This window comes from Solanum lycopersicum, chromosome 12, assembly GCF_036512215.1.
Source record: "Solanum lycopersicum chromosome 12, SLM_r2.1".
NCBI classification, from domain to species: Eukaryota; Viridiplantae; Streptophyta; class Magnoliopsida; order Solanales; family Solanaceae; genus Solanum; species Solanum lycopersicum.
This window is the reverse complement of record NC_090811.1, coordinates 40022216-40094304: the sequence shown is the minus strand read 5'-3', so window position 1 is coordinate 40094304 and position 72089 is coordinate 40022216.

Genomic DNA, 72089 nt, shown 5'->3' with positions numbered 1-72089 from the left:
ATTGTTTAGAATCATGACCTTGTCAAATGTCCTTTTTAGAAGGACCTTTCGATTATTTGCAATTTGATCATTATAGAACTATCCATGAACAAAGTTTCATCGAGTCCAATAAACACAATATAATTCAAATGCTTCTTTTACAAAACATCCCAAATGATTATTCACCAATATTCATGTTTATACAAACAATTTTCTTTAATATACATATCTTTTAATGAAAAATCACAACATTTTAACTGAAACTTTTTCAGTTAAAAACCACAATCATTTTGAACAAGTATGCATGTAATTTGATAGTTTAATACTAGTCATGGCATATACTAGTAAATGAAAAACTCAATGACCACAATATAAAAAGTACTTTAAGAGTTTTGTGGGTCAAACTTAATACAAAAGTATCATCGAATTTCATATCTTGTGCCTCAAAATCAAATTTGACACGTAGTCTAATTTTATCTTTGTCATAAGCAAAGAACCCCCACATTTTAAATATCATCTCAAAAGTATTTTAAAGTATTTCAGAATACTTTTTGCACATTTATTTTCTTCAAATATCAAAATGTCATTTACAACATGAAACTTATTTTAGATATATTATTCTATGAAAGAATTATACCGTTTCAATTCTCATTGTCAATCTTTTTATATGACAAAATTCATTCCTAGAATCTCCTATTCTAAGCAAAAAATCCCACACATTTAAGCAATTGGTATTTTTTTCCTTTCACATTGAGACATACCACTTAGTATTTAGAATACTAACAATAAAGACAAAATAATTTGTATAATTTGTTTCTATTTAACAACGAAGTTTGTAGAAAACCAAAAGTAAAACACTAATTTATTAGGTGAAGTTTTTATATACTTCAAATCAATTGAATAGTCCAATTTATTCAAATTAAAAAAATTACAAATGTTTTTAGTCAACAACAATCAGCCACAATCAAATTCATAAGGAGTACAAAACTACAAATGTTTTTTCTCCAAACAGAATAAAATATATTCTTAGATCATCACATACAAATGGTTTTTTTCTTTTTAAATAGTCTTCCAACTATAACATTTTTACATACTATTTTATCAAACAAAATATGCATATCTCATTTAGCAAACTAGCCAATTTTAAAAGCAACACTATTTTATAAGAAAAATTCATTAAAAAACATACAATTTGCAGAACTTTTTTCAAAGACACATGATAAATAGCAAAATTATTAATCTTTAGAAACTTTTTTCCTCCTTATATAAATAATAAGAAGGTTACCTGATGTTGTCTTTAACCGGAATACCATCAATTCTTTCATTCTAACTTCAACTTTGCTAAACAAAGCACAAAATTCTGGAGAAATAGTGCATTAATCTTTACTTTCATGATCTGTTTCCCTCAATCAATAAAATACAAGAAATTCCAGTTGTGTAATAATTTTCTTAATATTGTTGTTCATCTTGTATTCCTAAAATACTTAGAACAAAACTTTTAAGAACTTGGTAAGAAATAACAAAGTTTAAAGAGCATTTTAAAAATAAATTCGCGACGGAATTTCTGTCACTTATCCGTCCCAAAATTTTTTCTATTTGAGCCAGCATATTTTTCACTAAAATGTGTCGTTGCTATTCCGTAGCCAATATTTTTTATAGCAATGACCAAATCGTCACTAAATTTTTTGCTAAATTTTTTCTTGAAAAATAATTTCATTTATGTATTTTAAATGTACATTGCTGAAATAAATTAAATAACAATTGCTAAATACCTCTAAAATAACAAACATTCATATGAAATAATATTTAGAGAGTTCAAAATCTGTAAATAGCAAAATCCTAATCACATACTTTTTGTGAAACATCAAAAGCAATTTGTCAAATATTCTTAAGAGAACCTACATTCATCAACTATTGTTATCGCACAATTTGTACTTTTAAAAAAGACAGACATTTCCAAAAAATAAAAGCTACAGAAGACTAATTAAGGAAAACCCTCATCACTTGAGACTAAGGGGTCAACCTCATCCTCATTAGTACTAGCAAGAGGAGGCACCATGGGTGTCACAAGTGATGAATTGTCAACGGAGTAACCACTTAATGTACCTACTCCATAATAACCGAAAGAAAATGATTAGTAACGGCAGGAATCATTTCCTTCACAAACACGTCCATATTTCTTAATGTTGTTGGAGATACTGAAGGTGCTACAGATGATGAGGCACAAAGATTCTTCCCGTAGTATGTTTTTGCTTCACATACAAGACCATAAATTCTTTTCTTCTTTTCTCTCACGCAGCTTGGTAGTATGCTACACATTAATCAATATCAGATTGAGAGACTGTTTTCTCCATAATATATTTTCATATATTTGCTGTAATAAATTGAGATAAAGAGAAAAACGTTAAAGGTTAGGAATAAAATTATAATAGAAGGAAAATACAGAAATGTTGTATGTATAAATATGCTCCTCAGAATGAAAGAATGACTGATTAATACATTTGGCTTGAAATGCCTGCATTTAGACCAGCAGTGCATACATATTGTACCAACATCCAGCCGTGTATACATTAGGCCAGCAGTGTATACATATTGAAATGTTGAGCCTGCATTTAATTGTCATCCAGAATTCTAACACTGTGTCTCTTCTCTCGTCATTTCTCAGCTAACAGTAAATGCAAATGAACAAGTGTGTAGCCTACCACTATAGCTTAACATGCTGAAATCCAGAATTCTCAAAATATTAAGCATCAAGAGCTATGACATCATATGCATTTCTTATCTAGTAATAAAATAATCATGCATCAATACACCACAAGAAATAATATATTTATCAAACTCAATTATAGGAGAGTTACAAATAAAAATATTAAATAATCATCTCTTATCTAGTTAGAAGCTGAAAATTATTTCTTCTAACATAAGGTACATGTACAATGCATTCTTTGAATTAATATATTATCTTTACCAATAGAAAATCTTAAGTAGTACTAAAGTGGGTGCATAAAGTCTTTTGAGAATATGAGACACAATACTTTAAATAGATCATAATATTTTGGATAATCTCAAGTAACAAAATTTAGTGGTCATTTAAACATATATATTCCTGCAGCTCGAATAGTCAATCATTGGAATTGGAGAACTACTCATGCAATACACATGTAAAATGACCGGTTATTCACTCCATAAACTTATACAGACCTGATTCAGTTGGAGAGTCTATTGTTAGTTTAAGTCAAGGAAAATTCTCTTGCTATATTGATCCAATCTTATATTACTCAGTTTAGAAGAATATAGATTATCAAACCTAGACGATTAAATAAATAGTGACTTGCATCAATTTCATACATGGGAAGGACGGTCTAAGACAATACATAAAACTAATACTACACTACTATTTAATCAAATATGACCAAAAATTCATATAACGATCCATTTTTTTACTATGTCGTTCTTATGAATCTACAAAATTTCAGATCAATCAGAGTTTACTTTTTTTTGAATTCCAAAACTATGATCAATTTTTTTGAAAACATTGTGTAGTTAAAATAGAATTCAAGATTTTCCCACTCAGTAATTCTTATCATATATCATCATTTTTTTAAATAGATACTCGAATAAAGAATAAGGAACGATATTCTAAAATTCCAAGAGAAAAACATCTTTATGTATACATTAAATATTGAAATTTAAAACACACCTCATAGATATCCATGCATCTTAAACAATAAATGTTGATGAAAAAATGACTACTCATTCAACATACATATGTGGTGTCAGATATTCACTTCAATAGATTTAAAACAAAATCTAACTCAGATGGAGATTATATGTTAATTTAAGTCAAGTTAATATCATTATCCCTAGATCCATTGATCAAACAAATATTACTCAGTTTGGGAGAAATAATAAAAATAATCAAAACTAAATATTAAATTTTGATGACTTGTATTAATTTCATCCAATAGGGAGTAAGGTCTAAGCCAACACATGAACTTAATACTTCACTAAAATTTAGTCATGAATACCGTAGAGAATAATCTCAATCACCACTATATCTTAGTCGGATAATTTGATTATTTCTGATGAAACTATCGAATTTCTGATCAATCTGAGTTCAAAATTAATACTTATCTCCAAAATTATTATCAAAATTAGATTCAAACGATTTGAAGAAAAATGAACAGATCTACATCCTTATCGTATATCAATTTATGTTATTTCATCTAATGTAATCATGTACCACATATAACATAAATAAAACCAATATAAAGGATGTCATTCATACAAAATCACATTTTAATTTAAAAGAACAACTTTAAAATCATTAAACGACATGAAAGAATCATAACTACATCTTACTAGGCAGTTATCAATGAACTCACCATATTTAAAATCAATTGGAGTCTATAAAAATTACTTTTCAAAGTCATGACCAAATTCAAATTTAAAAGCATCTTTCACTACACCATTTTCGGTCTACGGCAACACTAAATCTGGACAACGCTTATAAAGTGTTGCCTAAAATACTTTTGGGACCACTTTTCAAGTATAGCCAATGATTTTTACTTTTAGCTACATTAATTTTAGCGACACTTCTAAAGTGTACTCTTTAATGGGATAACCTACACTTTATAAGTGTTGTTATAGTTGGCAACAACTATTTACATGAATGACCACACTTTTAAAGTGTGTTATTTTTATAATTGTAAATACAACACATTAAAAATGTGGCCTTAGTGTTTTCATCAAAATTTTATATTCCCTCCAACATTTTAACATTAAAATTTTATCTCCCTCCCATTTTTATTTAGCCAAAAAAATAAAACATTAAAGAATAATTAAAAAGAATAAAACATTAAAGAAATAAAAAAAGGGAACATTTCCTAAAACTTCAGCTGAAACTTCCATTTTCAGCTGAAGAACACCATTTGCATGAACTGAAGAAGGATCGAAGAACGGAAGAAATCAGTTTGTACTATGATTTTGGTCACATTTCTGTTAAACTTCAACTGAAGTACACCATTTTCATCTGAAAAATCGAAGGCACTGCGATTTCTCTGAACATGAACTGAAGAAGACAATTTTCCTCTCAGCTTCATTGTTCAAGATTTGAGAGCTGAAGAAGACGATTTTCTTCAAAGATTTCTGGGTAAACTGTTGTTCCATCAGATTTCCTTTTGAAAATTGAAAGAAATGCTTCACAAATCAACTTGCCTCATGTCTTAAAGCTTTAGGTTGTTGAAATAGAGTTTATCAAGTAATAGATTTTACCTTCAAAAGTCTAAATTATAGCTTTAAGATTTTGATATTCTTGTGTGTTAGTCAAAAATTTATGTTAGGGTTTTTATGTTCTTGTGTTGTTGATACGAATTTTGTTGATTTAGGGAGTTTAGTTTATAGTTGTATTACATATAAATGACAGATTATCTTTAACTCACTAGTTTTTGCTCTTGAATGTTGAATGTAGAAGTTGAAGCTAAGTCACCTTTATATGAAGAACTGAGTTGTAGCTAAGTCGTCTTTCTTCGAAGAACTAAATTTTTGAAGCTGGCGATACCTACTATATTTAGTCCCTAATATATATTTCGTCAAGTGTAAGTAGCTACTATACATGAATTTTAAAAGTTTTTAATGTCTGTTTTAATGTCACTGTTTTTTTAGTCCTCCTGAGTTCATAGTTGTGCTCACCTTAAGCTTGGTTTGTTCCTTTGTTAACCACATTGATAATGTCTTGTAGCTATTTGCTTGTAAAATTTTTCTTTTTTTAACTACATGCCTTGAAGTGTCTAGAAGTCATTTTGTTGTTTCTCTAGTGCATTTTCAAGTGTACATCAGAACTTTAGTTGAATATATCTTAGTTGTTTTGGGATCACCTCGTAGTATGAATTTGCTAAACTTGATTTGTATTTTGAATTGCACTATATAGAAAACAAATCATATGCCTTAGAGATAGACGATATAGGATATATTTTTCAAGTCTAGAAGGGGTAGAGAGGGAGCAGTAACTTGTGAGAGTGTTTTGCAAGAGCTGGACATTACAGTTATGACAAATAGGAAATTTCATCCTATAAAGGGATCTATCATAAAAAAAATAGTAATAGACTTTAACTTTTGTGGCAGGACAGTACATCAATTCTTATTTTCTACAATAACAAGTAACTGTTGATAAGTTTGATTGGTGTACATTTTATTACCTTCTATAACTGGTAAAACTACAGTGATAGCGTAACATGTTTTAATTGTTAATGTATATAACTTAAATCCTTAGTAAAGCAATTGTTTCTATGTCTTTAATTGTTTTTGTTCTTTTTCGACTTTCTACTTGAGGATTATGCTTTCTTAATTGTTTTTGTTCTTTTTCTACTTTCAACTTGAGGATTATGCTTTCTTTCTTTTCTGCTAATTGTTACTAGCAATAATAGAATAGAAGTAGAAGATTTGTTTTTGTAGTATGGACAACCTGTTGAGTTTTTGATATTGTTGAAAATGAGGCTTGCTTCATCTAAGTTTTTGAAAAATTAGGAGAAGTCAGTGCAAATAAAATGAAGAGAAATTTTTGTATGATGCTAAAGTCTGTCCTATTTGATAAGCTAGTCTTGCATATAGAATAGATGTAAATAGAACTGTAAAGATAGTCTATGGTCAAGTGCTATAAGACTGTCTATGGATGATGCTAATGTCTGTTTCTACGTCTGTCCTCTTGATGAAGTTAACAACTTCATTATCAACCTTTTCCTCACTGACTTTATGTTTATCCTTCCTATTGACTTCAGTGGTTCTGTCATGCTCCACAAAGTGGGCTATTTTTTGAGCTTCAGGGGGGGGGGGAGATCTATGGTGGTATCCACCAACACTTTTTCTCTGTGACTTCAGTTGATCGGATGCCTTTCCCTTTAGTTTATGTCAAACTGTAGATATTCTAGTTAGTAATGAACACGAATAAGCCTACTGAAGAGCTTAAAATATATTTATTCTTTTGTAATTTTTGAAGAAAAAACATGTTGTAATTTGTATGCTTCCATGTTTGAAACTTGTGACTATATCTTTTACACTAGAGTCTATTCATCTTAGTGATAAAACTAAATAAAAAAGCAGTTTTAACATATAAGATTCAACATTAGGAAACAATGTTAATCTCTTCTTTACATTCCTAATCATAGAGAACCTGCTCACTTTTTTACAATGTATTGTTTATTTTTTTACATTGACTAAAAAAATAACTCATATAAAATGACACAGGAGAAATAATCAATTTTGTTGTAAACTTGAAAAATGACAAATATATTAAAAGAGAGAAAAAATGATATAATTCCAGTATGATTGGGGTGGAAGGGAGAGTGCAGACGAAAGGTGGGGGTGGTGAGAGCAAGGGGTTAGTAGTATGATTCGAGTTAGGTTCTATGGTAGGTCATTGACAACAAGTTCTCTGAAGAAAGATGAGGAAATTAACAATCTAAAACAAAAGCATGCCAATGAAATCACTTCTCTAAAGGAAGAATTGAGAGAAGAAATGCGACATTTATTTATTCAATTGCGGAAAAAACAACCCTGGATTGAATTTTCAAGATATACAAGGGTGTGTTGGATCTAACCTTGCTTCACCTATTGATGCAAGCAGCGCACAAGCTGTAAGAGGCACAAATCTTCCATACTCTTCAGGGTCAGCTGAAGATTCGGTTTTTAAAAGGTATTTTGTATTTCAAATTCTCTGTTAATAGTGTCAATATTGTTTTTCTTCTAGTTTAGTTGGTGTTCTTGGTAATGAAATTCAAAACTTATTTTTACTTGTCTAAGTTCAGTCCACCAATTTGACATCCCTAATTTCTTGTGTACCATATCCTTCATGTTCTCCATTTTGGAAATGTATATACTATTTAACATTCAAATGGAGAGATTCAACCTTATGATTGAAAATATCAATGAATGAAGGCATCCTTGATGTTAAAACATGAATAGAAGGCAACTAATTTATAAAGAGATAATTAAGATGTGTTCTCAAGATAATTAAGGGAAGATTATAGTAATGAAATAAACATATGTTGTGTGGATGTTTGAATAGATGCAATTACCATTTGAATAAATTCCACTCCTTTACTGCCTTGTTATCTTGTTATGGTGGATGTTTGATTCTCTTAACTCTCCTTCTTCTGAAATTTTGCATTCCCATCTTTTCCAATATGTAATTTCCTCTAATTGACCCAACTAGTTGTTGAGTAGTATAAAGTTTTGTATAATATTCAATTTGTGACTCCATTTTGCTAACAAAACAGTACCATTTGCTTCTCTATAAACATGTTTGCATTGAAAATATTCCATTTTTTTGCTTAGTTCTTGAATTTGTTGGACTGTTTGTTGACATCTCCATGGTATACCTATTGTATTGTTTATCCATTTGCTTAACAGATTGAATCTACTTCCAACATAATACGCTTGTATCCATGTTGTTCACACCAATCAAGTCCATACAATGCTTCCTTTATCTCTGCAATATTGTTAGTCCCAAAACCAAGAGAAATAGAAAAAGCATATATGAATATACCTTGATGATCACGTAATATTCCTCCTCCCCCTACCTTACCAGAATTTTGTAATGCACTTCCATCAGTGTTTAGTTTAAATATGCCCTCTTCTTGTTTTTTCCAGCGTACAATGGTTACCTTAAACTGTTGTTGACAGTGATCAACCAAGTTGATCAAACTATCCCAGTTAGGTTGCCATGGTATGTTAGGAAAAACTAGTACTTTAACCTGCATGATGTCTTTAAAAATACCAATCCATCCCTATTGATTGTTGAAATTTGAGAAGAGTATTGTGTTTTAAGCCTGAAAACAAGAATATTGCAGGGGTATTTTCGCGATACAAAATCATAAAGAAAGTTGATTTCTTTCTCCGCGAGGAGGTTGTGGCTATGATAAACTACGGACAAGGCAGAGAAAGTTGGAGAGGAAAATTGGCAAGGGATTTTCTTGCAGCCTTGTCCTCTATTTTTTTCCACTGTCTGTTAAATCTTTACCTTGTTCAAGATTTTGTTTGTGTCATTTTATAGCATTACTTCTCTTCTTACTAAACATTTCTCCTGATTTATTATTGAACCGAGCTTTCTGTTGACCTGCATCAAAGACCTCTTGTTGCCCTGTATTTTTTGAACATGAAATAACAGTAACCTAGGCTTCATTATAGTGAAAAAGGATATCAATTACCTCCTCCAAAACAAGAGTCATTTCATCCCTCTCTGTAGATTTTTTTTCCTGCAAATTAGTAGTGTCCTGCACTTTCCAGCCATATCAGCAACTTCCTAAACCACAATATTATCTAGGCGCTTAGGGAATGGAGTACCTGCATTTACTAAACCTTTAGAATATTTTGGCTCTTCCATGTATGCAATGGAGATGCAGTCTGATGATGAACCTTGCCCTATGCTGCATGTCTCTGAAAAATCATGTTCATGTTGTTATGTATTGATTTTTGTGGGCGTTCTAAAATATGTTATGAACCTTGTTTCCAGTGTTTATCTCTAGTTTGTTTGAACTACTTGTGTGTTCCTGTGAGTGTTCTCAGGCCCAATATGTTGTTAGTGCTGGACTTATTATTAATTTGTGTCTCCGTTATATCCTTATTATTGATTGTTTTGTTCATCCTGCATAGAAAGATTAATTAAATTATTAGAAGTATCAACTGCAGAATTAGTAGTGGAACAGTGTGATGAGTCTGTCTTATTTGGTGATCAAGGCAAGTACAGAGAATTATCCTACAACATTCAAGACTTGTTAGTGAAGAATTATTAGAATTAAGACATGTACCATTCAAGACTTGTTAGTGCAAAATTATTTGAAGTAGCAAGTGCGTAATTACTAAGTAGTTCTGTTACTTCTTAAGTTACTACAATCCATTCAGGAGTTACTATCTATGAAGTCTGAAAGAGTAAGTAGAGAATTAGAAAAAATCATTCTTCATATTATATACTTCTTTATATATGCAATTAAAGAATTCATATCTCAACTTTTGAAAAATCATTAATCTCTGTTTAAACTTTAGAAGTATTATTTTTGAGAGCCAACAACAGAAGACTACACATATGTTGTAGTCCTTATAATGTGTAATTTTAACAATGAAATTGTATTTAGATTTGGATTGGTTCTCTTATAGTGAATTCTCTCTGATTATGCACTTCCACAATTAATTCACAAACTTATAATTTTATTTTGAATATGCAGGAAAATGCAAGTAATGAATTTGAATTTGGCCAGAAGTAAACTCGATCTATTGTGGCAAAAGATGAAGAAATTTTTGTACTGTTGTCATATACATTTGAATGACACTTTTGGTTTTTTGGAACTTGTTAATATTAGAGATCTTTAAGCAATCACTTTCTAAGTTTTGGTTGTACATGATTTATTTCTCGAAGTTTATTTGAAATATATAGCTTCGATTTAATGATTAGTTAATTTTGTGTTTTAGCTCACCTGTATGTATGTAAATATATATGTATTTGTGCTACATGTAGGCTTATAAATGTTAAAGATACACTTTGTAAGTGTTGCTCTAGGTAGATATAAAGTTACACTTTATAAATGTTGTTCTAGGTAGATATAAAGTTACACTTTGCAAGTGTTGCTCTAGGTAGATATAAAGTTACATTTTGTAATTGTTGCTCTAGATAAGATATAAAATCAACACTTTATAAGTGTTGCTATAGATGAGATATAAAGTAACACTTTATAAGTGTTGCTATAGATGAGATATAAAGTAACACCTTATAAGTTTTTGCAATAGATGAGATATAAAGTTACACTTTATAAGTGTTGCAATAGATGACCAATAAAAGGCAACACTTTTCAAGTGTGACCAATAAATATGAAAAGGCAACGCTTTTAAGTGTAGTCTAACAAAAAGTAGGTGTTGCTAATGCACGTCTTCAAAACGTGCCTTTATACCTATTTTGCTACGCTTTGTAAGTGTAGCCAAAGATGGCAACATTTAAAAAGTGTTGCCTAATGTCAAAGGTTACAGTTCTTTTGGGCAGCCCCCTAAAAAGTGTTGCATAAACTCCAAAAGTGTAGCCTTTTATGAAAGGCCACACTATTTGCTAGTTTAGGCTACACTTACGTGGTGTTGCTGTAGGCCGAAAATGGTGTAGTGATCTATGAACTCATTCATAACAGGCACTGAGTCTATGGAAGGAATATCATGATCTAAATCATTAACACTCACAAGATGACATAGTAACCCCTTGGCAATCATTTTATTGGCCATAAGCTTTGAAATAAAGGGATAACGATGACTTGAATTGTACCCCTCCCAGACTAACTCTTCATCATTAGGAAAGCAAAATCTCACCACTCTAATACGAGAGTCTAAGCAAGCATAACAATTGTGAAGTCACTCCATGCAAAGAATAACATCAAAATCATGCTTGGGTAACTCAACCAAGTTTTCACACATAGTCTTCCCACTTAGAACTATTGGGCAGTCCTTGTATACTATATTAGTTCTTACATTTTCTCCTAAAGGTGTACTATCCACTATAGGATCATTCAGAACTTCAGGCAATATCCCAAAAGTAAGACCAAGCAGAGGAGTTACAAAGGAAATAGTAGACCCTTCTCCTAAAGGTGTACTATCCCCTATAGGATCATGTAGAACTTCAGGCGATATCCCAAAAGTAAGAGCAAGCAGAGAAGTTACAAAAGAAAACGTAGACCCTGGATCAAGTAAAGCATAAACAGAAGTTGAGAATACTTGTAGCATACCTGTGACCACATCAGCGGACTTCTCCTGCTCCTCCCTTCCCTTCAGGGCATAGAACCTGTTCCTCATAGGAGGTTCGGCTGCTGCTGCACCCTGTGAATTTGGCCTAGACTGAACATTACATCCAGCATGACCTCTATTTTGTGGAAAGTCTCTAAACACGTGCCCACTCTTAACACAACCGAAGCAGTTAGTGCCCTGTCTTCACTCTCCAATGTGAGCTCAACAACACTTAGCAAAACTCTTCTTCAGGACGCTTCATTTCACATCCATTGCCCCTATATGGATCAGGTCTACTTTCTCTCGGTGCTTTACCCTTCTGAGAGTTATAGTTCCTAGAATTCTGTTGCCCATTCTTAAACCTTGTCTGCTCACGCACGCCAAAATTGTTTCTTTGTCTCCATGGTTGGGACCTTCCTGATCTTGAGGCCTAGGATTCCTAACATCACGAACACCTCATTTCTTGTGGCTGTCCTCTACCTGTTTGACATACACCATCAACCAGGAAAGGTCCATATTATCATGGAGCCTCGCAGACCGACACTCCTTCTTCAGGTCTCTATTGATTCCTGTGAGGAACCTACTCATATCATTCCTGATGTTCGAAAATGGGGATGTAGCATACCTGGATAATTTAAACAAAGCTCAGTACTCTCCTCATTCTTACTATTAAATACTAAGGAAAGTAACATATACCTTGATAGCTTAAAAAACTTCAAGGAATACTCCCTGACCCTCATAGAGCCTTTTTAAGGTTGATGAACTCCTCAACCTTGGATTCCCTCATCTCTCTGGGGAAGAACCTCTCCAAAAATGTTGACTTGAAAAGCTCCCAAGTTATTGTCACTCCACCCAAAACATGACTATCTTGCAACATCTTGCACCAAGTTTGTGCAACATCCTTGAGCTGATAGGAAGCCAGCTCAGCCTTCTCAGTATTTGTGGCCCCCATATCAAACATAATCTTATCTTCTTCATCAACAAATTACTGAGGATCCTATGATGTCTTAGACTCTGTGAAAATAGGAGGGTTCATCCTCGTGAAGTCTCGCAGCCTGTCATCCATGCTGCGAACCGGTGGGTTCTCTCTGTGAACATCCTATCGGTTGACTTGGGCAGTCATAGCATGAGCCTGCATTGTAATGGCCTGTGCCATCTAATCCATAGATGCCCTCACCTCAGCATCATCCAACCCAGCTGGGTTAACTGGCATGGACACTCCTTCAGCTGTACACTGGGGTGGATCCTGATTACCCCCAGCAGTTGCTCCTCCTTTTCTCTAACCATTAGCTCTCCTAGTGTTCATTCTCTAAAAAACAACAAGGATTGATGTTAGAAACACTCATAATACCAAGGACTCAGAAATTAGGAAAAACACGATAATATCAGAAGAAGGCAAATTTTCCTACGGATCAAGCAGTCTCTAATCAAGGATAGTGGTACACTTCACTACCATGACTTATAAACTACTCAATGTGGTTGATGTGAACTTATTATTCTCAGAATTTAACCTAGCGCTCTGATACAAACTTTTTCAAGATCAAAGTGTATACCCCAGACGAGATCGGCGTCGTTGACCTCTCAGAGGTCGCAAAGAAGCCTACTTACGTCATTTTTACTTCGTCTAGGTTAAATTTCGCGGAAAATTTGAAATTTTTTGTTTATGAACATACTTATAAAAAGATTCTCATTAATATGTAATTGTTCACCATCAAGCATCTTACATTAAGAGATAAGCAACTGAAAGAAATAGTTCAAATCTTCTTAAGTGTATAATTGCCAAAATGGCACCAATACATAGTCTGAACAAAAACAGGAATGTAAAGCTAGTTGAACATGCTCCACTAGATCAACTCTAAAACTAAGATAGAATATAAAACAGTACTATCCTCAAAAGCATGAGGACCTAGCAACTCCAGACGAATGTTAGACATCTGAATAACAGCAACGATGATCCTATAGCTCTATCGTCAACCTGTGCCTGCACCTAAAAATAGTAGAGTTGGTATGGGGTTAGTACACACTTGTACTAAGTATGGGTATATGCAAGCACACACCACGGACATGCATGAGAAAGAATGGTTTTTCCTAACAACATTTTTTTGGAAGTCAAGTCAGTGGACTTGCCAAATTGAGATTAGGAATGTTTCCAAATTTGAATTAGGAAAGTCGATGAGCTTTCCATGTTTTGATTAGGAAAGTAAGTGAGCTTTCAAGATTTGTAATGGGAAAGTTATGCCATGAGAATAACATACATCCTCATACTTTTCACATTTTCACAAAGAACATAACGTTTATACATAGCACACATCATATAACATACATCACATTTTGCATGTAGTACCTAACTTCTTTAATATCCTTTATTTATATGCCATGAGACTTTGTAATCACTGAATTAACATCAAGACATCCCAGAAATGAGGGATCAATAGATGGGGCCTCAATTAGGGGGTCTTCATTAGAAAAAATAGAGTCTTCTCCATTCATTTATACGCACTCCATTTCATTTCATTCATAGGCCAGTGTAAACACCAGCTATACCTAGGATGTAGTTTTAGACTTTATTAGGTTCATTGTGCAATTACCAAGAATGACCTAATGTCGTTACTTGAATCTACTTGAATCTAACTCATCTTCTGATTATCCTATCCTAACACCTTTGGCATCATTCATTTCATTATGTGCATCATTTAAGGCTGACCTCATTCTTTCATTGGGAACATTAACTTTAACCGACATAGATCATGTGAGCATCATGAAATCCAGTGTCTCCCTACAACGAATGGAGGTTGAATCACCAGCCAAAGTTACCCAAAATATGCTGGCATACATGGGAATTTAACCCCGCCAAATTGCTATATTGGCTGTATAGGTTCGAAGACTAGGAGATATAACGAGACCAATACACGGCAAGATGAAAAGTCTCATCTCATCAGAGTTACGTGAACCTCCGTTCTTCTTGAAAGAAGGCATCACCGCTCATAGCTAGCATATCGGGGCTCAATATAAAGTTCAATTTCATTCAACTCACACATCATGGAGCTGGATTCTAGTTTGAGGACATTATAGCTCATTAGACGATTTCTCATATCATCATTAGTATTAAGTGCAATAAGCTCAAAACTTTCATTAGAGTGTTCATAGAGACCCGTCTCTTTATTATCTTACACTCTCATAGGTGAGTACATTTTGGTAACATTTACTTAAGCTTATTAAAGATTTCTCTCATAATTTACATTAGCCTCATATCATGTTATCACCACATCCCTTATCATTAACACCTTTTCATTTCATCGTTACTCACCTTTTATTACGTTAATGTTCATTTCATAATATGCCAATGCATTTGGCCATTAAGTGTGTTTCACACCCTTACTTAACCCTTCTAAGGTTTCATCATTTCATTGTTCATTTCATCATTTCATTGTTCATTTCATCATTTCATTGTTCATCTCATCTTATGCCAATGTAGTTGGAAATTTAGTGTACCTTACACTCATACTTAACCCTTCTAGGGTTCATTTTTTTCATTACATACATCTTAGGTTCACTTACTTTTGAACGTATGCTAGACTTATGATTCTATACACACAAGCCATAGGGCTTCATTCATAGTTCGTTAAATGATTTATACATTCCTAAGATTATGTAGTATAAGACTTATGTATGGTTTATATATGCCAGATCTTGATTTCGATCTAAGTAGATGACATTATTCTTGGATATTTTTTTAACGTTTGACTGATGTATCAATACAAAAGTTTAGGCAAGGAAACCCAAATTTGAATCACATGGATAACATTTACATTTTTCATTAGTTTTATTTTAATTTCCATAACATTGAAACTCTAGATTAAACGCCAACATTAACATTGTACCTTAAATTTTCTACTTGATTTTTTCTTAAATTGACCAAAGGGTTGTGGGTTTGAAACCCCCACAACCTCCTTCATTTTATTCATTAATTTTTTTCGCCAAGGCATTGGGAGGTTGTGGGTTCGAACCCCCACAACCTCCTTATTTAATTTTTTTTCAAAAATCACTAGGCCAGGTGTTTGGAAGTGAGGTTGTGGGGTCGAGCCCCCATAACCTCACTTTGTTTTTTCATTTAATTTTTTCATTCTCCTTTCGAACCTTGAGGTCGTGGTTTCAATTCCCACGCTTCACATTTCCATTTCTTCATTTTCTCTTCCTTCACTCTGTACGTGGAGGTTGTGGGTTCGATTCCCACGCCTCCATTTTATTTATTTTAATTCTTATTCTCTCCTTACTAACCCAGCAGACCCAATTTCGATTTCCCCCAGCCCCTTTTTCCTTTCCTTTGTGCTAAAATTCCAGTAGCTAAAGGGTGAGGTCACAGGTTTGAATCCTGGTGGCCTCACCTTTTTTTAAATGTATGAAATTTCCAGATTTCAACTCCTTTTTTGAATGAAATTTAAAGCACTCTAAGCTGGAAATTTATTCAAAATTTTAGCTTTCTTTCATCAACCTTTTCATATTAGTTTCTTAGGGAATTTCACCAAGCATTTAGTGCAATGTTAGGTGTAGTTTAGTAGTTACATTAGTCAAGCATTTTCACTCAAAACTTGTAACTTCACACACCATATGAACATCACATTGCGCAAAAATTTAGCACATAAAATATAAGAATTATCATGGCTTTGCACACCTCCAAACACTGACCAACTTCACTGCCACACATACACACACATAACTTTTTCACATCATTTCGAACAACATAATCATTATTTAAAAAATTTCAAACGCACATACTTAAACATAAACATCACAAAAACACATTTCATCCCTACTTTGTACCATCAAACATACCCAACCTAAAGTTTAATGGGAGGTAGTGACAGGAACATGCAAAAGGGGAACAATCCTAGTTTTCAGAGTGAATATCTTGAATCTTAAGGGGTTTCTTGGGAGACGAAACAAGAGGAAATAAACCTATACCTTAAATTGATGTTCAAATGTTTAATTTGCTTCTTAAACCATTCTCCAAAACCACGTCCAACTCACCTAAAGTTTTCACTACAAACTCGACGGAAATCCCCCTTGACTTAACGTTTTTGATTAGTTTGATTTCTTAGATTTTTTTCTTGATTCTTCAAGTGTGAAGAACATTTGTTATATTTTCTGTTCTTATTGTTAATTGTCTGAGACAAAACAATAGATTTTGAATGTGAGGATGTGATAGACGTGAGAGAGTGAAATGCATGAAGTTGTTTAGGCTTAGATAATGACTTAGTCAATTTAGGACTCTCCTTAATACTTAAAATCTGATTTAAGTGATTATACGTGAAGGAACATTTTTCCATTAATAATTCAGATCTTAAATAATAAATAAATTACCAACTTGTTTCTTCCAAAGGGGCTCGAACTCGGGTAGAGTGGTCCTTGTGAATTGTACCATTTCAGGTCAACCTCAGCAAAATTGGATCATTAATTTAATTAATTAATTCACTAATTAATTAATTTGGGTAATTACAATATTACCGTAGGCGTGGAAAAGATCATTTTACCCGTGGACCATCAAAACTTAAGATTTTCTTCTTTTTAACTCCGGTAAAGACTCCTACGATTAAATCTTCGTTTTCGAGAGTCTTACTTGGTTGGTTCCAAATTTTTCAAGCTCAACTAATTTCCCAAGTTAGTTGGCTTGGTCGTAGGAAGGGTTCTGAGGTTTGGTTCTACCCGTATCATTTTGTCTTAACATTGGTCTAATCGCAAGCATTCTTGACACATTAAGTATTTATCTTATTCATTTTTAGGGTTGTTCAAAACATCCGGGTATGACTCTCCAAGGACCAACCAAGGGACCTTGAGGAGGACCCTTGTAGTTTGATGCAACACTGCCAGATAGTTTGCATCAACGGGACAGAAGACGGCCTGTGTGTGGATCAACGGGTGCCTATGCCATCGTCGTCCCACACTTAGGATGGTGGAGAAGGCCCCTTACCCGCACAACCTTTGAACTCATCGACTAGTGTAGAGGTGCAGGCTACGGTCCATATGTGGATTGAAAGGGCGTCGATGCCACTATCGTCTCACACTTCGACAATTGGAGGAAGCCCCTCGCTGCACAGTCTCTAACCAATACGACGTAGTGGAGGACGGACAGGGGGATGTCCGTTGACTCACAGACGACCCATAAGTGGGGTCTCATATGTGAGGGTCCTAAGTTGTTTCACATTTTTAATTAAGTATATTTAATAAATTAGGTGGTTTAAGGGTTAGGTGGGGATTAAAGGGAGACTAATTAAGTTTATTAAGTCCCACTATAAATACCCTCAACCCTCATTAACCTAAACATAACTCACAAATAAACTCTCTTCCTTATTTCTTTTTTCTCACTCTACTTGAACTCACCATTGAAGACTAGCAAGGATTAGGGTGCGTATGGAAAGGGAAGAATTCACCATCAAATTCTCGACATGCGTTAAGGTATGGGTTCTATTCACCTTTGAGACTCTTTCCTCAAAGGGTTCCTGCAAAATAGATTTTAAAAGTTGAGTTTTCTCATGGGTTTCATTATATTACAAAATTTAAGTAATGGATTGAGTTGTTAATGATTTATTAGGGTTATATTGAGTAGATTATTATGTAATTGAAATTTTCATGGTAATTGTTGATGGTTTGTTCTAATTTGAAGAATATGATCCTCCATCCCTAAGCGTAGCTAGTGATCTTGACCTATTTTGTATTGTGATCATTCAATTGAGTTTGTTGTTGATTTGATTACTATATTATGGTGTTATTATGATTGAATTAAGATGAATGATAGTCCTATCATGATAGGTATTGATATGTGGCTTACTATATCAATTGTAAAGGTGAAATTAGCCTATTTATCTTGTCTCAAGTTGTGATTTAGTGTTGAATTGCGTTATAGAGATGCAATTGGCCTTGTTATCTTATTTGTTATCATTATGTGATGATGTTACTCCCAAAATTGGGTTGAGTTATCGGTTGATTATAAGAACTTGATGATACACTGTGAGGAAGACTTGGTAAGTCTAAGAATATCTACTTTATTTCCAATTATGATTAATGGTTGTTAAGTCATGATAATACATTAAAGTATGAATTGTACTAGGATTGTATGGTGGTGTGAAGTTGAATTTAAATTTCTTTACTATGTGGTGAGGTTGATTAAGGTGTATGTGATATAAGGGTGGTGAAAATTATCAATGTGCCTTGATATACTATGAAATGCTAATATGTTAACCTCACTTATATGAATTGTGATGAAAGGACTTATACTCATCCAATTCTTATAGAACTATTGATGATGATGATTATATAAGGGGTAGACCCTATTACCTAAGTTGAGCTATGATTGACAATTAAAGGCTTAAAGACATTTCAAAAAGAGACTCTAGCTTAGTACCGAGTGAACTAGATTGAGAAGTGTCCCTTCCCACAGAGGGAAGGTAGGAACACTATATTACTCTTGAGATTGGAGAGTATAATGCATGGCGCATAAAAAGGGTCCCAACCATATCTCCTACTTCTTGAACTATGTTACCCCCATAGGAATACTAGCTATTGGATCCACGTAGTTGCTAATTTTCATGTTTTGGTAGAAACTACCTTCGCAAGTAGTCCACCTCATTCCAGTGTAGGGTTTTATGGCACCGGATTACACACTAGATCATGTGGTCTATGTCGGTTAGGGAAATATGTTCCCAAAAGGTAAAACAAACTAAAGGAATTGAACTCTAACTTGGATAACCTAAGGAGTCTATCTTAGTCTAGGTAGGGGTATGTGACTCTACCTAAACATTGAACTAGTTAGCCTTGAGGGGAATCATAGGAGGAGGTTCTTATATATGTTTATATATATCATGTATAAATTATGACCATGGCACACTTTTGATACTATACGTTGATTAGATCATTTATGAATATGCCTTTGGTAAAATTTTAGTATATGATTAAATGTAAACCTAAATGCATGATATGTAAAGTTGGACGCTGGTCATTTTTTCTTGTTTAGGATACTTGATTGAGTAAGGTTATGGGGCTTTGCTTGGTCATTTCACTTGTTGACTTGATAAGGACTTGTGAGTAGTTGTCTTGTTTATTATGATATGTTTGACTCTTATTCATTCTTGTGATATTATTCCTTTATGTTAGGGTTGTAGTAAATCATGTATCAAGTATGTTAGGATAAGTATTACTTGTTGAGATAGTAAGCATGTTTGGTTGATTGATATGGCTTATTTGACTTTGCATTAGGCCCCTAAAGTTTGAATGTTTTGATAAAAAGTCCCCTTTAGCATGTTTTGCTTGTGTATGTGCATAAAATACCATACTTAGTAATGCAGTAATATCCCCATTTTCTTCCCTTTTCCCAAACATTTTAGGTTCCGTCGTTTAAAGTTTGGAAGGTGACATTCTTGAAGGCTTGGATTGTTCCTTTAATCCAAGTGGGTAGGTTCTCAACTTTTGAGGGCAATGCCATCCTTTAGGTTATGGATTTTGTTATGAGCTTATTAATTTTTTCATTCCTTTCCTTTTAATTTGAGTATTGTACTTTCATATGACCTATACATGGTCTTGTTAGATTGATGTAAGGGCTATGCCCATGTTGTGATATTCTTTTAGATGGTATGAGATGAGACAATCGTTGAGATTATTTATATATTTTACGTATATGTATATGTAATAAAAGTAGGAGGGCTATGTAATCTTTCTATACGAAGGGTCTATGTATACTCAATATGAATATATATTATGTGTATGTAAACTTCCTAGTATTGATAATAAAACTTTTACATTTATCCTAATTTTTTAACGTATGAATGTAATGACAGGAGACTAAGAGGCTAGTCTTTGTCCTTGAAAAGGACGATGACGCCGGTTACGTCTAGGGGGTAAACCTATATGTGACAGGGGGAAACATAGTTAAAGAACTAGGAGACATATTTGAGACCATCTTTATGAACAATTGCACTGTAATCTCTATCTCATGAGAACCTTCGTGAACCTACCTTACCACATTGGGAAGGGACACCTCTTATAACTAGTTCACTCGGTGCTAAGATAAAATCTCTTTTTGAAATATTCTTAAGCCTTTATTAATTATCTTAGCTTAGTAAATGTCATACGGGCCCAACCCCTTGTATATCATAGTCATTAGCTCATTTGGAATTGCATGAGAACTTCCTTTCATAAGAACCCTCATATGTAAGATTAACACATTATCCTCATCATGACATAGTAAGGCACATAAGTGATTCATAATCAACTTTATATCATCATACCTTAATAATAATCTCACATTCCATATAATCAAGATATTTCAATTATATTTATCATACCATCACCTACCTAATCTATTCACAATTTATATATCAATTGAACATCATCATCAAGTACAAGTCATCACAATTGAAGTAAGGTTCAAGATCATAGGTCTTACCAATTCACCTTCAGAAACCTTATTCCATGGTCTTACCATAATCAACCATATTAATCATTTAACAGACTTAATACTATCATATAATATTAATCAAAACAAGAACTAAGTCAGTTGTATCATCACAAATCAATTCAACATGAATTCATAACCTAGGGTTAGGGAAATAGGGTGAATTAATGTTCTCTTCCATATAACTAGATCTAACGTCCAAGACTACTTTAGTTAACAAATGATTAATCATACTACATCCATGATAAAAAAATAAATGAAAAAAATACAATTTGAAATATCAATTTTTGATTAAAAATGAAACCCATAATTTTCACAACTTTTAGAAATCAAATTTAAAGAATCATTTCGGGAATGGAGTCCCAAAGGTTAATAGTTCCCATACCTTAACAATCCTTGAATATTGATCGATAAAATAAGAAATTTTGTAACCCTAAGCCCTTTGACATTGGTATTCAAGGTGTTCTTTGGGGAGAGATAAAGTAGAGACAAGGAATATGATTTGGACTTTAGGAAATGAAAAGAGTTGGGTAAGTTTAATGAGGGTTAGGTACTTATAGTCCCTTAACTAACTTAATTTACCTTACCCTAACTACTAATTAACAAGCTAAGAAAATAACTAATTGACAGACCTAACCATAAAATTAACAGGGAAACTAGGCCATGACATACAAGTCCTCGACCTATGGTCCGTTGGTCAGTCTACCCACAGCACTACACAACCCTCAGTTGTGTTAGAGACATATTTTTGGGTCTTTTGGAAAAATGACGAAGGCATTACCTACAGAGCCATCCACGGCTCGTCAATTTGTTTCGTATGTAGCTGTCACATTCGGGTTTACCCCTTAGACGTAACCGGCATCATTGTCCTCTTTGTGGACTAAGACTAGCCTCTTAGTTTACATGATTACGTTCATAGGTCAAATTTAGCGGAAAATTAAAAACTTTTCATTACATCTGCTGGGAGGTTTACATACACCTCTACACACATAATATCTATCCGTATCGAGTATACATATACCCTTATATAGTAATTGTACATAGACTTATTCTTTTATTTCCCATATATATGTATATACATATATAAGATAGAACATAGTCTTCAAAGATTATCTCATCTCATAACTATCTAACACGATTAGCAATTTGGTATCGCCCATACATCAATGTAAAAAGAGCCCCATATAGAATTTATACAATCCATACTCAAATGAAAGGAGATAGAATATAGAGGTCTTAGAACTAAAACAATGACATAAGCTCGATATTGGAATCACCCTCGAAAAAAGAGGACCTACCTTACTTGGATGATCGAAGAGTCCAAGCCTTCTTCAAGTATTTTTAAAAAACACTTCAACGACCGGAACCTAAAATGTAATGGAAAAGGAAGAAATGGGTTTAATACGCCACTTGTACTAAGTATGAGACAATATGCACATATACTTTGAAATCATGATAAGAAAAAGAAACATCTCTTAAAGTATGCATTTTTCATTTAAAATCATTGTGCACATTCAACAAGACCATACCAATTTTTATTGCATATTCATTATGTCATAAGCATGTACAATAACAAACCAACATTATTAGGTCTAGTCAACTCAACATGCATAGCCTATAATTAGGTGCATATTCAAGTAACTCCATAATCAAGTCATATGAAAAATAAGCATGAATAAGAGTACATTTCATAATAAACAAAGTAAGTTAATTACCCATGAACCCCTATTAAGTCAACAAGTGCAATGACCAAGTAAACCCCATAACCTTAATTAATTAAGTAACCCAACAAGAATCATGACTAACATCCTACTTCACATGACATGGCATTTAGGTGTACATATTACTTAGTTTAACAATATAAACCAACACATATTCATAAATGAATTAATAAACATATTGTATCAAGAATGTGCAAGTTAATCATATACATGTCACATAGCATATAAGCATATTCATACATAAGAAAATCCTCCCAAGACTCCCCTCAAGGATAACTAGTGCAATGCTTAGGTAGAGTCCCATACTCTTACCTCGACTAAGTTATACCACTTAGGTTATCTTAGTTAGAGTTCAATCCTTTTGTTCATTTTAACTTTTGGGAAATATTACCCTAAATGATATTGACCACATAAGCTAGTGTGGAATCTGGTGTCATAAAATCCTACACCAAAGGAAGGTGGACTACTACAAAGGTAGTAGAAAAATTAAACCATAGCCACTGCGTGGATTCACTAGCTAGTATACCTATGGGGGAAACATATTTCAAGAACTAGGAGATACAGTTAGGACCCTCTCTATGCTACATTGATTGTAGTCTCCAATCTGAAGAGTACTTTAGTTATCTTACCTTTTGAATGTTGAAAGGGACACTCCTCACTCTAGTTCACTCGGTGCTAAGCTAGAGTCCCTTTTTGAAATGTCTTTAAGCCTTTAATTATCAATCATAGCTTAGTTTAGTCCATAGGGTCTAAACCTTGTATAACATCATAATCATCACATCTTAATAAGAATTGTATGAGTATACGTATTTTCATTAAAATTAATATAAGTGAGGTTAGCACATTACCATTTTATATCATGATAATACACATTTGTAAATTATTCACCCTCCTTATAAAATTTACATATTATAATAACACCTCATAATCATAATCAACACATTTAAATTCAACATCATACCACCCTATAAATCCTTATACAAGGCATACTCCAATACGACATCATGCCTTAATCACAATTAACAACAATTTGAAGTAAATGGTAGATATCATAAGACTTACCAAGTCCTCTTCATAGGTAATCATAAAGGTCTTACCATAAACCCTAAATTTAACTAAAATTAGGTATACATCATAAGTCGATAATCAACACGATAACAAGTCTAGGAGAATCACTATATCACAATTCAATACTAGATCATAGCTTAAGACAAGATACACATGTCAATTCATTTTCTAACCTAGATCATCTTCTAAAGAAATAGCATGAAAGACTACAAATCACTCTAATACGTTCATGGTTAATGTAAAAAAACATTTAATAGCAATTCCCACCAATAACCAAGTCAATTGAACCAATTTAAACCTAATTCATGTCAATATCCAACCTAGGGTTAAGGGTTAAGGGTCATCATCTACAAACTAGACCAAACAATAAATATATATCATAATTAATTTAGAATACATGTTAATATATTCATATTATCCAATAGAAAACATAAAAAAACCAATTCATAAAATAATTTTCGAGATTGAGAAGAACCCACATGAAAACCTAACTTGTGAAAATACTATGAAGGAACGCTTCGAGGAAAGAGGTCTTAAAGGCTAATTAGATCCCATAAGTGAACGTTTGATGAAGATTTTATGGTAAAATCGTCCCTTTTCAGCCCCCAAATCCCTCCCCTAGCTAGTCTTCAATGGTTTCTTCCAATAGAGATAGAAAGAAGAGAGAAGGAATAGAGTATGTTTTGAGAGGTGTAATTAGATTAATGGGGTTGGGGTCTTTATATGGAGGGTTAATTAAGTTAATTAGGATTATTTAATCCCCTAAGAACCACCAAATCAAATAATTAATTATATAGGACTTGACTTAAAATGTGCAGGAAAATTGCAGTACCACGGACGACACCACAATCGACGGATCGTGGGTCAGTCGACGGACCACGCCTCCTCCTTGCTGCACATCAGTCGTCCTTGTGAGAAACTCTACAGGTAATTGCCTCCTATAAATTGGTTAAGTTTTGTTTGAAGGTTTGCATCGACGTCCCATTGATCAACACACGCCCCATCGATTTCCCTTTCGTGTGTGCACACTACCCAGGTAGTGTTGACTCCAACGTGCAAGGGTCCTCCTCAAGGGACCTTGGTTAGTCCTTGGGGAATAATACCATGATGTTTTGACCTTGAATTTTCCACAAATTTTCACCATTTTCCTACCCCTAAAAGTTAGTAAAATAGGCTTAGGAACGCTAGTACCTCCTAGAACTAGTTTGCAGACATCATGGACGTTCTTGAACATTTTCGTTTTTAGACTTAATAAGTGAAATGCATACATTAGAATAGGTCTTAAAACAATGTATAGACCTTGTGAAACTTATTTTAGGCTTTAAGACACGTATTGGATTTTTGAAGTTTTATAATAGCGACTGTTATTTTACAACTTTTGGGTCATTTTGGAAAGGTATTCCTTAAGGACCCTTGGGATGGTCCTTGGGTAGTTATACCCATACGTTTACCTTAAGCACACTCTAATAAATGTTTAAGACCTTTCTACCAAATTTCATTAAATTCCAACTCTTAAAACCCCATGACACATGCCAAAGCAGACTAACCTCCATTTCACTACTCTCCGGACGTCAAGGACTTTCCTTGACGTTTTGACTACGAATTTCCTAAATGTTTTACTTACATAATTTTAGATCGTAAATAGTATTACAAGGCCTAGTTCATCATGTGATGCTCTAGATTAGGTCATGAACTTTCTGAGTTTTACATTATCTTTTGTAGGGAATGGATAGACTCAATACTAGCAGCCCAACCAACATTACATATAATATAAATGAGTTACAATATAAATCAACATATCTACATTGCAAGTAGTCATAGAAACCGAAATCAAAATTTACCACATATAAGACCTCAATCATCACAACATGAGGAATCTCCTTCAGAATATCAACATGAGCTCAACATGATCATAAAGTCACTTATGACAAAAATTCTTTCAAAAAATATCAACATGCTTAATACAACTTCATGAAGGCAACAATACACCAAATACAAAAATAAGTGCAAATCAAGCAAAAGAGTATTTTCCATGAAAACTCATCTTAACCTGAACCCCTTTTATCATAGTTATGCATATTTTAGTAAAACAAGTCAAATTCTAATTATTTATTCTTTTTAAGAGAATTTTTACTAACCTCAACTTGGGCTAGAATTTTGGGAAAAATGATAAGTATAATGGGACTTCATGCCAGCCTCGGCCTCCCATGTTGCTTCCTCAACTAGGTGGTTTCTCCATAGGTATTTTACGGAGGCCACCTCTTTGTTCCTCAATTTAATGACTTGGTGATCTAGAATTTCCACCGGAACCTCTTCATAGGAAAGGCTCTCATCCAAACCTAACCCTTCAATAGGGAAAATGGGCATGGGGTCACCAATACACGTCTTTAGCAAGGAGGCATGAAATACCGGATGAATCGAACTTAATTCACTACGTAATTTTAACTCATATGCAACTTTTCCGATCTATTGTAAAAACTCATAGGGACCCACATACCTGGGACATAACTTTTTTTTTCCAAATCTCATCACCCCTTTCATAGGTGAAATGTTCAAATACACCATATAACCTACTACAAATTCAAGATCACTTATTCTATTGCCGGCATAGGATATTAGCCGACTATAGGCTATTTTCAAACTATCCTTTATCACCCGAACCTTCCCCAAAGATTCATAGATTATTTTGGGACCAACGAGTTAAGACTCACCTACCTCAAATGTCACGACCGAAATATAGACCCCAGATGAGATCGGCGTCGTTGACCTCTTAGAGGTCGCAGACAAGCCTACATACGTCATTCTTACTTCATCTAGGTTAATTTTAGCAGAAAATTTGAATTTTTTGCTTATTTCATGCTAAACATTTTAAACTTAACTTCATAGGCGTTCACAAATCAACAATCTAATATACAGATGATCAAATGAAAGAAATAGTACATAATTGCATTAACCGTATTCTTTCCAAATCGGCACCAATACAAAGTTTGAAATAAAAGTGGGAAAAAACACTAGTGGAACGTTCTCCACTAGATAAAGCCTACATCTAAGATTGATAATAATGGTAGACATCTTCTAAAGGATGAGGGATTACCTAGTCCGGATGAAAGCTCCACGTCTGGAGAGCTGCAACGTTAACCTGTAAGCTCTATCGACCACCTATGCATGCACCTAAAAATATAGAGTTGTATGGGATTAGTACACACTTGTACTAAGTATGGGTATATGCAAGCACACACAAAGGACATGAATGAGTAAGAATAGCTCTTTTCTAACAACATGATTATGGAATGTCAAGTTAGTGGACATGCCAAATTGGGATTAGGAAAGTTAGTGAGCTTTCAAAATATGGATTAGGAAAGTGAGTGAACTTTCAAAATTTTGATTAGGAAAGTGAGTGAGCTTTCAAAATTTTGATTAGAAAAGTCATGCCATGAGAGTAACATGCATCATCATACTTATCATATTACACAAATCACATAACATCTTGCACAGAGGACATAACATATTTTATATAACACATAACTTTTTTCATATCATTCGTTCATATGCCATGAGACCTTGGAATCATGGACTTGACATAAAGACTTCCAAAAATAAGGTCTCAACATATGGGACCTCAACTAAAGAGCTTTCTTTAGAAAACACAGAGTCTGCTTCATTCATTCATACATACTTCATTTCATTTCATTAATAGGCTAGTGTGAACACCAGCTATACCTATGATGTAGTTTAAGACTTTCATCTAGTTTGTTGTGCTATGATCAAGAATGACCTAGTGTCATTACTTGAGTCTAGCTCACCTCTTGATTATCCTATCCTAACACGTTTGGTATCATTCATTTCATTATGTGCATCATTTGAGGCTGGCCTCATTCATTGTTTAAGAACTTTAACTTAAACCGACATAGATCATATAAGCATCATGATATCCAGTGTCTAACCCACACAGAAAAGAGGTGGAATCACCGGCCAAAGTGACCCAAAACATGCTAGCATACATGGGAATTAAACCCCACCAGATGTCTATATTGGCAGTATAGGTTATTAGACTTGGAGATACAAGGACTCCCATACCCGGCATGCCAGAGAGTCTCATCTCATGAGAGTTACGAGAACCTCCACCCTTTACAAAAGAAGGCAACACTGCTCATAGCTAGTCTATCGGTGCTCAGTATAAAGTTCCATTGCATTCAACTCATACGTCATGCAAGCCGGCATCTAGCATGAGGACATCATATCTCAGTAGATGATTTCTCATCATTAGTATAAAGTGTGTTAATCTCAATACTTTGATTAGAATGTTCATTGAGACTGGTCTCTTCATTAACTTTACACTCTCATAGGTGAGTATGTTTTTGTAACATTTCTTAGGCTTATTTGAGATTGCTCTCGGCTTTTACATTAGCATGACATCACTTTGTCACCACATTAATTAACATTAGCACATTTTCCCTTCATAATTACTCACCCCTTTTTACGTGAATATTATTTTCATCATATGCCAATGCACCAGGCCATTACGTGTTTCACATTCTTACTTAACCCTTCTAGGATTTCATCATTTTATTGTTCATTTCATCATTTTATTGTTCATTTCATCATTTCATTGTTCATTTCATCATATGAAAATGCACTTGGCCATTAAATGTGTTTGACACCCTTACTTAACCCTTCTAAGGCTACATCATTTCATTACATACATCTTAGGTTCACTTATTTTTAAACATATGCTAGACTTATGGTTCTATACATACAAGCCATGAGGCTTCATTCATAGTTCGTTCAGGTGATTCATATCTTATTAAAATTATGTGGTACAAGACTTATTCATCTTGTACATATGCCAAGATCTTGATTTCTATCTAAGTAGACAACATTATTCTTAAGCATTTAATTCACGTGTGACTTATGTATCAATAAAGAATTTTTGCAAGGGACCCGATTTTGAATCCATTGGACAACACTTACATTTTTCATTTATTTTATTTTGGTCCACACGGCTTGGCGACAAAAGATCAAGCCCCAACACCTTCATTTTCTTTTAATTTCTTTTATTTATGGTTTCTCTTTCTTGGCCGAGGGGTTGTAGGATCGAATCACCACATCCCCTTTTTATTTTAATATGTTTTTTCATGGCTTCTTCGAGTTGATCATGAGGTTGTGGGATCAAACCCCCACAACCTCACTTTATTTTTAATTTAACTCTCCTTTTCTTCCTAGAGGTCGTGGGTTCGATTCCCACACTTCACACTTATTTTTTTCTCATTTTACCTTAAGTTTGACATAGAGGTTGTGGGTTTGAATCCCAATCCTCTCATTTCTTATTTTCATTCTTTATTTTCTATCCAAGACCATGGTTCGAATCCCTACACCACATCACTTTTTACTTCTTTATTTGCATGATTTTTAACAAGGGGAGGTCAAGAGTTCAACCCTCCAGGACCTCACTTGTTTTGATTAATTTTTTTCACAACATTTTGAACCCTTTAACTTGACCGAAACTCGTACTTTGGAACTTGATATTTTTGCAGCTTATTTTCTCACTTAAACATTAAATGTTTAGACGTTTTAAGTAGTTTTTAGTGAGTTCTATAGGTGCATTTTCAATATTTCATTCGATAAGAATTGCACTCAAATCAACATCTTTACATCACTTATGAATTTCACGATTTACATAAACATGTGTACATGAAATACAATGAACTAACATCACATTTTAGAGCCTTAAACCCGAGGCACATAATCATTGTTCACATTGCACACACGTACACATAGTTTCGGATCACATGTGTGATCAATTGTACGATTTCAAACACACATACGTGAACATATTCGAAAACACAACACACACCTAACATCTACCAGAAAACGTATCCAACCTACAACTTATTGGGAGCTAGTAACATGGACATGCAACGGGGAAAGAACCCTAGTTTTTGGATTGAATGTATTGAACCTTATGGGTCTCTTGGGAAAGGGACCAAGATAGAAGAGAACCCATACCTTTTTGACGTTCAAACCTTGACTTGCTTCCCAAAAAACTTCTCCAGAAACACGTCCAACACTGGAAGTTCAACACCCCACTCTACAGAAAACCTTCTCTTGCCTACGTGATTGATTAACATTTGTTTTTTTAATATTTTTGTGTGAGTTCTTCAAGTGTGAAGAACCTTAGTGATTTTTCCGTTCTTTAATGTTATTTGGCAGAGAGAAATGTAAATGGGAAAAGAGAGTGATTGTGAATGATGTTGAGATAGACGTGAGAGAGTTAAAGTCTTATTAGGCCTAGGAGTCTAGTTTAGGAATTTAGTAAAATAAGGTTTTATTAAATGATAAAAAATCTGATTTCCCTTTTATTTTAAATCAGCTAATAGATAATAAATATTAACTAATTACATTAATTTACCAACTTAAATTAAAACAAATTTAATTCATTGCTTTTACCTAGGTTCGAACCCGGGTGGAGCGAGACTTTACTTCAAGAGCCAATTTAGGGTAATTATGGTACTACCCTTAGCCTAGAAAAAGATAATTTTACCCCTACAACCTCCAAACTTATGATTTCTCCTTTTTAAACCCGGTAAAGACTCATCCAAGTAAATATTCATATTCGGGAGCCCTACATGGATTGACCCAAACTTTCCTAGCTCAAATAACTCCCCAAGTAAGTTGGATTGGTTGTCGTAAGGGTTCAGAGGACTGGTTCACGCGCATCAATCCGTACAAACCCCTTCTAATCATAGGCATTCTAAGCACATTAAATATTACTTAGAATAGCCATTTTTAGGGTTGTTACATCGACTACCCAACCAGAGACCTACATTTCCTACCATAGAGTGATTCAAAGGTGCCATGGAAATACTTGAAGGGTAGCTATTATTATAGGAGACCCCAACCAACGGTAGGTGATTGTCCCAATTCCCTTACAAATTTACCACACAAGCTCTTAACATGTCTTCTTGAGTTTCAATAGTATGTTCCGGTTGACCATCCATTTGGGGATGAATAGAGATGCTAAGATTCACTTCTATACCCAACCCTTTTTGGAAAGATCTATAAAAAGGAGATGTGAATTGGGCACCTCTATCCGATATGATATATAAAGGGATCCCATGAAGAATCACAATCTCATCAATGTATATCCTTGCATAATCCTTTACCGAATGAGTAGACTTGATGGGGATAAAGTGAGTCTATTTTTTCTACTATCCACTATAACCCAAATTGAGTGATTTTGCCTCCGGGTTCAAGGTAATGCAAAAACAAAGTCCATGTTAATTTTTTTCCCACTTCCAAGTAGGAACACCCATTTTTTTATTAGTACACTAGGCTTTAGATGATCGACTTTAACTTTTTGGCAATTTGGACACTTGGATAGGAACTCTGCTATTTCCTTTTTCGAACCATCCCTTCAATATACTTATCTAAGGTCAGGATAAATTTTTGTTGCACCCGGATGAATAGAATATCGGGAACCGTGAGATTCTTCTAAAATATTTCCCCTTTAATCATCAACATCCGATACACATAATATCCCTTGGTACCTTAGCACACCATTCCCTCTTGGGAGAATGACTCATTGAACTTGCTAAATATATATTTCTTCAACTCCATCAATAATAGATCAAGATGTTACTTAGAATTAACCTCCACCACTAAAGATGACTCGGAGTTATTAAGAACTATAAAAAACTATTTGAGGAATCTTCCAACAGAACACCCAATATAGCCAACCTATGAACATTATTCATTAGGTATTTCTTCCATTCTTCTACATGAGACACACTGCCTATGGTCATACGACTTAGAGCATCCACAACCACATTGGCTATTCCGAGGTGGTGGAGAACACAACACTTATGTCATAGTCTTTCAATAGTTCCCACCATCTTATTTATCAGAGATTTAACTCCTTTGGAGTAAACACATATTGAAGACTTTTATTGTTGGTATAAACAAACACATGAACACCATACAAGTAACGTTTCCATATTTTCTAAGCAAAAAATACAACAACTAATTAAAGATCAATTGTTGGATAATTGTTCTCGTGCACCTTAGGTTTTATAGAGGCATAGGATACTACCTTCCCATTGTGCATAAGACCATAACCCAAACCCACTCGGGATGCATCGAAATATACCACAAAACCCTTGGTACCATTTGATAAAGTCAACACCAAAACGGAGGTAAGTCTATCTTTAAAAAGTGGAAGCTTCTTTCACATTCCTTTGACTACTATTTCACTCTCTTTAGGGTCACGGTAGTCAAAGGAGAAGCAATGTACGTAACACCATCCACAAATCTCATAGAGTACCATGGTAAGACCAAGAAACTTCTAATGTCAGTTGGAGTCAATGATATATTCCAATTCTTAATCGCCTCAGTTTTCTTTGGATAGACCCCAATGTCCTCACTTTAGATAATATGACCAATAAACGCCACCAATGTCAACATAAATCACAGTTGCTATACTTAGCGAATAGATGGTGCTCTTTAAGGATTTGTAAAATCACTCTCAAATGGTCCATACGTTCACCCTCGTTATTTGAATATACCAAGATATCATCAATGAAAACCATGACAAAGGAATCTTGGTAATTTCCAAATACCCTATTCATGAGGTCTATAAAAGTCATCGGTGACATTAGTGAGACCAAAGGACATTAGTCGGAATAAGAATTTTGCCGACTTTAGGCTATTTTCAATCTCTTCCTTATCATATGAACTTTCTACAAAGTATTATAGATCAATTTGGGACCAAAGAGTGAAGACTTTCCCACTTCAAATAATCCAATTGGAGATCTACATCTCCTACCATGCAAGGCCTCATAAGGTGCCATAGATATAGTTCAATGGTAACTATTGTTATAAGAGAACTCAACCAAAATGAAGTGCTTTCCCAATTTACCTTGGAATCAATCACATACTCTTTAAGTATATCTTCAAGGGTTCGAATAATATGCTCCGCTTGACCATCCATTTGGGGATGAAAAGCGGTGCTTAACTTCATCTTTGTACCAATCCTTTTTGGAATGACCTCCAGAACCTAGAATTGAATTGTGCACCCTATCCGATATGATGGATAACAAAATACCATGACGACATACAATTTTATCTATGAATATCCTTGCATAATCGTTCGCTGAGTAAGTGGACTTGATGTGAATAAAATGAGTGGATTTGGTAAATCTATCTACAACCACCCATATAGAGTCATTTTGCCTTTGTGTCCGAGGCAAACCTACCAAGAAGTCCTTAATAATGTCTTACGACTTCCAAGTAGGAATTTGGATTCCTTTAAGTAAGCCACCCGACTTTTGGTGGTCGGCTTTAACTTGTTGGCAATTTTTACACCCTGCAAAAAATTCCGCTATGTCCCTTTTTAAGTCATCGCACCAAAATACTTCTCTAAAGTTATGATACATCTTATTAGATCTAGAATGAAAAAAATAACGAGAACTATGAGCTTCAACAAGATCCAATTTCTCAAGTCATCTCCATTGGGCATACAAATCCTTCGTTCATACCTGAAGATAACATCCCCCTATGAAGAATGACTCATTAAGCTTATCCAGAACCGATTCCTTCAACTCCATCAATGATTGATTAATGTAGTGCTTAGACTTTACCTTAACCACCAAAGACAATTCGGAATTATGAAGGTCCCATAAAACCACATTTTGAGGAATCTTATTATATAACAACCAAACAAGACAATATATGCACATCTTTCACTAGGTCTTTCTTTGATTCTTCCACATGAGACACACTACCCATGGTCATACGACTTAGAACATCCACAATAACATTGGCTTTGCTAGGGTGGTAGAGAACACTCATGTCGTATTTTTTTCAACAATTCCAACCACTTTCTTTGTGAGAGATTTAACTACTTTTGGGTAAACACATATTGAATCCCTCAGTATCCTCTAGTAAAGTAAACATTAGAGTGGAGGTAAGCCTATATTTAAAAATTTGATAGCTTCTTCCACATGCCTCCGACCACTCAAATTTCCCACTCTTTTGGGTCAAAGTAGTCAAAGGAGAAGGAATGATGTAAAACCAACCACAAACCTCCTATAGTTTACCTCTAGACCAAAGAAACTCTTAATGTCAGATGCAGTCAATGGTCTAGGCCAATTTCTAGCCGCCTCGGTTATCCTTGGATCAACCTCCACTCCCTAACTAGATATGTTATGATTAATAAATGCCACTGAACAAAACTTACAGTAGCTATGCTTGGCAAATACTTGGTTCTCCTTAAGTACTTGTAATACAACACTCAAATGATTCATGTGTTGACCCTCATTTTTCTAATAAAGCAGGATGTCGTCAATGAAGACAATGACAAATGAATCTAGGTAACTTTGAAACACCCCATTAATGAGGTCCATAAATGCCGCCGCGACATCATTGAGTCCAAAGTACATAACTAGGAAATAATGGTGACCATATCTAGTTTGAAATTTCATTATTTCTATATCCTCATTTCTCACCCAAAATTGTTAATATCCCAATATCTAGTCAATCTAATAAAAATAGCTTACCCATTGGAGTTGAATAAACATGTCGTCAATCAAAGGGAGAGGATACTTGTTTTTAATGGTTACATTATTGAGTTTGCAATAATCAATACACATTCTAACGAACCCATCCTTCTCATTGACAAACTATACTGTAGGACCCCATGTATAAATACTAGCTCTAATGAATCCTTTTTCTAGTAGGTCCTTGAGTTGATCCTTTAACTCTTTCAATTCGGTTTGATCCATCCGATAAGGAGGAATTGAAATGGGGTTGGTATCCGATAACAAGTCAATACCAAAATCAATTTTCCATTTGGAAGGAATTCTTGGAATATCATCTGGGAAGACCTTCAAAAGTTCCCTCACTACGAGGACTAACTCAAGGGAGGGTTTTCGGAGTCTAAATCTTTGATCTGACAATATTGTATAAGCACCATTTTGAGAACATCTTACATGTATTTCGACAAGAAATGATATGAACTCTAGCAATAGAATCCCCCCCCCTTCCACCCTAAGACGGGTTCACTAGGAAAATTAAACTTGAAAATTCTAGTTCTATAATCATTTAAAGAAAAATAATTATGCAACCAATTCATCCTCAAAATGAACTCAAAATTGAATATCAAGTTCTACTAATTCGACATGAGTAAATCTATTGCGCAAGATTAGAAGACATTTGTTATTTACTCTCTTTGCAACAACCTACTCTCGTACAGGGGTAGTTATGATAAAAGGTTCATTGAGAACATCAAGCAAAATATCAGATTTTCTAGATATCAAGGGATTAACAAAGGATAATATAGCACCCGTATCAAGTAAAACATAAACATTAATAGAGAAACTTGTAACATACAGGTCACAACATTGGGAGAACTCTCTTGTTCACCCCTTGAGCGAAGTGCATAAAAACGATTTTTTTCTTCGAGCATCAACATTAGAACCACTTGCTTGATATTTCTCACTCCCTTTGTGTTGCCCCTTAACATTAGGTCAATCTTTAACCTTCTGGATACTCTTGCCACACCCAAAGCAATTGTACGTCCCAACAAGGCATTCACCAAAATGTTTCTTGGAACACTTTAGACAAGTTGGCTTCTTAGTTGGTGAACTAGTACCTATTTTTTTTTGATACTTAAGGTTAGACACGGTATCATCACGAACCTTTGTTAATTTGGAAGGAACTTTATTGGAGAACCTCTTCTTCAGTCAAGGCTTGTATTGAATTTCCAACCTCCCCTTTGAAGAAAAACCCTCACAGGACTAGACCCTCTTGGCCTATCTATTCTTCCTCCTTAGACTACTTTTTCAACTTGTTGAGCCTGATCCATGAGCAAGAGATGTACATATTATCATGAAGCACAGCCAAACGACATTCTTCTACCAAGTTTTCGGATACTCCTTTAACAAAATGACTCATATCATCCCTTGGGTTTGACACCAAGGATGTAGAATACATGGAAAATTTAGTAAATTTCAAGTAGTAGTCAACTACACTCATAACTCCTTGACGAACATTGATGAATAATTCCACCTTAGATTCCCTCAATTCTCTAGGAAAGGACCTCTCAGGGAAAGCCCTCTTGAAGATCTCCCAGGTCACCGGACCTTCTCTTAGTGCCCTATTATCTCTCTATTGTATGTAACAAGTTTGGGACACATCTTTGAGTTTATAGGCCGCCAACTCGGCTTTCTAAATTGAAGTCACACCCATATCATAGAGTATCTTGTAGATCTCATCAAAGAAATCATTAGGGTCTTCATCCTCCCTTGACTCGAAGAACACAGGTTGGTTCATCCAAGTAAATTCTCATTATTGAGAGGCCATGGTGCTAGCATGTAAAGGCACTCAGGGTCAAACCTGCCTATTCACTTGGTCCGTCATGGCTTGGACTTGAGAAGTGATGGCATTAGCTTGGGAGAGCTTCACTTATCTCTCCATCGGTCATCACTGGAGGAACAACTGGAACTTGACCATCCATGGCAACTTGTTCAAGTTGAGGTACTTGGTTGTTTTGTTGAGGATCTTGGTTTTCATTAGGTCCAACATTTGAAATCCCTTACTCGCCCTTATTGAGGATTTCCTTCGAGTATTTATACCTTTAACCATGATAAAAGGTTTAGGTTAAAGCACATAAATTAAGACTCTATATGAATGACATAGGAGTACAATAAGATGAGATTTTCCTAAGCATCACATATTCTCTTGTTCATAAGTGTGGAGCACTTCACAATTCTTAATAAGAATTTACATTGATATGGTTTAATGAGATATCAACCTAAAGATATTCATCTTCATGCTATTATACCAAGTTTGTAACATCCAAGGAGCACACCTAGACGTAACCAGAGGCGTCATCCTCGGAGAGGACTAAGAATAGTCTCCTAGCATCCATCATTGCATTTCATAGGTTAAAAATTGAGGAAAATTAAAAATTTTCATCTACATCCACATTATTCGTTTTACATAGACCTCACATACACATAATATATACATAGGATGTTTATATAGACTCATAGCAGAGGAAGCTTACATAGGCTTCTACTTTTATGTCACATATACAATATACACAATATAGAGTCTAATAGAGATATCTCATATAAAACCCTCTAAGTCGGAATAGAGCAGTTAGGGCGTAGCCGTTACACAGATGTATAAATGCCACTTAGGTCTTACAATAACGTCTTGAACAATAAGAGTGAACCGAATGTAATTAGTCTATATCAAGTCACATAGGTAAAGTAAGAAAGGTGTCATCCTCGGATCTTGAGGATATACTCACACCTGGAGAAATGATCAAAGCCTTCCTTGCAAATTGGTCTAGAACCTTTAAACCAATGGAACCTAAAATCTTTAGGAAAAATAGATAAATAGGGGTTATTACATCACTTGTAAAAGTATGAAAACATATGCACACAAAATATAGAAATCAAGCCAAACAGGATATTTGTTCAAAATCATACCAAGTTACTTAAAAAGCCTTATGCACAATCAAGAACATATACAAGACAATGAAAATTAATTCACTAAGATAATAGCATATTCCAAAGAAGAACAACATCATAAAGAATAACCAAGTCAACATGTTTAATATCATATTAGAACCATAGACAAAGGAACTCCAACATTATGTTATATCAACAAAGAATGCATAAGAGTTCATAATAAAACATCATATACACGACTCTTACTCATAACCCACTATCAATTCTACAAGTACAATGAAAATGTAAAGCCCCATAACCTTACTCAACCAAACAAACCAAATAAAGGATCATAACCATTTCCTAACACCACATCACATAGCATCAAGAGTAGTCATCGTCATAGTTATGAACAATATACCAATAGCATGTTCATACATGAAACCAACTTCTTATAGTTTCATCAACATGTAAAGTCAACACTTGCAATTTTTCACTATATCAGCGTGTAAGAAAATAAGAAAATCCTTCTAACACTTCCCTCAGGTGAACTAGTGCAATGTATCAGTAGAGTCCCATAACCCTACCTAGACTAAGTCAAACAATTTAAGTAATCTTAGTTAGAGTTCACTTTATTAATTCATTTTACTTTTGAGAATATCGTGACTTAACCGACATAGGTCATATGATCTAATGTGAAATCCGGTGTGATGAAACCCTACACCAAAGGAAGGTGGACTACTTGCCAAGGTAGTATCAAAACATAAACATATCATTTAGAAGGATCTACTAGCTAGTATTCCTATAGGGGCAACATAGTTCAAAAAATACAAGATGTACTTGGGACCCTCTTTATGCCTTTGGTATTATAGTATGCAATATAATGAGTACAATAGTGAACCTATCTTCCCTACTTGGGAAGGGACCTCACTACTAGTTCACTCGGTGTTAAGCTAGAGTCCCTTTTGAACTGTCTTTCTTTAACAATTATAACTTAGTTTAAGTCATAGGAGAATAGCTCCATGTATATTCATAGTCATTAGCTCAATAGAAATGAATGAGAACACCTTTCAATGCAACCCTCATATGTGAGATTATCAAATTAACATCATCATATCATAGTAAATCACATAGGTAATTCATAACAAACCTTATATCATTACGTCTTAAGCACAATCTCTCAATAACATAGTCAAGGAATTTAAATTGAATCATCATACCACACCTACTTAATTCAATTTCAAGATATACTTCAACTGAACTTCATCACCAAGTACAAGACATCATAATTGAAGTAAAGGTATAGGATAACAAAGATTTACCGAATCTCCTCCAAAAGCCATAATCATGGTATTAATATCAACCAACCAATTCATACAATATTATATGTAATTTAATCATTTAATAGTAATTAACCCAATAGATAGGTCAACTACATCAATAAGATTCAACTCTATGCTAGTTCATAACTTATGGTTTTGGAATTGAGGTAAATTCATCACCTTATCCACAATACTAGGTTAAACATAAAGAACTACCATAATTGAAAAATAACACATCATAATCAAATAATAATAAAGAAAATAAACCATATATATTACAATTTAGAAGATAAAATTGTATTAGGAAGAAACACATATGAAATCATCTTTTTGAAAACAAATTTTTGAAGAACCCTTAGGGAAAGGAATCTGAAAGGTGAAGAGTTATCATACCTTGTTATTTGTTTGAGATTGATGGAGAAAAGAAAAGTTCTTTCTTCTTTATAAACCTCAGACTTTAGTCTTCTATGGAATTTTCTTCAGAGAGAGAAAGTTGAGGGAAGGAAGAGCAATTTGGTTTGGTAATTTGGGGTATTAAGTTGTGTTTATGCTTAGGGTAGGTTATATAGTTAATTCAATAACATAATTAAATACCACTAATAATTAATTAATCCCCTAAATAACTAACTTAATTAAATGAACAAATTAAATTTTAACAGGAAAACTCAGGCGGGACCTATGAGACAATGACTGACGGTCCGTAGGTCAACCTACGCCCCATTCCCCAACCGTCCTACACATGCATCATTTTTGTAAGAGAGTTGTAAGTTGGCCAATTTTGGAAAAGTGATTAAGTGTTGATCGACAGAGGCATCGACGCCCCGTGGATAAGCCCATGCTCTGTCTGCTACAACCCTTGGTGCACACTGTGTTGTGACAAATTTTTGGAAAAAATGGAAGGGTCCTCCTCAAGGACCCTTAGGGTGGTCCTTGGGGAGTCATACCTTGATGTTTTAACCATAAACCTAATCGAGTACATGTTTTACACCTTTCCACTAAATTTCAAACCTTAAAACCTTGTGAAATAGGCCAAGAAACACTAGCACCTTTTGCACTAGTCTCCAGATGTCGTGGATGTTCCTTGACTTTTTGTCTCTAAAACTTCATATATGACTGATATACTTAAAAGAGTGTTAAAAACATTAGACACTCATGTGAAGCCGAGTTTAGGATTTGTACTCTTGGAGTTTTTCACTAAGAAAAGTAGTTTGCCACTTGGTATTAATCAAAGAAGTCATCAATCCGAGGGAGAGGACATTTTTTATTAATTATGATGTTATTGACTTTATAATAATCAATGCACATCCTAATGGATTCATCCTTTTCATAATAAAGAACACCGGAGGTCCACATGGTGAAATACTAGGTTGAATGAAACCCTTGTCTAATAAGTATTTGATTTGTAGCTTTAACTACTGGAACTATCCAGTAAGGAGGGATAGAAATGAAATTTTTTTCCGGTAAGAAGTCAATACCAAAGTCTATTTCCCGCTCAGTAGGAATTCCGAGCAAGTCATCGAAAATGAGTTCCAGAAAGCCCTCACTATGGGGAACTACTCTATTGGAGTAATGTTGGACCCAAGATGTTTGAGTCTTATAATATGGTAAAGACACTCTTTAGAGATCACCTTACAAACTTTCAAAGAAAGACATGATACGACCTCTAGGAATTGAGTTACCCCCTTACTATCAATGACGATTTCATTATGAAAACTGAAGCACTCTTGTTTGACAAAAAATGGAAGCAAAACAACCATGCAACCTATACATTCCCAAAATAACATCGAAATCAACCATATAAAGCTCTACAAAATCTACCCATGTAACTCTATTGGGCAAAGATATAGGACAACTCCTAGAGACTGTTCTAGCCACAACAGAGTAACCCACCAGGGTTCTAACACAAAATTATTCAATCAAAACAGCGGGTAGAACATCATACTTTTTATCTACTTGAATATTTAAAAATTATAATGTAGCACCGAGGTCAAGTATAGCATAAAAATCAATAAGGAATACTTGTAACATTGCGGTTACCACATCAAGGGACTCTTGACTACAAGAAAAATGATCTTTAACAAAGGGAAATATGGTCGTGAAAGGTCAAAATTGGGTTGTTAAAAGTCATTAATGACCATAATAAATCCGATCGTACCTGGTCGTTAAAAGTTCATAAGTTAAAATTTAACGACTAAAGTACATCCGATCTTTACAAGTTCTTTTAGGTACAACATTAATTCGGGTCGTCATATGGACTTTTTAACAACCTGATTCGCCATGTATACAAGTTCTTTATTGACCAAAAGTACTTTAGTTAGTTATATTCAAATTCCAAAACCAATACTATCAACGGCTGCATTTCCTGTCGCCAATTGTTATTTTTTAAATATTTTTAAGAAGTCAATTATAAATGAGTTTAAAAGAATCAATTTCAATTGTTCTTTTAAAAAACATTATACATTGCATACACAAACACTCAAAATAAAATAAATAATTTAATTCAGTAAATAAAATTTCATGGTCATTACAAATAAGTAGTTAAAGAAAGAAATATCATATTGGAGTAGTATAATATATCTCTATCGACCCCTAAAAAGAGAAAAAATACAAAAAAATAATAATAAGACATTTGTATTTAATTTAAAGCCCTCCTAACTAAAGTAATAACCCTAACTCTTAATCTTCATCGTGCTCTGAACATTGTCGAAGGATATATTCTTCATATTCAAATTCTTGATCTGTAAGAAAAAAAACTTATATCAATTTAAAAATAAAGAACAAAGTCTTAAAGAAGAACCGTAAAATTTAAAAAGTATTTACTAAAAATTATGCAAAACATGTAAGTTTGAAAGGAATAAAGGCTTGTAAACAATAACTTGTAGTCTCCTCCAAAAATCTATTAACTATTTAATGATTTATTGTAATGATCATCAATGAGTTTGTAAGGTCAAAAAAACAAAACATACTAACAACAGACTAGCATAAGTAACTCTTTCATGCTTTGGATGACAAAGAGGAGGAGAAAGAAGTTTCAAATAGAATGGAGAGCACATACATGAATTATAGATATTTGAACCTTGTAAACTTTGGATGAGTCAACTTTTAGGGAGCAGACTTCCAGTTCAATATATATAAAAATCATACATCAAAAAGTATGATAGCCATCAGGCCAAAATAGAGAGCACATCTGAGGCTTCTTGATCCTCCTTTATGGATACTAAATTTGTGAGCTTGAGGCTTCTTGATTCTCCTCTATGTATACTATGTGAAGTATACTTAGACTTCATACATAACAATCATGAAAACATATGTAGGATAGACTAAAAGTTGTCTCCTATAAAAAACATCTAAAGAGTACGAACCTAGACTTAGCCAATAAAACATCAATACACCATATAGGACTTAATATAGAAGAACCCAAAGAACATAAAACGAAATCAAGTATATTCTCAAAAACTACTTAAGTATTCATAAGTTAGAATACAAATAGATAGCATCCCCGAACATGGGGACTTACCAACACATGGAGAAAGTGTTCCAAGATTCTTCAATCGACCTTCTTAATCTTCAATGGCTGGATCCTACATTTGTAGTAATATAAAGTAATGGGGTTAGTACGCCACATGTACTATATATGGGTATATGCACATAACATTTAAGGACATGCATGAATAAACATCATATTTTAGAAAGCATTCTAAGTTATTTGAAAATCTTCAATGAACATATCATATAACATATACAAGTTTAGGATTCCATCAACTTAAAGCATGATAATAATCAAAGACATATTATTATAGAGTCATGTTAACAATTCATATTCAATAGATCATATAAACATAACATACAAAACACTTACCAATGATCCCATCCACAACATACAAGTGCAACAGTCATGTAAAGCCCCATAACCCCACACAATCAAGTAGATAATATAGGAGACAGTAAGTAAAGTTTTGCTTCATATAATTTATAACATAAGTAGGTATCACCTTATACAACAATATAGACAAATAATATGTTTTTTAACGTAACCAACCTCATATAAAAGTAATATCATATATCATAAGCATCATACTTTTCATGTCATCATATTACATAAGACCAATCTTTTAGGACTTCTCTTAGATTAAACTTTTGCAATATATATGTAGAGTTCCATATCCCTACCTATGCTAAGTAGACGCTTCAATTCAACCTAGCAAACGTCCATTTACTAGTCTTTTATTTTACTTGAGGGAACATTCACCTCAATTGAAATTATACCATGTGAGATAAACATGGAACTCGGTGACATAAACCCCACACTAAAAGAATGTGGTCTACTGGCTAAAGTAGAACCAAAGATGACATAGCTTTCTAGGTGGATCCTTAGCTACTATCGTATGGTGGCAACATAGTTCAAGAACTAGGAGATGTATTAGAGACCCATAATTTCATATTGCATGACAACCTCTATATCATAAGAGTCATTGTAAACCTACCTTCACACTAGGGAAGGGACACCTCTCATATCTAGGCCGTCGGTGCTAAGCTTAAGTCCCTTTTTGATTAACTTTTAAGTCATCACTTATTCATAAATGTTATCATAAGTCATATGAGATTAACTCCTTGTATAAATATGATCATAATCTCTTTAGGATTAAATGAGAATTTCCTTTCATCATAACCCTTCGTTTTTGAGATTAACATATCATAAATCATCTTGTATAACACATACAAGAGAATATCATAAACTTGCATTATCCTGCTCTTATCATGTTCTCACAATTTAACATATTCATAGCCGAACATATATACATAGCATAATCTTACATATTTCATTAGGAGTGTAACATTATTTATAGGCTAACATAAATATTATAGAGTAATCACGATTTTAGAAGACATACCTCTTGCTTCCCAGATCCTTATTCAAGAACTTATATTCAATATACAACAACCATCCAACAACATAGGGAAATACTCAATATTATAATAAATTCTAGTGGAAATGTTTGAAAATAGATATTTCTAAGTTTGTGGAAGAGTGTCTCAATTTCCTACAGGTTAAGGATGAACATCTTAAGCCTATAGGTCTTACCCAGTCGATTAATATCCCAACATAGGAGTGTGAGACTATTAGTATGGACTTTGTTGTTAGTCTGCCTAAGACTAGGAAACTGCGTGATTCCATTTGGGTCATTTTTTATGGGATGACTAATTCTTCTCACTTCATTCATGCGAAGTTTACTCATGAAAGTGAAGATTATGCCAAGATTTATATTGATGAGATAATGAGGTGCTATGGTATCCCTTTATCCATCATTTCGGATAGGGGAACACAGTTCACGTCTCACTTTTGCAGATCTTTCAAAAAGATCTTGGGTTCACAGGTGAAACTTAGTACTGCTTTTCATCCTCAAACGGATGGACAAGCAGAGGGTGCCATTCAGACCATTGAAGACTTGCTAAGAGCATGTGTTATTGACTTCAAGGGGAGTTGGGATTATCACTTTCCACTGATTAATTTCTCTTATAATAATAAATACCATTCAAGTATTAGGATGGAGCCTTTTGAAGAACTGTATGGAAGGAGATGTTGGTCCCATGCTAGGACCCTGAGATCATACGTTAGTCTGTGTAAAAGGTGATAATGATCAGGGATAGATTCGATAATGCTTACAGTCGTCAAAAATCATATGCTGATAATAGGAAGAGGATTTTTGAATTCAAGGTTGGTGATCAAGAAGATATCACACATGAAAGGGGTGATGTGGTTTGGTAATAAAGGGATGTTGATTCCGAGTATATGGTCCTTATGAGATCTTACATCGAGTAGGGAATGTTGCCTATGAACTAAAGTGACCATATGACTTGGTTTCTATTCATCCAATGTTTTATGTTTCGATGCTTAAGTAGTGTCTAGGTGATAAAACATCCATCTTGCCTGTTGAGGGGTTAGGATTCAATGAGAACCTTTTTTATAAAGAGGTTTGAGTAGAAATTTTAGATCACCAAGTGAAGAAACAGAGGAACAAGAAGGTTGCCACCATAAAAGTGTTATGAAGGAATCACCTTGTTGAGGGAGCAACATGGGAGGCCGAGGCCAACATCAAATCCCGTTGCCCTCACTTGTTCAGTTCTTGAGGTTAGATATACTATTCCTAAGTCTTATTTGGTTTATGAAAATCCAATTTTTAGTGCATTAGTCAGTTTTGGTGTTTTAAGCCCATAATTTTGTGTCTTATACTTGTACTATATGAGTTAATATGAGTTCATGCTTGCATTCATGTTGTTGTTTTTGTATAGTGTTGACGTGATTTTGTATTGCATACATTGTGATGTGCATTGAGTTAAAGTGAGATTGAGAAGGAAGTTCCTCAATCTCAGATATGAAGGTTCAGATAAGCTTTAAGTGATGTGCATCATCAAGAGTAAGTTGTGAACTTGATATTCACAAAGAGTAAAGTTTCAAGTATTTTGATGTGTTTTTAGAAAATACCCTCTTTGGTTTAAAATGTTGTGTAGTCTATTCTGGGACGAATGTTCCTAAGGGGGGGGATAATGTAACATTCCAGAAAAATGTACTTGTCTAGTGAAGAGTCTATTAGGTTTTAAGAATATTTATTGGTGTACATAGGCATCCCAAAGCCCAATATTGACTAATATTGGGCATGTTAGTGAATATTGGCTTAAGGGTGTTAGCTAATTTTTATGTATTAAGATATACTTTGATGTTCAAATAATCCAATCCAAGTTTTTTTTAGAAATTGTATTTGCACTGAAGACCTTAAACTAAAATTTTTGATTTCATAGCTTACACACATTAGGTACGAGGCATTCAAGTGTCAAGCCTACGTACCATAACACATAATCCTTTAAAATGATCATGTAGATTAAGCAATGCGTAAGGACATAGTGAGGGTCCTTGGACAAGAAATGAACAGCAACACATGTGCTAACCTGCCAATAGACAAGCAACCAATGCCAACCGAATTCTATTAGGGAGGTTAGGGGGCAGGCGCGCAAACGACTTAAGCCATGTGGGGCCTAGCTTCATAAAAAACTCTAGGCTCTAACTAACTTGTTTAACTAACTAACTAACCTAGGATTAGCTAAAATAAACAAACTAGTGTACCCTAAATTCTAAGACCTAACCGGGTGACACTAGGAGAATAACTAACTAAAGAAACATCCTAATACCGAACCTAGGATTGTCCAAAGGAATTGGTTATGATATTAGTGACTTAGGGGTACTTTAGTATTAAAATAAGTCACTTAGTTAAAATTAATTCAAAATTCATGGTCAAGCAGTTAATTCAGAATTCATGGTCAAGCAGAGACACCTTAGCAAATTTTCAGATTTGGCTAAGTCAAATGCTCTACTATTTTCCACTATTTTTACCATGTATGAGCCACGTCTTTAAGTTGATAGGCAACAAGCTTAGCCTTCTCAGTATTACTCACTTCCATAGAAAATAAGATCTTGTAGACCTCATCAAGGATGTCTTGGGGGTCTTCAGCAACCTTGGATCCGAAGAACATATGATCATTCATCCTCATAAAATCTCTCAGATGACTAGCCATGATACTAGCATGTTGGTTCTCTCGAGGAACTACCTCCCTCTTAGCTTACGTCGTAATGGCTTGATCTAGGGTTGTGATGGCTTGGGCCATTTTAACGGGACTTCCCTCACTTCCCGATCCGTCATGGCAAGAGGAATTACTGGAACTTGCTCATTTGCAGCAGGTTGCATTTGAAGAGGAACTTGATTGCCTTGGAAATTAGCTCCCGTATTCACAATCTCATATCCTACTCTTGTAGAGGTTTTCCTTCTTGTGTTCATCACTTAAAATCACAAGAAAGGGTTTAAATGCTAAAAGACACATAGTGTCAAAACTCTAGAAGCACAGAATAGGATTATCAAGAAAAGAGAAGTTACATACTCATCAAAGAACCTCTCATTCATAACCGTGGTATGATTCACAACCATGAACAAGACAATATATATAGTGGTTTAATGGTACATTGATCCTAAATATATTTACCCTCATGCTCACATACAAATACTATCACATCCGGAGAGTACCCCAGATGCGACTAGCGTCATCGTCTTCTCAAAGGACTCAGACAAGCCCTTAATATTCATCATAACATGTCAATAATGAAAATTGTGGAAAATTTTAAACTTTTAATACTATATGAAATATACTTAGACTTCATACATAACAATCATGAAAACATACATTCCAATAGTCTGAAAGTTGTCTCACATAAAAACCATCTAAAGCGTAAAAATCTGGACTAAGCCAATAAAAAGTCAATACGTGATATAGGCCGTATTACATAAGAATCCAAAGAAAATAATATATAATGAAGCTTATTCTTAAAAAATACTAAGGTCTTCATGAACTAGAATAAGAAAAAATAGTATCCCCGAATATGAGGACCATATATAACTTGGAGAAAGAGTTCCAAACTTCTTTAATCGGCCTTCTTAATCTTCAATCGCCGGACACTACATCCATAGTAATATAACGTAATGGGGTTAGTAAGCCACATGTAATAAGTATGGGTTCATGGATATAACATTTAAGGACAACATTAAAAAGGATCATTTCTTAGAAATCATGCCAAGTAATTTGAAAATCTCCAATGCACATACCATAGAACATATACAATTTAAGGATTCTATCAACATAAAGCATGATCATAATCAAAGAAATATTATCATACAGTCATGTTGACATTTCATGTTCAATAAATCATATAAACATAACATACAAAACACAAAAAAATGATCCCATTCTCAACAAACAAGTGCAATGGTCATGTGCAGTCCCATAACCCCACACAATCATGTAGATAAGATAGACATAAGTAAAGCTTTCTTCATATAACTTGTAACATAAGTAGTAATCACCTTATAAAGTAATATACACCAAGAACATGTTCAATAATGTAACAAACTTCGTATAAGACTAACATCATATATGATAAGCATCATAAATTTCATGTTATCATATTACATAAGAAAAATATCCTAGGACTTCCCTTAGAGTCAACTTGTGGAATTTTTACGTAGAGTCCCATACCCCTACCTATACTAAGTCGACTCTTCAAGTCACCCTAGTCAACGTCCATTTACTTGTCTTTCATTTTACTTGAGGGAAAATTCACCTTAATCGACATTAGACCATGTGATCTAAACATGGAAGATGGTGTATTAAAACCCACACTGAAAAAAGGTGGTCTACTTGCTAAAGTAGAACCAAAGATGACATAGCTTTCTTGGTTGATCTATAACTATGATCCTATGGTGTAAAAATAGTTCAAGAACTATAAGGTATATTATAGACCCATAGTTTCATATTACATGGCATCTTCTATATCATGAGAGTCATTGTGAACTAACCTTCCAACAAGGGAAGGGACACCTCTCTTATCTAGTCCATCGGTGCTAAGCTTAAGTCCCTTTTTGATTAACCTTTAAGTCACCATTTATTCATAAATCTTATCATAAGTCATAGGAGATTAACCCCTTGTATGAAGATGATCATATTATCTTTAGGATTAGATTAGAATATCCTTTCATTGTAATCCTTCATTTTTTAGATTAACATAACATAACTCATCTTGTATAACGCATACAACTAACTATCTCAAACTTGCATTATCGTGTTCTTATTATCATCTTACAATTTAACATATTTATAGCCCACATATATTCATAGCATGATCATACATACTTTATTAGAAGTGTAACATCATATATAGGCTAACATAAACATCATAGAGTAATCACAATTTTAGAAGACTTACCTCGTGCTTCCAAGATCCTTATTCAAGAACTTATATTAAATATACAACAACCATCCAACAACATAGAGAAACAATAATCAATACTTACTCTTCAACTCATAAACAAGACTAATTCGTAAAGTAGAATAGGGGAAAGGGTCATTAAGGAGTTCATTCGAACCATAGTTCCAAACCCAAGGTTTACATGCTATCAAGTAGTAGGTATACCCCATTCGGAACCATCAATTAGATAGGGGACATGTTTCATACGAAATTAAATCAGTACAAATCAAATACCCAAAAATACATACTTAATTAACCATAGAAAATCATTGTTTTTCATCAACAGTCATAAAACTTGAGTTAGGAAGAAACTCCATTTTGTAGAGCAAATATCTAGGAGTTGAAATCTTGAAAATCATCTTTAAAAGGAACTCTCTGGGCAAAATTTCCCAATTGTGAAAAACCCCGTACCTTATTGACAAATAATCCATGAATTTTGGAAGAAAATCTTGAAATCTTCGTCTTCTTCCTTAGCTCAGCTTGTTCTTCAACGGAGTTTGGGAAATATAGCATTCTTGAGAGATATGGGAATAATTTGTTTGATTTGGTTTAAGTGTGGAAATCGTGATCTAAAACTTACCTAAGTTCAATACACAGTCGTCCCATATAACACCCAAAGTATCCTTCACATATATGAGTCTTTTTGTGAAGTTAAAATACAAAAAATACGAGTTTAAGGAATCTAGGAAGTGGCTATGCATCGCGGGGCCAATTCCTTTTTTTTCGTGAAATTTTGGGTCGAGGCAGTCAACCTCTTGAAAGACTCATTTTGTGAGGCTGCCTCCCAAATCATAAGGCGTTGAACCTCGTGTGGGTTGCGCGTCACGCAGCAACCCCTTTGTTCTTGACTCTCGCAGGCTGCTTTAGAAGCCTTCTTGCCCATTTTTGGGTCCTCCTCTGTAACGACCTGTTGGGTCGTTTCGAGCAGCAGATTTTATTTTTGGAAAAACAGGCTGAGGCGACGAACCCAACGATGGACAGTCATGGGCACGACGGACCGTCGCAGGGTCTCGTTTCAAAACACTTAGAAAATCTAAAATTGGGTACTGAAAATCGACTCTCTGAACTTCGTAACGGAGTGGCAGGACGGACCGTCACAGGTGTGACGGACCATCACAGGCCATTCACCCAAAATCAAGTTTCTGAACTATGCGACGGACAGCAGGACGGACCATCGTAGGCGCGACGGCCCGTCACAGTTTGCATAATCCCAGTTGGAGTCGGATTTCTGGTTAAGTTTTAAGGGACGTTTTTGACTATTCTTGCCTTAATTATAAAGTTTGTGGGTTTATATTAATAACTAAAATTCTTGGGGGTTAAAAGAGGTAACCCTAAGTTAATTAGTGGGGTATTATTTCCATCTTTTATTCTTAATTATATACTAATTAGGGTAAAAGAAAGAGGGTTTGAATAAGAAAATAGAAAGAACAAGAAGGGAGAGAGAGAAACGATCGAGAAGAAGAGGAAAACACCAAGCTTTGAGGATTAACTTGCTTGATTTCAATTCTTCGGTGGAGGTAGGTTATGGTTTTCATGCTATTCGTAAGTAAACTCTTAATAGCGAATGATATGTGTTAGTAGTATTGTAAACCTTCTATATGCTTAATTGTATGCTTGCATGAATGCTGTGATCATGTAATTGTGAATAAATAAGCATGATGAAGCTATTGAATCCCAAATCTTGAAAAGAAACCCTAATCTACTTTGTTAATGATGATGCCTTGGTATAAAAGAAGGCTTGATGAACGAAAGTGGTGAGATTAGGGGATCGGGTGCCACGTTCCGGTACCAGGATAGAATATGGATCGGGTGTCACGTTCCGACACCAGGATAGAATATGGATCGGATGCCACGTTCCGGTACCAGGATAGAATATGGATCGGGTGTCACGTTCCGACACCAGGATAGAATATGGATCGGGTGCCACGTTCCGGTACCAGGATAGAATATGGATCGGGTGTCACGTTCCGACACCAGGATAGAATATGGATCGGGTGCCACGTTCCGGTACCAGGATAGTATATGAGGATCGGAGTGTCATGTTCTGACACCAGGATAGAATATGGATCGGGTGCCACGTTCCGGTACCAGGATAGAATGAGGATCGGAGTGTCACGTTCCGACACCAGGATAGTATATTGAGGAGCGGAGTGTCACGTACCGACACGAGGGGAATAAAGATAATGAATCTTGAAATATGTTAATATATCCAATCTAATGAACTAAATTCCCAAATGAGTATGATGAGGAGGTGTGAGTCCTCATTGATGTGCTTGGTGTTGTAACCAAGGGTTATGGTAACTGTAAATGCTGCATGCTAAGGATATTAGTTGATTTCATGATATTGCTTAATACATACAGTTTTCTATTTTGAGTTGATTGATGATATCTACTCAGTACCCGTGTTTTGTACTGACCCCTACTTTTATTGTTTTCTTCTTGTTTATTTGTGGAGTGCAGCAAACGTGCCGTCTTTTTCGACTCAACAGTAACTCAAGCCAGTCTTACTACATCGGAAATTCAGGGTGAGCTAATGCTTCTAACTTGGACTGGATCTTCTTCTTCAAGTCTTAATGCCTTGAACTTCCGGCATGGACTAGCTTCTTATGTATTTTTAGCTTCTTAGAATACTCTTAGTTTAGTAATTTGATTATAGATGTTCTTGTGATGATGACTTCCAGAATTTGGGAATAATAATAGTTATTGATTTTATTAATGAGTTTAAGTCTTCCGCATTACTTTATGTTGATATTACCTTGAAATGTTTAGGTTTAGATTGGTTGGTTCGCTCACATAGGAGGGTAAGTGTGGGTGCCAGTCGTGGCTCGGATTTGGGTCGTGACAAACTTGGTATCAGAGCATTAGGTTCGTTGGTCTCATCACACAAGAACAGGTCTTGTAGAGTCTTAAGGAACGGTAGGGGGACGCCTTTACTTTTCTTTGAGAGGCTATAAGACTTTAGGAAAATTTCACTCTTTCATTCTTTTTTTCGTGCTACTACTTGAGTCCAATTGGTATCTAGGCGATACGAATTGGTATCTGACCATCTTCACTCTCTTTTGCGGATGGTTAGAACTAGAGCAACGACTGCGCCAACACTAACATCGGCAAGACAAGAAGCGTCTGAGCCAGCCACTGGGGCTGTGGCTCGAGGAAGAGCAACGGCAAGATGCCGTGGTAGAGGTCGTGGGAGGACGTCCTCTAGAAGAAGAGGACAAACACCTAGCCCATCTGTGCTAGGGTGGTTACTCCTCCACCGACTGAGGAAGTAGTAAGAGAGGGTGAGGAAGGGGAGAATGAACAAGTGCAAAATGAGGAATTGCCACCCCAACCTACCCCAGAGATGATCAATCAGATTCTCGCTTATCTTAGTGGGTTGTCTGATCAGGGTCAGGCACCTCTAGTGTTTTCTACACCAGCACCTAAGGGTCCGAAGGTACAACATGCGGCTATTGTGGCTCCCCGCATGGATGCCTCATCGGACATAGGCACGTTTCCACGTCTGATTACTGGGCCTATAATGTCAAATGATCAGCGTGAACTTTTCAGTAAGTTCTTGAAATTGAAACCTCCAGTCTTCAAGGGTGCTGAATCTGAGGATGCTTACGATTTTCTGGTTGACTGTCATGACCTACTACACAAGATGGGTATAGTAGAACGGTTTGGTGTTGAGTTCGTGAGTTATCAGTTTCAAGGGAACGCCAAAATGTGGTGGCGGTCACATGTTGAGTGTCAACCAACAGAGGCACCACCTATGACTTGGGCATCATTCTCTAGCTTGTTTATGGAGAAGTATATCCCCCGAACTTTGAGGGATAGGAAAAAAAGATGAGTTCTTGAGCCTAGATCAAGGTAGGATGTCGGTTACTGCATATGAGGCTAAGTTTCGTGCATTATCAAGGTATGCCACCCAACTTTGTTTCAGTCCACAAGAGCGGATTCGCCGTTTTGTGAAGGGGTTGAGATCAGAGTTACGGATTTCAGCCTTACAGGTAGCGGCTACAGCGAAATCCTTTCAAGAAGTGGTGGACATCGTGATAGAGGTAGAGGGAGTGAAAAGCCCAACTTCAAGAGTTTTTGAGCAAATGCTTCATTAGACCAAGTGCATCTCCTTGGGGTGCTCCGATTTTGTTTGTGAAGAAGAAGGATGGGAGTTTTCGGATGTGCATAGACTACCGGCAGTTGAACAAGGTAACCATAAAGAACAAGTATCCTCTTCCTCGCATTGATGACTTGTTCGATCAGTTACAAGGTGCTTGTGTCTTCACTAAGATTGACTTGAGATCCGGTTGTCATCAATTGAAAATACGGGCAACGGATGTGCCAAAGACTGCTTTTAGAACCAGGTATGGGCATTACGAATTTGTAGTGATGTCTTTTGGTCTTACGAATGCCCCTGCTGCGTTCATGAGTTTGATGAACGGGATTCTTAAGCCATATTTGGATCTCTTTTTGATCGTATTTATTGATGATATACTGATATACTCTAAAAGTAAGGAGGAACATGAGGAGCATTTGAGAATGGTATTGGAAATGTTGAGGGAGAAAAAGCTTTATGCCAAGTTCTCTAAGTGTGAGTTTTGGCTAGATGCAGTGTCCTTCTTGGGGCACGTGGTTTCTAAGGATGGAGTGATGGTGGATCCTTCTAAGATTGAGACAGTGAAGAATTGGGTAAGACCTACTAATGTGTCAGAAATAAGGAGCTTTATTGGGTTAGCTAGCTACTACCGCCGATTCGTCAAGGGATTCTCTTCTATTGCTTCCCAATTGACGAACTTGACTAAGCAGAATCTTCCATTTGTATGGTCGGACGAATGTGAGGAAAGCTTTTAGAAGCTCAAGACTTTGTTGACACCGCACCTATCCTTACCTTGCCAGTAGAGGGTAAGAACTTCATTGTTTATTGTGATGCATCCTATTCTGGTTTGGGCGCAGTACTAATGCAAGAGAAGAGTGTGATTGCTTATGCTTCAAGGCAATTAAAGGTGCATGAACGTAACTATCCAACTCATGATTTGGAATTGGCTGCGGTAGTGTTTGCATTAAAGCAATGGAGACACTACTTATATGGGGTTAAGTGTTAGATCTATACAGATCATTGTAGCCTACAGTATGTCTTTACTCAGAAAGATTTGAACTTGAGACAGAGGAGATGGATGGAGCTACTAAAGGACTACGATATCACTATCTTGTATCATCCGGGAAAGGCGAATGTTGTAGCGGATGCTTTAAGTAGAAAGGCGGGAAGCATGGGAAGTCTAGCTCACTTGCAAGCTTCTAGACGCCCATTGGCTAGAGAGGTTCAGACTCTAGCTAACGACTTGATGAGATTAGAAGTAAATGAGAAGGGAGGATTGTTGGCTTCTGTGGAGGCAAGATCTTTCTTCCTTGACAAGATTAAGGTAAGACAGTCTGATGATGAGAAACTGCGCAGAATTCAAGATAAGGTATTGCGAGGAGAGGCTAAGGAAGCACAAATCGATGAGGAAGGTGTTTTGAGGATCAAGGGAAGGGTATGCGTACCCCGCGTCGATGATTTGATCAACACTATTCTGACAGAGGCTCATAGTTCGAGGTATTCGATACATCCGGGTGCAACCAAGATGTACCGTGACCTAAAGCAACACTTTTGGTGTAGTAGAATGAACCGTGACATTGTGGATTTTATTGCCAAATGTCCAAACTGTCAACAAGTAAAGTATGAACACCAAAGGCCCGGAGGAACACTTCAGAGAATGCCCATTCTGGAATGGAAGTGGGAAAGAATTACAATGGACTTTGTGGTTGGTCTTCCAAGGACAATGGGTAAGTATGACTCCATTTGGGTGATTGTTGATAGGTTAACTAAATCTGCTCACTTTATTCCGGTTAAGGTGACTTACAATGCCGAGAAGTTAGCCAAGATCTATATCTCAGAAGTCGTTCGATTGCATGGGGTTCCACTATCCATCATATCAGATAGAGGTACGCAGTTTACTTCTAAGTTTTGGAAAACATTGCATGCGGAATTGGGTACTAGGTTGGACCTTAGTACTGCGTTCCATCCTCAGACTGATGGTCAGTCTGAGAGAACGATTCAAATGTTGGAAGATATGCTTCGTGCATGTGTGATAGAGTTTGGTGGCCATTGGGATAGCTTCCTACCCTTAGCGGAGTTGTCATACAATAATAGCTATCACTCAAGCATTGATATGGCTCCATTTGAAGCATTGTATGGTAGGAGATGTAGGTCTCCCATTGGTTGGTTTGATGCATTTGAGGTTAGGCCTTGGGGTACTGACCTTTTGAAGGATTCGATGGAGAAGGTGAAATCTATTCAAGAAAAGCTTCTAGCGGCTCAAAGTAGACAGAAGGAGTATGCAGATCGGAAGGTTAGAGACTTGGAGTTTATGGAGGGTGAACAAGTCTTGTTGAAAGTTTCACCAATGAAAGGGGTGATGCGGTTTGGTAAAAGGGGTAAACTAAGTCCAAGGTACATTAGACCATTTGAAGTACTTAAGCGAGTAGGAGAGGTGGCTTATGAGTTAGCCTTGCCTCCAGGGCTGTCCGGAGTACATCCGGTATTCCATGTGTTGATGTTGAAAAGATACCATGGGGATGGAAACTACATTATCCGTTGGGATTCAGTTTTGCTTGATGAGAACTTGTCTTATGAGGAGGAGCCTGTTGCTATTTTAGATAGAGAAGTTCGCAAGTTGAGGTCAAGAGAGATTGCATCCATCAAGGTGCAATGGAAGAATCGACCAGTTGAAGAAGCCACTTGGGAGAAGGAGGCAGATATGCAAGAAAGATACCCACATCTGTTTACAGATTCAGGTACTCCTTTTCGCCCTTGTTTTCCTTCTTGTGATCGTTCGGGGACGAACGATGGGTAAATTGGTATCTATTGTAACGACCTGTTGGGTCGTTTCGAGCAGCAGATTTTATTTCTGGAAAAACAGGCTGAGGCGACGAACCCAACGACGGACCGTCATGGGCACGATGGACCGTCGTAGGGTCTCGTTTCAAAACAATTAGAAAATCAGAAATTGGGTACTGAAAATCGACCCTCTGAACTTCGTAACGGAGTGGCAGGACGGACCGTCACAGGTGTGACGGACCGTCACAGGCCATTCACCCAAAATCAAGTTTCTGAACTATGTGACGGACAGCAGGACGGACCGTCGCAGGCGCGACGGCCCGTCACATTTCGCATAATCCCAGTTGGAGTCGAATTTCTGGTTAAGTTTTAAGGGACGTTTTTGACTATTCTTGCCTTAATTATAAAGTTCGTGGGTTTATATTAATAACTCAAATTCTTGGGGGTTAAAAGAGGTAACCCTAAGTTAATTAGTGGGGTATTATTGCCATCTTTTATTCTTAATTATACACTAATTAGGGTAAAAGAAAGAGGGTTTGAATAAGAAAATAGAAAGAACAAGAAGGGAGAGAGAGAAACGATCGAGAAGAAGAGGAAAACACCAAGCTTTGAGGATTAACTTGCTTGATTTCAATTCTTCGGTGGAGGTAGGTTATGGTTTTCATGCTATTCGTAAGTAAACTCTTAATAGCGAATGATATGTGTTAGTAGTATTGTAAACCTTCTATATGCTTAATTGTATGCTTGCATGAATGGTGTGATTATGTAATTGTGAATAAATAAGCATGATGAAGCTATTGAATCCAAAATCTTGAAAAGAAACCCTAATCTACTTTATTAATGATGATGCCTTGGTATAAAAGAAGGCTTGATGAACAAAAGTGGTGAGATTAGGGGATCGGGTGCCACGTTCCGGTACCAGGATAGAATATGGATCGGGTGTCACGTTCCGACACCAAGATAGAATATGGATCGGGTGCCACGTTCCGGTACAAGGATAGAATATGGATCGGGTGTCACGTTCCGACACAAGGATAGAATATGGATCGGGTGCCACATTTCGGTACCAGGATAGAATATGGATCGGGTGTCACGTTCCGACACCAGGATAGAATATGGATCGGGTGTCACGTTCCGGTACCAGGATAGTATATGAGGATCGGAGTGTCACGTTCCGACACCAGGATAGAATATGGATCGGGTGCCACGTTCCGGTACCAGATAGAATGAGGATCGGAGTGTCACGTTCCGACACCAGGATAGTATATTGAGGAGCGGAGTGTCACGTACCGACACGAGGGGAATAAAGATAATGAATCTTGAAATATGTTAATATATCCAATCTAATGAACTAAATTCCCAAATGAGTATGATGGAGAGGTGTGAGTCCTCATTGATGTGCTTGGTGTTGTAACCAAGGGTTATGGTAACTGTAAATGCTGCATGCTAAGGATATTAGTTGATTTCATGATATTGCTTAATACATACAGTTTTCTATATTGAGTTGACCGATGATATCTACTCAGTACCCGTGTTTTGTACTGACCCCTACTTTTATTGTTTTCTTCTTGTTTATTTGTGGAGTGCAGCAAACATGCCGTCATCTTCAACTCAACAGTAACTCAAGCCAGTCTTACTACATCGGAAATTCAGGGTGAGCTAATTCTTCTAGCTTGGACTGGATCATCTTCTTCAAGTCTTAATGCCTTGAACTTCCAGCATGGACTAGCTTCTTACGTATTTTTAGCTTCTTAGAATACTCTTAGTTTAGTAATTTGATTATAGATGTTCTTGTGATGATGACTTCTAGATTTTGGGAATAATAATAGTTATTGATTTTATTAATGAGTTTAAGTCTTCTACATTACTTTATGTTGATATTTCCTTGAAATGTTAAGGTTTAGATTGGTTGGTTCGCTCACATAGGAGGGTAAGTGTGGGTGCCAGTCGCGGCTCGGATTTGGGTCGTGACATCCCCATGGACCCTTATGGTGATCATTGAGGTGTCATTCCTGGACTATTTGACCTTTATACTACACACTACTTGTTTGAACTCTTTTTACAAGTTTTGGACTTCATTTGACACTTCGAAACCTTCATTAAATAAAGGAACTTCAATTAGTTCAATTTAGCTAGTTTCCGGACGTGAACGTCTTTCTTTGTCGTCATGGATATAACATTTTCCAAATGAACTTATTACATAAATATATGTTTGGAATATCATTTTGAACATTATTTAATAGATTAAGTTCTAGTCTAAGTCATGGCATTTCTGGAGTGTTATAAGTAACCATTGGCTTAACACTTTTACAATAGTCAAAAGTACTCCCCCCACCCTCTTGATTGAATCGTGCTTGGAATCAGTAAAACTCAAAAAGAAAATCACTAGCATCATTTTCCTGCACAAAATAATTACCTTTACTAATGACTTTTTAATTCGAATGCAACTTGAACCATATACTAATAATAGTCAGTGAAGTCTTGAAATTTTTTAATCATTTTGCAATATTAGCATGACCCAAGAAAATACACTAATTTAGTGAACAAGGTGACATCAAGAAATTACAACTACGGAGAAAGATGAAAGTTGTTTGCCTATTTAAAAGTTTGATCAGATGATATTACTCTTGTTTGTTACGACTAGAGGGGGAAGGCGAGTTCTATAAGATAAAGGTCAGTTTTCCTGCGGAGTCCAAAAGGGGTAGGAACATGGAAAGAAATTACCAACCACCAACAAGAAGAACATAACACTAGAAAATATAGCATTGTCTATCTAAAATACTATTAAGAATAGAAAGGAAAGGCAACAAAAAATATTTATATGACAGAAGGTATATCTAAAGAATATCAAGCAAAATATCACTTTATGTCACCAACACATCACATATCTTTTTCTACCAACCATGTAGAAACTTAACAACCTTGAGAGGAGGAATATAATAGCTCAAGTATGGGATATGATGTTAGTGCCTGGCAATGCAATCAATGGACAATATAGAATTTACAGAACATGGTTGCAGCACAATAAAAGGAAAACAATGTAATGAGAATTAATCCCTAGGTAAATAACTCAAACTTCAAAGAAGAGCATTAGTCTTCTGATAGCATGGGTGCCAGCATTTGATATTAAACTTATTCTAAAAAAATATATGCATGCATAAAATGACTAGTTTTACAAAGAGATAACAATTCGCGTGCCCCAATATTTGCCTATGAAATCTCCCTTGAATTCAAACTAAACAATACTACGGAGCTTACATATTTCTTTTTACAATGAAATTTTGATCTAGTATTAATAGCTTCCATGTTATCTTTTATAATGGAAAACTATGGCTCTCTCAGACTGGTCACTCGGCTATTCCATTCAATAGATGTCTTCCAAATAACTACATTTAGCTCAATCTCTGCCAAGTCATCTGCATCTTATGTCCCCTTACTATTCTATGATGGATCAAAAATGGAATCGACTATCTAACTCAAACACAGAATAAATCATAACAAAAAATATGAAGGTTCTTCCTCCACAACTCGTGTAACACTTATTGCATACTCGAAAAGAAAACTAGGTATGCATATTCATAGAGCAAAATATATATACATACTTTCATTTAAATATAATTGCCATCTATTTAAAGATGGTACCATGAACAATCTCCTAATCACATAGATGCCCTATAAAAACAGTACACCTAAAACCTTAAAACATAGATATGGTTGTCCAAAGAACAAGATGAAGAATAAAATTTAAAAGAAAATAATTCAAATACAACATTAAATATTCAATGACATTTGATTTTTCACTCTACAAGGAATTAGGATGTTAGTACTTGTAGCCAATTATTCATGGTAAATAGCTGAATGGGGAAACTTCTGTGAAACTTTCGCTCCCAACACCTTAAATAATCATGTACTGAGATTTCGTGATCGATCAATAAATAACGAGGATATCAGGTTATAACAACAAACTAAAGAAAATAATTGAGTACTCAAAGTCCATCACTGTCTAACATTTTTAGTGGTACCATCTATTATTCACTTGAAGACGCAGGTGTTGAAAGTTGACCAAGTAGTACTGTTGCAAGCTGTTCATATTTACTCTCCAACTCATCCATGCGTGCACATTTACTCTCTAACTCTCTATGCGTCTTTTTAGTGATTCATTTTCTTTTTGACGTTCATTCAGTTTATCTAATAATGCATTTTTTAAAAGAATTCCCACCTTTAAACTCTTTAGCTTTTATCTTGCCACCAAATCCAATTACATGATTCTTACATTAAGGTACAAAACACTTTTCTACGACCTCAATATTTGTAAGAGAAGAATTAGATTGAACTCATTTTTGGATTTCAGCCTATAAATTACAACAGAACTTAAAATAATTTAACACATAAAGTAAAATGATTTAATAAAATTTATCGCTAAACATACATATTTTGCATTTGTTTCCGGTTCGACAACCCTATTATCCTTGTTACAAGTCTCGAATACTAAAGTATCCTTGTTTGGTGGTTTACCATCTTTACCTCCCTTAACATATAGATAAACAAGTAAAATAAATTATTTGAGAAAACTAAAGACTACTTAAAGAGTTATAAAACATACTTACGAATTCACATATATTTTTTCTAATAGGCTTACTCCCCTTTTGATCAGGCATAATCAAGTTAGACATTTTGATAATGTCTCTTGTATGTGGATCCTATATTCACAACATATCACAAAAGTTATAGTTATTATCTTCAAATAACATATTATTAAATAAATGCTATGAAGTTGTAACTTAAACATATCACTTGAAAAATGCTCCTTAACCAGTCATTTTCAATAACTCTTGTCTACCCCTCAGGGCACATCTTTTAGAACCTCACAAAAAGGCTTAGACTTCATCTTCTTGTGAAGTGATCCTCTCTATTTATTCCACAACATTCTAATATGTTTAAGGACATGTTCTTTCTTAGCATTCATGTCGTCACAGTTAAATCTATCATATAATATTTCATGGGTATTATTAAACATACGGTCGCACTATCAGCCAAATAAGAAAGTTATTAGCCAATAGCTCTTTAAATGCTTACCTTAATAGCATCCCACATGTTTTTCGTAATTATCTCGCACTAATTTTCTTTTTATATATGAGAAGTCAAATAAGAAGCTAATAACTCTACTAATACTTAAGAGTAATAGCATATAACATGTGTTCTAGTTGATTTTCTTTAATGTTTGTCCATAAGTGTACCCAAAATGGGATTACATTATGATCACAAATTAAAATACTCAAGTGTGTCACAAATGAGGCATAATTTTTTTCAACTACACAATTTTTGTAACAAATGGTATATAACTTTTTTCCAGGTTTGAGTCATGCAACATTTTCACAAATTCTTGTTCCTCGAATTCTTTTTTGCAGTTTCAGACTCACATGCACATGTAGATTAATTTAGATAGGACATAAAGTATAGTTTTATAACACCAAAAACAATTAAAAAAACAATTTGAGACAAAAAATACTTATTTAATTTGTTTGAGCATCTTTCATCTGTTCAACATCAGGAGACTAGGGTATATTATTTTCCGTTGGATCAAAACCAGGAGGTACATGATCAATATTTTTTACTGGATCATTTCAATAATATGTTAATGGATTGTTGTTCAGATTTTTACCGATTGAAGTTCTTTTGTCATCCCTTACTCCTACAGATCCCAAAGATTGTAAGGTTTTCCCTCATCCCATAATTGCCAAAGCACCAGGTGGAAGACATGCAAGTTTATTAGGCTTAACAGATGATTTCATTTCAGAATTTTGAATTTTTTATGGATCCATGTAAACCTATTAAAAAAATAACTTTTTTGTTAGTTCATTCGATAATAGAAACGTCATTGAACACGTTTTCAATACTATATCTTTTCAATTGTTAAAATGTAGTTTATTAGTTATCGGTCTATGGTAGTAAGTAGATCATTTCTTTCGATATAGTAAGTACTTTTAGGTAGAAAAACATGAGATAAAAACATTTTTTCAGTACATGAACAAAAACATACAACTTATTGAAGAAGGAAATCATGAATTTGATTCTCTAGAACACATAAGCAATCTATATGCAAATTTAATATAAAAAGCACAAATACAAACAAAAGACAGAAACATAGAGGATATGTCACGACCAGAGAGTACCCATTAGAACATAGGGAGAACCCTCAGTTCGTGGCAAGGCGTACTTGACCCTTTGGTGTCTTATACAAGCCCTTAACTATCGTTTATTACATAAGACATAAAAAGTTGTGCGGGATTAAAACTTTTGAGGACATTAACAAAAAACTAGTCTTGAATAAATATTAAGAGAATCTCATCGTCACAAGAAAAATTAAAGACACGACATAAAATCTTAGGGACACACCCCTTTACATTAAAAAGAAATACATAATAAGTCTTTAAATACGAAACGAAGAAAAGGAATATGCCCTCGAATATATGAGACACTCTTTGCCTTGAGAGAAACTTTCCCAAGCTTCACCTTCTAGTCTTCAACCTTTCTTTAATAAACCTATACTTATAGAGTATAGAAAAGTATGGGGTTAGTACATAACAATGTACTAAGTATAGAATATGCAAAAACATGCAAAAACGGACATTTTAGTAAAAATAAATTTTCATATCAATTAAGTAAAACATTCATGAATATAGAAGTAAAACAATATAAGAAACATCATTGAACACTTAGAGAAACATTTCCATAAGTTTAACCAAAAGACACAATTTATAGTAAACACACCAAACATTATAATTAACTAGCTAGCATTTACAGTGAATTCCATTGAACTTTATAGTGACTAAAATGACTCTAAAGTAGTGAACTTCCAAAGTATTGACAATGAGAAAATAAGCATAATTTTCCATCTAAGTTTCCATATCTAAGGTCATCCTAAGACTCAATAAGGTTAGACATGAAGGAAGTACTCATATGCCTTCTTTAATACACACCAAAGTGATCGTCAAGACTATCTCCCTTTTTGCGTACTCACCTCGGGAGAACATGCACCCACTCAATGACAATACTATAGAAGAGCACCCAATAACACACCAAGAATTCCCTTTCGGAGTGCCTACTTAGTGCAATGAGTAGATGTCGGCCCATACCACTAGCTACCCTTAGTAGTACACACATTTAGATGACTTGGCACCAAGATTCCCCTTTCGGAAGGTTCTACCTAATGCAATGGATAGAAAGACTCCCATACCACTACCTACCCTAAGTACCACATTATTTTAGAAGACTTAGTTCATTTTATTTAAATTATATTCAGCAGAGTTCCCCTTCAGAATGCCTACCTAGTAAAATGGATAAATAGTGTCCCGTGACACTACCTACCTAAGCACTACGTTCTTTTAGGAGACTTAGTTAATTCTATTTAAATTAGATTTACCAGACTCCCCTTTCAGAATGCCTACCTAGTAAAATGGATAAATAGCATCCCATTCCACTACCAACCCTGAGTAGAACACTCATTTCGAAGACTTAGCACATTCATTCCTTTTATCGGAGTTAGCTTAACTAACATAGACCATGAGAGCTAGACATGGAATCCTGATATTAACAACTATCAGATGAGCGATCCTCATTTTGCTAGATCAAGGTCATTCTTTTATCTTTTACATGGCTTGCCCAATATCTACACCTATGTGGGCATATAGTTGAGGGATTAGGAGATTGCTACTATGTATCTCATTTTCTACTCACAAAGAGTGCTCATCTAAAGAGGTGCATTGGAATAAAACATCTCAACTCACGAAGTGTAACCACGTCCTTTTCCTATCCTCTCTGTGCTAGACATAACCCCCACGAATTCTAAACATCGTATACTATAGGTTAAGGATAACTAGTGAACTCCACATATAAACTGACAAAGGGAATTCATCAGCCGACCTATCTTAGAAAGGTCTTAGGATGTAGTGAGGTTGCTACTAAACACTTCATCTCAACTCACGAAGAGTGTTCATCTTAAAACTCATCTATTTGCTCAACATAGATTCATACATTTATTTATGTGTGTGTATGTGTACTTATGAGCACATATTGTACATAAGCATCATTTTCATTTATATTAACTTATATACATTCTTTAGAGCTTCGTCCATCAAATCACACACTTTACATACTTCACATAATCATATACTTAATTTAGACATAATATAAGCACAACATGTAATTATAGCTTCATAATACACAATATAAATATCATCTTCATTATGACTACATTTTACATATTAGTCCTTCAAATCCACACTTACAATCCATACTAAGCATATCAAATTCATCAAGAAAACACCGCCACCAAGAAGGTGGATCATACAACTAAAGACCAATTTATAATAAGACTTATACAATTTAAGCAACTCACTATATAACCAATATATCGCCACCTGTAACCAACTTCTAAATATTTCATCATAATAAGGACCTTAGGGAAGAATCTAAATCGTATTAACAACACAAGAAAATTAAATTTCATACCCTCCACAAACATGCTCATTTAATCCTTTTCTTAGGCTAAAAGTTTAAAATATGCATAAACATGACTTCGTTTGGGTTTTGACATTACAATCATCAATTCATACTATAATAAACATATTTTAATCATTAAAATACTTTTACAAGAATACCCATGCTTAGAATCAAAGATAGAAGAAAGTAGAGTTTGAAAACACTTTTTGGAATCTTTTGGAAATGACTCCTTGAATGGAAGAGGGTTCAAGGATGGATAGCGTACATCAAAGATAAGTGAACCCACTAGTCTTTGGTGAATAGACAGGTAAGAACCAGCCCTTCTTTCCCTCCTTGAGTCTTAGCTCCAATGGTGCCTTCGAGAGAGTCTTCTTTAGAGAGTCAGTTTAAATATTTGAATTGTGGGGTCTTGTCTAGGTCTAGAACTTAAAACTAATATAATATAGCTTAAAAACCCTAAAAATATCAACCTAAGGTCCTAAAAGACTTGGTGTGAACTTACACAAAACACCCAAAGCTTGCAGCAGGCGAGACAACTTTTGCAGTCAGCATCCACGACTCACAAATGATGGGCTGTTTGTCAACCAACGCCCCTTCGATGAAGTTTTGTTGGTGGTGTATGCGATTCCCGAACCTGCAGCAATCCATTTCCAAACGAGGTACCAGGTCGACGAGCTTTTGCCTGGTCAACTTGGCCGTCGATTGGCTCATTGATGGACACTGTTTTTGGGCAGGTTTGTCAAAGTGTTGGGGTCCTCCTTTTGGGCCCCTCGTGAGTCCTAGTTAGAGTCGTACTTGGACATTAAACTCCGCAAATAATTAATATAGTCATTAGAAACATCCCACATCAATTTTTACTAAAACGAACACGTAAAACTCACTCAAACATATCAAGATTAGAGAACACTTTCTAAGGCACACCTACCGAATGTCATTGACGTTCTTGGACGTTTGACATCCAAAATTAACAAAAATTCACACACTGACTAAGAACACTAATGTAACTCATTTTAATGTCAAATTAACTTAATTAACACTCACGAGACTCTAGTTCACCTTAGTTCATTTTAGGGCGTTACATTCTCCCCCACATAGAACAACATTCGTCCTCGAATGACACTAAAATTTCAAGAACAACAAGGACTCACATAGCATCATATTACACAATAATATCCTGATGAAAAAACTAAAAATTAAAGTATCAACTAACAAGGAGCATTATTTCACACTTTCAACCACTTAGCAATACAAGCAACTCTTGCAAAACTTAAGGATTTTCAAAATTTGATCTTATCCTTCTTGTATGGAGGAACTACCTTGTCCAACATTAAACATTCTCATATATATAAATTTTACACATATTGAAACTTCAATCAAGACAAGACTATTTTTTTAACATGCATAAAATTTACAGTGATTTGCTCATTGTATCACTGTTAACATGCAAAATTTTCAAAAATCAATTGTTTGAGCATTTGATTAAGATGACAGGATCCTATGAACTATAAAACTATATAAAATCATTTCATAACATAAAAAAACAACCATAAAGGTTAAGAAATACAAAGACCATCAACTCCAGATTAATTATCCTTCCTACATCCCATCTCATAGGGAGGGTTTTTTTTGGGAGGATTAGGATTCAGGGAAGCTTGATTGACCTCTTTCCCTCTTTATTTGATCTTAGGGCAGTCCCTCATCTTGTGGCCGTTATTACCACATGCAAAACAACCATCTGTTCCAGCAAGACATCTACCCAAATGTTGCATCCCACAAGTAGAGTACCTAGTCCTCTCAAAAGTATGGCCACCCCCTTAGGAATTTTCGTTTGGAGCCTTGCCCTTGTTTCCCGCAGAAGAATCATGGGTATAGAACCTCTTCTTAGGCATTTGGTGCCTAGAATCATCAGACCTAGGCTTCTTACCCTTTTTCCTTGACTCCCTAATGTTGGACTCCTTAATTTGTTGTGCATAGACCATGAGCCTAGATATATCCATGTCATTAAGAAGAATTGTCGTACGATACTTTCTCCATCAAACTAGAAACTCCCATAAAAAAATTCATACGAGCCTCTAGGGTTGCCTACAATGGTTGGGGAATACATAGAGAGTTTGGTGAATTTGAGAGTGTACTCTTGCACACTCATTCCCCCTTGACGAAGGTTCATGAAATCAATCATCTTCTTCTACCTTCACTCAAGGGAAAAGAACCTATCTAGGAAAGATTCTTTGAGTTCCTCCCAATCAATCGGACCTATCTCTAAGGGTCTCTCAAACCTCGATTCCTTAAACCACACTTGAGCCACATCTTTGAGCTAATAAGCGGCTAACTCAAGTTCTTCCTTAGGGGTCACACCCATAGCCTCTACCACTTTGAAAACATAATCTATGAAACCATGTGAATATTCATCCACCTTAGTGCCATTGAAGTGGGAGGGTTCATCCTCATGAAATCCCAAATTCTAGAGGTGGGAAAAATAGCGTTAGTTTGGGGTCCAACTCCTTGGTCAGGTTGGGCAACAAAGTGATTGTTGACGATATGATCTTGAGCCGTCATAAGTTTGGTCAAGTTCATTAGGGCAGCCCTCAACACCGCATTAGTCATATCCCCTTCAACTAAAAGAGCTTAAGGCATAAGAGGAACTTGGGGCATTTGAGGCTCTTGGGGTTTCAGTGGCACTTGAGATTCTTGAAAGGGAACCTCCTAATTCTCTCCTCCTAGGCCAACTATAGGAACCTGGACAACATGGGGAGGGATCCTCTCATTAGCTACACCTCCCTTCTCTCTTATAGCGGTTACTCTTCTCGTATTCATGTCCTATAAAAACAAAGAGAAGAGGTTGAGAAAATACACCTTATATGAGTCATGTATAAGGCACGATACTTGAAATGAGAAGAATGTCAAACTTCTATCATCCTATAGCCTCTTCTACATGGATGTGTCGCCACTTACACCAATGATCAATGTACTACTAGACTTGTCTTGTGAGACATTTAGACCCTAAACCATTTTTGATAACCTTATTCTATGATATCAAGTCTGTCACGACCCTAAAATACCACTTAGAAGTTAGGGAGAACCCTTGGTTCGTGGAAAGGAGTACTTGATCCTTTGGGGTCTTGTACAAGCCCTTAACACTCATTCATTACGAAAGACATGAATAGTATTAAAACTTTTCATGACATTTAACAAAAACTAGTTTGTCATAAGTATTTGGAGAATCTCATCGTCACAAGCCAACTTATAGACACGACATAAAATCTTAGGGACATACCCCTTTAAATTAAAAAGAAATACATAATAAGTCTTTAAATAAAAAATTAAGAAAAGGAATATTCCCTCAGATATATGTGGACATACTATGCCTTGAGAGACTTTCCCAAGCTTCACCTTCTAGCCTTCAACCTTGCTTTCAAAAACCTATACTTATAGAGTATAGAAAAGTATGGGGTTTGTACAAAATAATATACTAAGTATGGAATATACAAAAACATGCAAAAAGAGACATTTTAGTAAAAACACATTTTCATAATTTTAACCAGAAGACACACTTTAGAGTAAACACACAAAAGATTACAGTGAACTAGCTAGTATTTACAGTGAATTCCCTTTAACTTTACAATGACTAAAATGACTCTAAAACAGTGAACTTCCAAAGTATTGCCAATAAGAAAATAAGATTCATTTTCTGTTGGAGTATCCCTATCTGTAGTCATCGTAAGACTCACTAAGGTAATACATGAAGGAAGTACGTATATATATCCTTCAATATACACAAAAGAGACACTCAGGACTTTCTCCCTTTTGGAATACTCATCTCGGGAGAACAAGCACAAACCAATGGCAATACAATAAAAGTGCACCCAACAACACACCAAGAATTCCCCTTCAGAATGCATACTTAGTGCAATGAGTAGATGGAGTCCTATACAACCACCTACCCTAAGTAGTACACTCTTTTAGAAGACTTGTAACCAAGACTCCCCTTTCAGAAGGTTCTACCTAGTGCAATGGATAGATAGCGTCCCATACCACCACCTACCCTAAGTAGTACATTCTTTTAGGAGACTTAGTTCATTCAATTCAAATAAGACTCAACAAGACTCCCCTTTCGGAATACCTACCTAGTGCAATGAATAAATAGCGTCCAATTTAACTACCTACCCTAAGTACAACACTCATTTAGAATACGTAGCACATTCATTTGTTTTAAGGGAGTTAGGTTAAGCAAAATTGACCATGAACGCCAGACATGGAATACCAATATCAACCACTATCGTATGAGGGATCCTCACATGCCTGGAGTAAGGTCATTTTCTTAGATTTTACATGGCTTGCCTAATATGTACACCTATGTGGGCGCATAGTTAAGGGATAAGGAAAATGCTACTAAGTATCTCATAATATACTATAGGTTAAGGATAACTAGTGAACACCACATCTATATTCACGAAGGGTATTAATCTTCCAACCTATCTTAGAAAAGTCATAGGATGTAGTGAGGTTGCTACTAAACACCTCATCTCAACACACGAAGAGTGTCCACCTCTAAACTCCTCTATTTGCCCAACCTTGCTTCATATATTCATTTAAGTGTGTAGGTACTTGTGAGCACATCTTGAATATAAGCATCATTTCATTTTCATTAACATTAATACATGCTTTAGACCTTCATCCATGAAATCACAAACTTTACATAATTCACATAATCATATACATCATTTAAGCATAATCTAAGCACATCATGTAATTTAAGCTTCATAATACAAAATTCAAGAACAATACACTTTATAACTTTAGTTTACACATTAGGACACTTACAATCCATACTAAGTAGAATCTAATTCATCAACAAAACACCGCCACCAAGAAGGTGGGCCAAACCACTCAAGAGCAATTTATAATAGGACACATACAATATAAGCAACTCACAATATAACCAAGTAATCAGTACCAATAACCAACTACTCAATATTTTATCATAATAAGTCCCTTAGGGAAGTAGGTAAATCATAAAAACAACAAAAGACAACCGAAGTTTATACCCTACACAAACATGCTCATTTAACCCATTTCTTAAGCTAAAAGTGTGAAATATACATAAAAAATAGTTCATTTCGGTTTTGACATTAAAATCATCAATTCATAATAGAATAAACACATTTTAATCATTAAAACAATTTTACAACAAGACCCATGCTAAAAATTAAGATAGAAAAAAGCAGAGTTCGAAAACCCTATTGGAAATAAATTGGAAATGAATCCTTAAATGGAAGAGGGTTCAAGGATGGATAAACACCTCAAAGAGAAGTAAACCCACTATTTTTGGGAAAGACACACTTCCTAACCATCCCTTCTTGCCCTCCTTGAGTGTTAGCTCCAACGGTGCCTTTGAGAGAGTTTTCTTTAGAGAGGGAGTTTTAATATTGTAAGTGAGGGGTCTTTTCTAGGTCTACGACTTAAAACTAATATAATATAACTTTAAAACCCTAAAAATATAATCCTAGGGTCCTAAAACACTTGGGGTGGATTTTGCAAAAAACACCCCAAGCTGGCAGCAGGCTAGAAAGCTTTTTGCAGGTTGCTTTAACGACTCTCAAAGAATGAGCCGTTTGTCAACCAAATCCCCATCGATGGAGTTTCTTTGGTAGTGTCTGAAACTTCTAAACCTGCAGGAATCCATGTCCAAACGACAGACAAGGTGGACGAGCCGTCGCTTAGTCGATTGACTGTTGATTTTCTCGTCAATGCACACTCTTTATGGGCAGTCTTTGTCTAAGTGTTGGGGTCCTGTATTAAGAAACACTCACGAGGCTCTAGCTCACCTTATTTCATTATAAGGCGTTATAGGCTATTAACAAACAATCAATGAAAACCTAAACTCAAACAACAAATTAGAACAAAGAGTTGAGAAAGTAATAGATGCTAATACATACAGAATTCTTTAGGTGTATACATTAAAGCATTCAGGAGACAAATGGAGTATATTGCTTTTCCCCTACGGATTCATAGACAAATAGAATAGATCTATATCGAAGAGGTAAAAAGTGAAATGCAAGAACGATAAGACCCACAAAATAAATTAAGGTGTGTAGAGCCTCACATGTGCCTAATAATTTTGTTAATATGTTAAATAATTATTTTAATGGATTTATGATTTATTTGGAAGTCAAATATCCAAGACGTTAGAAAGTTAGCCCTTGAGCCGTGCATGTTTGTTTTGGTGTGTCTTGACATGTTTTACGTGTTTGTTATTGGTAAAACTGGTCTGATGGTCTTTGACATGTTATTGTGTGTATTTACATTGGGAACTTCTGGATAAGAATCCCCATGATCCTTGCAAAAGACGCTCAAGGACGACCCCAAACACTGCCTAGGCACTGCCTTGGCAGTGTCAAATGACATTCATTAGCACAACATCTCAACTCAGGAGTGGTACATATCCATATAGTTTACATTGGAATACCACTCTCAACTCAATAAGGGTCTACAACCTCCAATCTATTGTAGAAAGCTCTTTGGAATAGTGTGGTTGCTGCGAAACACTTAATCTCAAATCACGAAGAGCGTTCACACCAAAACTCCCCTTTTCATTCACATTCTTTAGCTTCATGCATTCATTCAAAGTGTGAGTGTGTGTACATTTAAGAACAACTTTCACATAATTGCCACATCCATTAATTTTACTTCTAACCATGCTTACATCTTGATTCATCATAGTACACACTTTAACATACTTCACATATGCAAATTCATCCTTTAGACATAGTCTCTACAATCATACATTTCAAGCTTCATAAATCACATAAACAAAATTATCATCTTATTTCACATAATATGCCTTCATCGACTCATTCACATTACATAAGTAAACTCATATTCATATACTTCAAGTAAACACACAGCCACTAAAGGTGGACCTACCACTCAAGAAAATATCATAATAAGAGCTAAACAATGTAACCAACTTACCATTAATGCTAGCTTTCACAGCCTTTAATAAATTCCTCAATAAGACATCATAAAATAGCACTTAAGACGGTAGCTAAGTCACAATATAATCATAAATAAATTATAACTATAACATTATCAAATCATGTTCATTAGACATATTTGATAAGTCAAAAGTTTATAAAAAGCAATAACATGATTCCATTGCAGTTTTAGAATTAGAATCACAAAATAATATTATAAAGAACATATTTGAATATTTTAATACATTTTTATGCAAGACCCATACTTTGAGTCAAAGATAAAAGAATTTAGGACCTGAAAACCCTTCTGAAATACCTTAGGAATCGCTCCTTGAATGGAAGAGAGTTAAAAGATGACTACCATGTCTCAATGAAAAGACACCCATGAATTTTTTATGAAGAAAACTCAAGAATCAGCCCCTTCTATCCCTTCCTTGAGTGCAAGCTTGTTTTTGTTTTTGAGATAGTCTTTCTTTACAGGGGGTTTTGGGTTTTTGAAAATGAAGCGTAAAATTATGTCTATTAATATACCTAAAAGACCCTAAAATAATCAACCACGGTTTATAAAGACTTTTGGTGAATTTTCCAAACACCCACAAGCCTTGGCATAAAATTGACAGCTTTGGCAGGCCAACCTACGCCCCCCTTACTGATTGGCCCATTGCCCAGTCAATGCCGCTTAATTGGGGTCTTCCATTTCGGTTGTTCCTCCATTTTGTGCAGGATTTTCTGGCCTTTTAGGGATAATCGACGCCCAAGCTTGACGAGTCGTCGTTTGAGCAACGGTCCATCCCTTGTGGTCGTCATTGGTCACTGCTTGGCAGCATCCTACCAAATGGATGGGGTCCTCCTCTAGGGAACCTTGTGGGTCCAAGGTTGAGTCATACCTGGACGTTTTAATCCTAAACATGTTTATCTAGGTCTTAGGAACATACCACATCAATTTCAGTCAATATGAATATGTAAAACTGGCTAAAACGCATAATGACAAACAAGCTTATTCTAAGGCATAACTTCCGAATGTCATGGACGTTCTCGGACGTTTGACCTCAAAACCATGCCAAACATTATGCACTACCTAGGTACATCATTATAAAAACCTTTATGGACTTTAAGACCTGATCAAACACATGCTTGGATCTAGTTTAATTTAGTTCATTTTAGGGT